At 30.9% G+C, this 72,089-nt stretch overlaps 1 protein-coding gene across 1 annotated transcript; it reads left to right on the top strand.

The window, feature by feature from the left end:
• The first annotated feature begins 12,119 nt into the window (after positions 1-12,119).
• Positions 12,120-69,666, top strand: LOC113395066 (uncharacterized). The gene is made up of 6 exons (XM_026632609.2): positions 12,120-12,489; positions 51,361-51,527; positions 52,536-52,719; positions 58,059-58,198; positions 65,593-65,812; positions 68,836-69,666. The coding sequence occupies exons 1-6, from the start codon at positions 12,459-12,461 to the stop codon at positions 68,910-68,912; spliced, it is 819 nt and encodes a 272-aa protein (XP_026488394.1). The 5' UTR covers positions 12,120-12,458; the 3' UTR covers positions 68,913-69,666.
• The last annotated feature ends 2,423 nt before the right edge of the window (positions 69,667-72,089 follow it).

Here is a 72,089-nt window from a genome sequence, read left to right as displayed (position 1 = left end):
TACGCTTATCATTTGTTTAATATATTTTATTTTGACAGTTAGGCTTAGTGTGGGTTACGTCTAATGATTCTTATTAATAGGGGTTCGGATTAAAGGTACATTTTTGCGGCATTTCATTAATTTAACATTAAATTATATATTTTGTATTATTATTTATTTATTCATTTATGAGGAACTATTTTTTATGTTATAATAACTGTCGATGGCCCAATGATTAGAACGCGTGCATCTTAACCGATGATTTCGGGTTCAAACCCAGGCAGGCATCACTGAATTTTCACGTGCTTAATTTGTATTTATAATTCATCTCGTGCTCGGCGGTGAAGGAAAACACTGTGAGGAAACCTGCATGTGTCTAATTTCAACGTAATTCTGCCACATGTGTATTCCACTAACCCGCATTGGAGCAGCGTGGTGGAATATGCTCCGAACCTTCTCCTCAAGCGAGAGGAGGCCTTAGCCCAGCAGTGGGAAATTTACAGGTTAATATAATGTATGTAATGTAACAAGTGTAGTCTAGTTGTATAAATTGAAATTATATTGCTCTTGAGCTCGCTGTGTTTATCAATGAAAGTTGTGCAAAAATATCCAGATTTTCATATTTATCGACATACTTATAATATTATTTAAGATTAATAAAACTTGACCAGATAGTTTAATGTGTATTTCAAATATTGCACCTGAATTTTATTTAATAATATTGTGCTGAAGTTTTGAACACGATGTTGATTTTAGTTGCCCATATTTAATTTGACTTTTTCCTGCGGGTAAATTCTTGTTCGTGCATAAAAACGTTATCTTTTTAATATTTTAGCGAATCCAAACATAAACTTTAGTAAACTCAAGGTATCGAGAGTTAACGGTGAATAAAAAATCTCAGGTTAATATTTTAGTGAGATGCGCTTATACAGCTGGAAAATTTATAATATTATGTCTCGAAAATCAATTTTCTCCGAAAGTACTGAAGCGAAGTTCGTGTCAACGAAAAGTCACGTATTATGGAGGAAACACACGTTGTAAAATAATAATATGTTTATAGCTTCAGTTATTACGATAGAGCAGACACGGGTCGTACGATACAGAATGTAAAAAATGCTAAATTATATTATGGAATTCGGAATAACATATTTTTAACAGATAGTTACTGTTTTAAAGACATTTTATTGTATGCAAAAGCAAAATGATCCTACTCTACTCTGCGGCACTACTGCGGGTTATTTATACACTAGCTGTTACCCGCGGCTTTGCCCGCGTAGAATATGAATATATTTACAAATTAACTTAAAATATTATATAACAATATATAATATATAATGTAATACCTCTTTGTATGGGTCGACGCCCTCACCGCTGACAATCGGGCCCTGCTGCGGAAGCCGCAGAGGGTCATAGCGGTGAGAGGCATCAGAGGGTATCGTACGGTGACGTGGACTGCGGCGACACTTCTCGCGGGCATCCGCCCTGGGAGCTCCAGGCGGAGGTGCTCGCGGAGGTGTACCGGTTCCGGGTCGAGGCGAGGAACCGCGGCGACCATCCAGGGTCGGCGGAGGTCGGGCGGATCAGGGCTCTAGTCTAGCAAGCCCTGATCGCCTGATGGCAGGAGGATCTGGGGTCACCCACGGCGGGCCTGGCGACAATGGAGGCGATCCGTCCCCACTTGAGTCGCTGGGTCGAGAGGAAGAAGGGCACACTCACCTTCAGGATGACACAGGTACTTACCGGTCACGGATGCTTCGGTAAGTACCTGCACGGAATAGCGCGGCGGGAGGTGTCACCCTCCTGCCACGAGTGTGATGCGCCAGTCGACACGGCCCCCCACACCCTGAGTGAGTGTGCTGCGTGGGGGCCCCAGAGGCACACCCTGGCGGCGACTATGGGCGGTGACCTGACGCTGCCGAGCATCGTCAACGAAATGCTCGGTAGCGAGACGTGCTCGTCGGAGATGCGCTCCTTCTGCGAAAACGTGATGTCGCAGAAGGAAGCCGTGAGGATGCCGCTGCAGACCCGCTCCGTCGAAGACGACCGGGGAGGAGGAAGAAGCGCTACGCGCACCTTCTCCCCCCGCCTCAATAGGCGTCGCAGTGACTAGGGGGGGTCTCAGTACCCCGAGAACCCCCTCTAGGTGTTGGAGGCCCGCATAGGCGGGCCGACCGTCAGGGCGTCACGGTAGCATGCGCAAACGAGCCCGTGGTGCCCGCCGAAAGACGGAGAGGGTACCGCTGGTTTTTTAGTGGGTAAACCCGGCGTACCTGGGCGCACTCGGTGTCCAGGGCTCCGGGGAGACCCACACCCCTCCCACTTTCCATCACGTGGGGGAAGCGCGTAACGCGTTTTTCCAGCGAGAAAAAAAAAAACAATACGTCTTTGTATACCACATTGGTGTGTATTTCAGCCCTTATGGTAGAATATCCAGAAACACTTAAATGCAAATAAACTCATTTTTAATCGGTAGCCTAAAAATAAAATTTCTAGCTTCTAACTTAAGAAATGACAGACTTCCAGACTAACCTCTATACGGAATGTTAACCCAATTTCCCTCCTTAGGCGTAAATTATCCAAAAACGCTTAAATGCGAATCAACTCATTTTTAATCGGTAGCCAAAAAATAAAGTTTCATGCTTCTAACTTTAAAATTGACGGACTTCCAGATTAAACTATATACGAAATATCATTCCCTATTTCTCACCTTAGGCGTAAAATATCCAGAAACGCTTAAATACGTATCTACTCATTTTTAATCAGTATCCCAAAAAAAAGTTCCATGATTCTATTTTAAAAATGATGGACTTCTATACAAATTTTTACCCTAATCTCACCCCTGTAGGGATAGAAAATGCAGAAACACTTAAATAAGTGTCTACTCCTTTTTAATCAGTATCCCAAAAATAAAGTTTCATATTTCTAACATAAAAAATTACGGACTTTCATACAAACGTTCAACCCCTATTTCTCCCCTTTAGGGGTAGAATTTCCAAAATTCGGGTGTCATGATATGTTAGTTTATAAGTATACAGACTAAAATATAAGTTTTATGCTTCTAATCCTAAAAATGACAATACTTTCAACAACATACAACTTTTCATCTCCCTTTTCAACCCCTTACAGCACTTTTTCCAAATAAAAAGCAGCCTATGTCCTTTCTCAGGCTCTAGACTATTTGTGTGCCAAATTTCATTCAAATCGATCCAGTAGTTTTGACGTGAAAGCGAGACAGACAGACAGAGTTACTTTCGCATTTATAATATTAAGTATAGTTTAGTATAGATGGTATGGATAGTATGGATTTATAAAGATATTACAAATTGAAAAAAAATCTTCACGATTGACCAAAATGGCCACCGTGTATTTCTAACTATACTGAGAAATGTTTGCAGTAAATTGTAATATACAAGGTTATTGGTAATTCGACGTATTCCTGTTAGGATGTGATATGGGTGACTATTTGCGATAATTTTAACCCCCATATGCATAATGCAAAACTGAACCATTTTTGAGTTATCACGTCTTTTAGATTTTTTCAAAATAAGTTAAAATTGCATCTTCAAAAATTTATTAAAAAAGAAGTTTACCACCAACCTTTTTTTTTTTTGTTATAGGTGGCAAACGTGCAGGAGGCTCATCTGATGGAAAGTGACTACCACCGCCCATGGACATCTGCAACACCGGGGGGCTTGCAGATGCGTTGCCGCCCTTTAAGGAAGGAGTACGCTCTTTTCTTGAAGGTTCCCAAGTTGTATCGGTTCAGAAAATCCGCCGGCGAAAGCTGATTCCACAGAGTGGTTTTGTGAGGCAGAAAATGTCTTAAAAATCGCGCTGTTGTGGATTTTCGGACATCCAGGTAGTGCGGGTAACCGTTAACCATTATAACCATTATCATAACCATTATTAATATATTGTAATATTATTATTACAATCTATTAATAATGTTTATTATATAGCCCATTTATTAATCTGAAGAAAAATATGAATTAAAAAAAGTAAGTTTATAATAAGATCAAATTCAATTTCGAATTTCTCAAATGTGCAATATTTGTTGTAAACTTTATATTAAGATGTAAAACAGTTGTGAAAATATTTACAGTTTCTTGATAAATATATTTAGATTAAGAACATTCATAAATAAGCACACAGTCCCAAATGTTGTAATTTCATGTCTGACAAGATCCTTTTCTTATTTTGTAATGTAAATTTTCCTTGTTCGTCGCGAAGTTGTCGAAATCTCCCTTTGTCCGGGTTGAATGTTGGTTACGAAGAAATTTTATACGCAGTGTGCCTGTACTTCCATTTTCAACGGTTCTAATAAACTATAAAATATTTAATATGAAATAGTCATTTAAAAATAAATCCAAATTAGAATCAATGATAAATAAACGTAGTATGAAAAGATTCAATAAAAGAATGGCGTTTGTAGTATAAAATACGTATTCTATTTTACCAAAAAAAAAAACACTATGAATAGTTTTTAGTTCGAAATATAAATAATTAATTCCTTAATCGGATAAATAAGGTATCATAAATGGAAGGTCTGGAAATATTTATTGAATCGTAATAGAAAATCGAGATGAAAGGATGAATTTTCATTTATTTTATTCCATTCGAATGCTTGACCGAGTACGAATGGTGTGTCTGAACCAAATAGCTTGTCATCGATTTGGTTAATTGATTGTATACTAAGAACCATTTGATTGGGATAATACGATTACATAATATATATAAATATATTTATGTTGCTTTGTATTTATGATTGATTGAGTTTCTGAGACTGTTCGCGTGTATCGTTTTTATTCATCTTATTTTTTATAACAAATAATATTATAGGTTAAGTAAAATTGTGGAGACGTGCTATTCTGTGAGAACTCGCTTCGTATCTCACTCGTAAAATATTGAAAACTCACTTACGATATTTCGATGTTACAATCGATACAAACAGTATCGCTTAACACTTCCTGATATTCCTGATATGGTGTTTTCCGGAAGGTTTCAGTTCGTTCTTAAAGAATTGTCAGTATAGTGTTATCACATACTAAAGCAGAAAACTTTACAAATAGAACATTGTATTTCGATTTTATTCCTTGTTTCCCCTAAAATAGCTAAAAACATATACGAATTTGTTCTTTATATAAGGATAGAATAATTAGTATGGTATAGACCCAATGTTTTTCATTTTTACATTAACAGCCTGTAAATTTCCCACTGCTGGGCTAAGGCCTCCTCTCCCTTTGAGGAGAAGGTTTTTGGAACATATTCCACTACTCTGAATACACATGTAGAATTTCGTTGAAATTATACACATGCAGGTTTACTTACGGTGTTTTCCTTCATCGCCGAACTGCTATTATTTTGGAAGATATACGCTCACGGCGCAATGAAACGAATAATTATTCACCTTCAGATGATTTTTTGAGAAAACTAGAGATCATAAAAGGAAGGTAAACATGATGTTTTGGCTAAGTTATCATGAGCATTGATGAACCTGGTCAACTTTGGAGCGCTGTAACAGCGTTTTAAATTGACCAAAATGAAAAATTTATAGAGCAACATTTTTAGAAAAACATGCTCTATAATTTTGTTCTGATCTCATTTTGTGCTAAAATGAACAGAAAAAGTCATTAAGCAAAAAAGGAAATTTTTGAGAAAAATATTTCACTTTTTTGCTTATAACTTTTTAGATTTTAAGTTTATGACTAAAAGTCACATAAACATAATTTTAGCCACAACGATTTTCTACAAATTATGTTTTCACAAATTTCCCGTACAATTAATAGTTTCGGAGATATAGTTAAAAATATGTTTCCACCACTTTATTTAAGATGGCGGGCGGGGGACAAGACGGCAACCCCACAAACTTGGGGTTAAGGTTGTATTGACACCCCCTACATGTCCCACAAATAAAATTGCGTCCTCTAGAAAATGTTCAGTTTGACTCGTAACATTTCAATGGACTACTACTCAAAGGAATGATTTACGTATAACGTAAGCTTATGTTGTCAGAATTAACTTTAAACTATGATAACTGGCCAGTAATAGACGAGGAATCTTAAGTGCTTTGACAAATATTAATAAGCGTTTTCGTTCTGGTGAGAATACATTACAATGACCACTTATAATCAGATGACCCACTTGCCAGTCAGCCTACTTATTATAAATTAATTAAAGTAGTAAGAAAATATGAAAATTTACATTTAAGTTGATATCCAATTATTCATCCGATGTACGGCAAATGTGCTGTAAATAAAATGTATTCCTTTAAAAGAAGAATATGGTAATATCCTAAAAACTCTCCATAATAACCATAATACAAAGTTATATGATACACCCTCAAGTATAATTACATTTTTAAAAGTAATGGAATAACTGCTTACATCTTGGCACATGACCAAATTATCTTGCAGGGGCACTTGTTCGCGTGTAACTTTGAAATTCTTATCTATGCACTAATTTCCCTTAGTTCAACTTTTTCATTTACCATTAATGAATATTATAAAGTCGTTATACTTTATTAATATCATTCGAAGAGCTTTTCATATAAGAATATACTTATGTATGATGTTAACTGTATTATAGATCAGTACAATTTATTTTAACTTTTAATAGTTTGATTGAATTGAATGGCTTAGTAATCCTATTAGCGTCCGTTCACGTTTTGATACATGGTTACCACAGCCTACTGATATGGACATATTTAGTAATATTTATATAATTATTCTATAGACAGAGATAGAACACAAATCTATATCGACGATCACGGCCTTAGTCCTGACTTAGCACCATCAATTATTGTTACTTTCACGTAGATAAAAAATTGTGTTTAAAATTCATCGAATGCTCGGTGTCATTTTTTTATGCGTATAGTAAGTAATTAACTTATCAAATTTAGGAAATTAAAAATATATATTTAAAACCCGACTGTATAACCATATTTTAAAATTGTATTTTTTGTAATCAGCCTGTGAAAAGTTGGAGCTAAATGTTCTATTTACTCGTTGTATAGAAAGACAGCCGCGCTGTCGAAAAGCTATAATTTACCCGTTCAGAACACGGCAAGCCACTGACAAATCTGCGCTTGTGTGTAGTGTACAAGACAGCCGCGCTTCGCGTTCAAAATACAACATAAATAACCCCTTTTAATACAAAAAAAAATCATATCCAATATTATATTAGTTTATACAATTGTATTCCATTATATTGTGACAAAATGCGAAATAATTTTACTCGGCTATTTTCCTTCTACGAGTGACAAATACATCATTCGCAATAAATAAGATTTTATCACATAATAACTATCAAAATTATAGTATCAGAATGCGGCGGCGTCAACGACTTTCCGTCCGGTCGAAGAGTGTCGTATAATTGGATTGTGTCTGTAGGAAGATTTGATAGCCGATAAAATGTCACTGTGGGAGAAAGATAGCTTTCTTGACGCTTCGCGATAAGTAATTCATATTATATATCGTTGTAAATTATTATTTATTGATAAATAATTAATATCGGGTATTTTAATTAAATACATTTTATAAATTAAACTTAACATATAATAATTCATAATCAAACATAGCTACTGTATAAATCATGACTCCGTGGAATTGCAATTCTGTTTCTTTGGGCGTAAAATGAACCAGCTCTCTTATCTCCAGAGGGAATACGACAAGGTGTTATTTTATTTGGTAATATTAAGAAAATAATGATTATCTTAATATTCTCTCTCAGTCAAGATCTATGCTATTTATTTTCCTGGAAGTCTTTATATTATTTCATTTGGTGAAAGTCCTAAACGTTATCTGGTAATGGTTCTACGAAATTGTACTCATGGGTCGTTCTTGGATGACGCTAATTTAATCGTTGTGTTTAAAAAAACAGATTCAAATTATGATAACCTTCAAAAATAATAATTGTAATTCTAGGTTCTTTACTTTTTAAGCAGTTTTACGACCATTACCGCATCAGCGCCCATCCCATCATCAGGGTTTGAAGGGATATAACTTAATTCCCAAGGTTGGCCGCACATTGGTAACGTAAGGAATGTTTAATATCGATGGGTTCTTCGTACAGAGAAGAAAGTGAAAAAAGTACATTTTGCAGGAGAGTCGTTTAAAGTTTGTATAACATATCTCAAAATATTATTATATGATTAATATCATAAATCATATCATAAATAATAAATCACTTCACCTCTTAGAAGAAATTAAGGAAAATATGCATAATAAAATTAATAAAAACGCGGATTTTTCGTTACTACCTTTAACTACTGTACTAAAATATATAAAATAACGATATTTGCTGTTTTTATTGAAATATTTTGATCAATGTCACCAATGTTAATCTGGTTATTTTTATATGGTTCGAACTTACAGCTAATTTTAATTTATGTATTTAAAAAAAAGATTTATCAAAAGTTAATTCGCGTGAAAGATCGTATGTGTATATTCAAATTTTGATGATTTATGCAATTGTTGAACATATTAAATAATATCGAAATTCAATACATGTATTTTGTCAATATATATAGATCCTTTGTTTTTCAATCGATTTTCTTCCATATGTTCGAATGAAAAATAATAAAAAATGGAAATAGATAAACTAAGTTAATATTTAAAGTTAACTAATGTTAGTTCATTGTAATGTTAATACATTAAAATTCGAACATTGTGATCACTATTTGAAATGTGGCTATATTTTTATGTTTATTATTGTAAATAATAAATACTATTGTGATAGTTTTGATTGTAAGTTAAAAATACATGATAATATAGCAGCAACGACTAGTACTTTCATCACGTAAATAATCGGGCAGAGCACATGCATCCGTGTTTCAAACAGTGCCTCAGCGACACGTGTAAAGAGGACGAATGCTGAAGTACGTCATTTACGTGTCTTTGATTATCAGATAAACCATTTGGCCAGTTCTTGAAATTGGATCTATAATCACGAAATATTTTTTGATTGAATTAATATATATGTACATTAAGCCTTAACCATTAAATACGTATGTGCTACATCCAAACTTTTACGAAGAACCTATCCATATCTCTTCCAACGCCAATTACGATGATCAATTGTGTGACCTCTTACCATAACATGGCTTATTTGCCCGTCCGCCTATTATTGTATAAAAAAAACATTAAAAAAGGTTTCAAGAATACGGAGGTAATAATTAAATTAGTAGAATAAACGTCCATCTATTGGATAGCTAAAGCAGCCGCGATCTTTGGTTAAAATAGTTCGATCCACTGGGCCATCTCTGGTGGCAATCGACCATTGCCTTGTCGATTCACGTTCTACGTTAACAATAAAACTATAGCAGAATAACTGAGAAAAATAATCAATTGAAATTTTATAAGACAGCACACTAAAAACTTTCAACACAAAATAACACATTAAATAATATTATAAATATTTTATTATTCAATTTATTACTTTGTACGTCCTTGAGGAGAAGTTTTAAAAATGTCATTGAATTAAGTAATCACTGAAGCCTCTGTTCTTCTTTCAAAAAGTAATTTAACCTATACAAATGGTAATGTTGATGGTAAACTTAAGATGTTTTTTAAACATGCTAGATGTATGCGTTTCGAAACATTAATTAAACTTAAGAGGAATCCGTTTTGTTGACAGCAACTGTCTGTCAACATGTTAGACGCTTGTTAAGTTTTCGACATTGATAATTATCTGATTCTGTTAAAACTTATTTCTATTAATTAATTTTGCTTTATGTATAGAACATTATTCTCCTCAGTTCCTTTCATCGTTTCGACTCAGATCTGAGGTATTTGTTTTAAAAGTATTGTTAAGAAATTATAAGATTCAATAGGAATCAATTTGTCTTCACGACGTGTTATTTATCAAAACATTTATTATAAATATAAATGGTTCAAAAATCAGCCGGAACATTGTAACCCAACAAAAGAGAAAGAATAAAAATAAATCTTTTAAAATTTCATACAAAATTTAATAATTAATGAAATATTTTCATTCTTCTGGAAGCGCTTGACTGTGAATCGAATAATTTCACTGTTGTATATTTAATTAATGCAAACGATTATGGGCTTGTTTTATCCAAAAATAAACTCGACCAAAGGCTTTCATAATAAAAAAACCTTTAAAAGGTTATGAGCAATATCCAAGTATAAGTTTGTTTTCTGAGAATAAGTTTGTTTACACTTCTTGTTTTCATTACTCTGTAAACTTATTAACACTATCGTAACTATCCCTACTAATAAAATAATAAAATAAAAAATAATTGATATGTTATTCAAATGACATAAGATCCACAATTTTCGATATTTAACAAAATACTGTATCCGATTTATTTTGTCTGTTTTCATCCGCGCGGGAGGGACGGGGCCAACTTGTATGCAAAATTATCATAATGATCAGTTGAGTATTTGAGACGTTTCACGTCTATACATAAACACATAAAGTCAGTTTTATATTTATATCTCCAAATACAGCTTCCTTTCTCCTTTCACATATCGAGCGTCAGTACAAAAATAACTAAACTTCTGCTCAGTTATATCGCACGTTTGGCTTTTTGGTAATACATGCGTGAGTATAGACAAAGTTTGCTAGGGGTTGAAAGTATGACGCATGAGGAATAAATTACTTTTACCCGTTTGTCGGTGTTTGTTGCCCTGTCAAAGTTCAACACCCTCAATCGTGGGACCGTTGTATCGTTCGGGGTGAGTAATAATATCACTACGAACAGTTTATCTTTGTTTTGCATACAGTTTTGTAGACTGTTGTTCGAGATTATTTTGTATGATGTTTATTTTACTTAATGATTTATTTACCTTGTCGGTTGTTATTAACCGTATTATGTAATTATATTAATTAAATGAGATAACCAAGTATAAACTGTAAGAGTCTGTAAATACACACCGCTGGGCCATGGCCTCCTATCCTTTTGAGGATGAGGATTGAAGCCTACACACCATGTATCGTCAATCTCCAATATCTGTTGTTGTGGTACACATGTGGTAGATATGTAGCAGATTTAAATCCGACATATTATACAGATTTCCTCACAATTGTTTTTCTTTGCCGTATGAGATGAATTTTAGACAGAAAATAGGCACAGTTGTGTTTGCCCTAGGTTGAACCAATGAAATTCTGTTAAAACTCACGTGTTCCTACTACTGGACCAATTGAAGGCATTCTTATTCAATTTCATATTTAAACATTAATTGAATTATGAAAAATATAATGATATTGTCATCACTACCAAAAGTGTGGGCAAAATTAGCTCAATCGAATGGGCGGATGTTGTATTTTGGCGGCGTTTGGTCCGCAAACAAAAACAAGTGAGGATGAACACCCATACTTAAAAGTTATTATGTACTTTAAAAATAAATCTTATGATCTATGCTATTTATATATCTATACATATATAACGTAATATTATATATTGTTAGATGTTCTTTGAAATTTTGAACAAGAAATTTATAAAATTAAAGAACTTTTCATCTTATTTTAATTTGTACAAAGTTATATAATATACATACGTATTATTGGCAGAGAATTTTAAAATAATATTTATACGTTAAATAAAGTTATATATACGGGGATGTTATGATATATTAAATTATTACAAAAATATATTGAAATTAATTTCGATTGTTATTAATTATAAAGTTTTGTTTGATGTCAAAGTTTCTGTTATTCGACCGAGTTTACATATTGTTCAAATGTCGTAAGGTTATAACATAAAAGCAAGCATGGAGTTTGCAAATTGGCTTTCAGTGGCTTAACTTTATCACTAGTTTATAATGTATTTACTGAACGCGTCACAACCACCCTTCCGACATGATGCCTATTTGTTGGGTAGCTTTATCAGCCACCGGATGCAGCCGCTACTCCGCAAACTAATTAATGTTCTCAATTCACACTACGTAGAAACATGTATTGTAATATCTATAACTAGAAAGACGGACGAGAGGAATCGCCGTTTTGATATTTTTTTATCAAAGAAAAATGGCTTATTTGAAACTTTTCACTTAACGATTCAACCTCTTTGCAAACTCGATCTCATTTTATCAATTGTCAAAGTTTAAAAACTTAATCCACTTAAGGACCCTTTCGGAGAGTTCGTACTGCGCATGACGTTAACCTAGCGGGAAAACCAAGGACATTCGGCGAACGGACCCACTGTGGGTAGAACGCCTCGCTCCATGCCATTCAATAATGGAATACGGACGCGTCCGGTGACTTGTAAACAACGCGTGAATGTCAACAGGATTTATTTATTCCAATATTAAACTATCGAGCGCGTTCTATCTGTGTTTAAATGGTTCAGACTTTTTATTTTTTTATGCTGTGTGCCAGTAATTATAAAAATGAAAATAAGAAAAAGACTTTATTGTGAGTTTTTTTTGTATCTGCTAAGTTTTTAACTTTGACAGAAGTGCTGGTGAAGTTTGAACGATATATATTATGTAAAGCGATCAGTGCACAAAAACAAGACAATGAAGTTTTTAACGCTCATAGCGTTATGCGGTAAGTGCCTTTACCTGTGAAATAGGAGGATAAAAAAAAGTAAAAACCTTTAGAAATATAATTTTTTACGTTCTACTTTAGCCGTGTTTTAAGAGAATTCGTAAGAACTGGCGTGTGAATTATTAATTAGCAAATTTTCTTCAAAGTGGTCCCTGTCTGGTAAAAATTTAAGTACTTTAATAAAACCGTTTTAAGTTATTAAGAATTGTTTTTACGTCTACTTGAATAAAAACTACAGAAACTAGTCATGATTGAAAAAAATATATAAATATATCTTTACAAGTATAAGTACGGTTATAAAATAAAAATGTTCATAAGCAATTATTTAAGTAGCATTTTTTAACTGTAGTTATAATCTTTTTTCTTTTTTTATTAAATGCATTATGCGGGCACTACAAAAATGGCAGACATTAAATAAATCTTCACTCTGTACCACTACGTAATATTAGTTCAGCACAAAGAATCTTATCTCGCGGCAAAAAGGGGTTTCCAAGCTATCATCAAAACACCGAAACGAAATGTCTATTCGAAGGAAATCTTTATTAATCACCAGGAAAAATATTATTAATGATTTGATATTTCTAAAGATATTAATACAAAATAACTGTTGTTATTACCTAAACCATTTGACGCGGTTGTGTGTATAAATATTAAAGTTATTTACGATGGACTTTGAGGAAGGGTGAGATATATTTCAATTATCTAATGGATAATAGTAATGGCGAGAAAAAGCCCCCGTAAGTCACCATTGCATACAAATCACTTAGATCACAGTTAGTGTCATGCCCTTATTTAAATATACAACAATGTTTATATAAATTTATTTTGTATATACAAAGGGATCCAAAAAGGTTTATTTATAATACAAAAAGGAAACTCAAAAAAAACAAAGGGCGTCGGAGTCTGTAGAGAAAGAGTAATTTATTATATGTATTGGTTATATTTTACTATTTAGTTTTAATTTAATGATATCAAATGACAAAGGCTATTTGTGTGAACCGTGTTCGTTATCTATATATAAAAATATTTATATTTATCTATGCGGAAATCACAAAGTTACGCGTATTTGAAATTATATCAGGAAAAATATTTGTAATGTATATTTTGAGATATACCTATCGTTCTATTAACACAATAGTTTCTAAATCGCTAATTTTGCTTTAGCGTGTTTGTTCGTCTTGGCTACAGTAATCTAAATCATTATTTCGGAGATATATACATTATCAAACAATATCCTTTAAATGATAATTTAATTGGGAATTGAAAGAAAGTAAAGCTATGCCTTGACCTGCGAGTTATATAATTGGTATTATATATTGGATAATACAGACGATAAAAAAGCGTGGATAATACTTGTTGACTTCCAGGTAGGATATATTACATACATATATAATTGTATTTAACTAACATGACTGTATTATTAAATGTTCAAAAAGAGTACTGCGTTTCTTGCCGGTTCTTCTCGGTAGAATCTACATTACGAACCGGTGGTAGCTTCACTTAATATAGTTTGTTAAATGACGATTCAAAAATGCTTGTAAAAGCCTACTTGAATAAAGTTGGTGTATTTTGATTTTGGAAATATTTAATAACTTTGATCTGTATTGTAATACTATTTAAATTACATGAATACTAATAAATATTTTAATATTGTGCTTTTGGCACTGCTTACCTATTAAAAACGATTTGATACCTATCAATTATGTTTGAAACAAATGTACTTGGTACTAGGGCTGCCCGATCTGGATAGGTACCAGTCATTTATTAAAAAAATCTACCGTCAAACATTAATACTTAGTATTGTCTATAGTTTGAAGGGTGAGTGAGCTAGTGTGACTAAGCGCACAATTATTATAAAATCTTAGCTCTCAAGGTTGGGTGCGCGTTGGCAATGAACGAAATGTTTGTTATTTAATACAACGCTAATGTCTATGATACTTTCTGCTCTTCTGTCTACTGATACTTTTTAAACTAATCCTTTTTAAAATACATGCAGTCACTGTATTTTAAGACTATGAAATGTATACATGATATGTTAGTGAAATTTATAAGACCGTCTATAAATAGAGACGGTAATAATTGATTAGGGTCGAATGGAACGAGAAAATCCCTTCCTCATAGTAAGCTATAATTTGTAATTCTGTACCCCGATCCAATAAGGTTGTCTAATTTAGTACACGCATAACACATGTGACCAATATTAACCTAACAAACCAACTATTGTTCATGAATCAGCTCGAATTTATCGATTAAGTGGGGTTTTTTAACAGAATTAATAATTTTGTTCCTCATAGTATTTTTTTTTTGTGTTTAATTTAATCGCAAGTTTTAATATAGACGTAAACTGTAACGTTAATTTCACAGGTGACTTTTGCTTTTGCTCTCATAATCACTTTTTAATTATAATTTTAATAGAATGTATTGATAAAATGTTTAATTGTAGATATTATGGATTTCAGATTCTACTGAGAAGAACGAGCTAAAATCTTAAGAGCTGGATATATGTCGATGTTATTACGATATATATAAGCCGAATGTACATTGATGTAGTATTTTTCAATGTACCGATGTCAATGAAAAAAACTCGTGATAGACGTAGGAGCAAAAAGCATACCTGTAATTACGTAATGTACTTTGTTTATTTATTTCCAATACATTTATAAATTTACATATGTATTAGAAATAAATAGACATAACAATACACACTTGCTATAAATTTGTAAATATACACTTAATTTTTAGAAAATATTTTCGATAACGATTGCCTGGAAAATTCATTCAAATTTTTTTTTCATTCAAATTCAGTTTCATGTAAATACATGAAACGGTTATTATTTATATCCATGTTAACTACTCGTTTCCACCAATTAGATTCAGTGTCTACATAACAAATTTCTTATTATTCTTGCACTCTCCTATAATATGTATTAAAAAAAAAAACGAAAGGAAAAACTATGTCGAATTAAAAGTTAATTTGTGATAAAAAACAACCTTACTGTACCGCCAAATAGCAATAATTAGTATCGCTGTTTCCCGGTTTGAAGGGTGGGTGTGTGTTACACACGTAATGTTTGTGTGTACAAATCACCATGCGCTCATCATGGTTTACCTTTAACGTGCAATCCATTAACATATGAATAATTTCTTGATACTATATAGAAATATAACAGTATTTGAGTAACTTTATTTAATCAATCTTCATCCTTATAACAGCAAGATTTTACTAGCAGTTGATGACATTGGATAAATTTAAAATAGAGAATAACCAATTAAAGTCCAAAAATAACTTTTGAATTAAAATGACATGACATGAGATATGTTCTTAATGCAACCAAAGGCATTACATATATAGTTGCTTTTTATCAAATGTCATGTATTTATGAATTGTGACATTTTTAATTAAAACGAAAGTGTTTGTCCACTGCACTCGCTAATGTGAGTCAGAGGAAAAACAAAGCTGCAATATTTTTCTAAAAATAGAAGCACATTTCTAAGATTAAAAACCGTCGTCGCTGAAACTGAATGCTTTATTTGTCTATGAATTTTGTCAAGAGTAGTACTATGTTATTCGAGCCAAAACAGATGTAAGTTTTAATAGACTCGTTCATAAAATAAGATTCACGGTACCGCGTCCTCGTGCCAGGATTCTGAAAAATAGAACGCATTCGTTTAAAAACTTCCAATGTGCCCCTTAATAAATCAGATGGGGATTTATTTTAAATTTTATCGCGAGGTGTATCCGTGTGTTATGTAACATTCAATATTTATTATTTTCTACCATAAAGCTTTTGGCTTTTCGATATTTTAATTTAAAAATAGAATATTATGTTAATACAAATTATAAATGCAAATACAAAAAACAATACGATTATAAATGCAAATACCTATTCGATTTTGATTTCAAATATGAAACACTCTTATATACATAATAATAATAATATACATATATAAACACACCTAACTGTAATGTACTATAGTCTTACCTTTTATTTTAGATGTAGTGACCACTATTTAAATTATGATAAGTACCTAGGTATTATTTGTAAACATTTTGATATTAAACTTGTCTAGGCGTGATATGAGTAGAATTTTATTTTAAAGTGATACCTGAGAGCAGTGTTCCCAAATGTAATGGTAATATATTAACGTTGCAAAAATGAACTTCAGCATAGCCAAGTATACTAATTTATAAGCGCTATTTTTTATTAATTTCTGTCTTTACTCTACCAAAACCTTGTACTAAGGCAATAGCATGAAATCTTTCGAAGAAAAAGGTTTTTACCGAGCAGTAATAAGGGTAACAACCTCGTACAAAAGTACTCTACTATTATAAAGATAAACTAAATATTGTATAAATATTGATTTTGTAATGAAAATATGTAATTCTAAAACATTAGTAAATTTTCATTTCTATTTATTGATGATCATATGACAGTATGTTATTTTAAATAAGTACATATAATAAAATGAATAAATAGGTTTGTAGAATGTGTCTTTTTAATTAAATATAAAACACAAGCCGCGCTACAAAACTATTACTATTCAGACGCTTAAGAAGTTTTGGTGTTATCCATTCGCATTACTAAATTGTTAGGTATAGTTAGGCAGCTTGATCTGCATATAGATTAGACTGAATTTGTGGAATTTAAATGATAAGACATTAAAATCTATAACATTCGGTAGTACAGTTTCAATCATTAAAGCAAAATTTTTATTAATTTTAAATCGTTCGCATTATTTAATATTTTTGTTAAAACATAAATAAAAAAACAGCTTTGAATAGTTTCATTTCAATTTATATAATTAGTAATATAATATTACATACCAAAATAACGTTAATATTATTTGTGATAGTGTTATATCCCTTAGGTATTGTACCTACGTTGCCAATCTCCCAATTAATCAACTCGCACATTTTGATTTCCAAATAAATGTATATACTCCCCAAGCGATACCACTAAAATGATAAATATAAACATAAAGATAAAATAAAATTGAAGTTATTTAATGAAGAAATTATTTTAGGGATTTATTTATTTTTAATTAAAAATTATCTAGATAGTCGTTTTATATCGTTATATGTTAAAAACCTCCTCCTCCTCAAAAAATTTATACATATTATAAATTTAAAAATACTGTCTGTAGTTTGTTGAATTATAGAAACAGTTAATATCCCACGATTGAAGAAGGTTTGAAGCTTTTTCCACAACGCTGCTCCAATGGGGGTTGGTGGATACACGTGTGACAGATTCCCTCCTGATATTTGTGGTTTATGAAGTATCATAAACGCAATATAACTTTGACGAGACGACATAGAAAAAATACGATACAAAACATTTCTTAGTCATACTGAAATTAGTTTAGCACTAGTGAACTGTGCCTTAATAATACTAAAAGGCTTATTTAACTAATTCAAGAAAGATATAATTCTGTTAGCTTCAACATAATGCGGCTTAATGATTCGTAGCAGTAGGCTACGGGTCAGTGACCTCGCAAACAGGAAAGATTAGATTGAATACGCTGTTATGTCGAATGTTGCGTAAATATATTCCTTTTTTATGAAATCTATACAAATCCGAAAAAATCTCTATCAATCACGATTAACCGATAAAACAATATGCGAAACTTGAATTTTGAGAAATTTTAACAAATAAACAATAGAAACGATTTCAAAGCTTTGATTGCAAATAAAGTTACGCGTACGTATTTTTTTATTTAGGAAAAAATATTTATTATTTAATAATTTATTTATATGTTAAATATAGATTATATATTACAAAGTAGAGAAGGCTTTACGCATATTTTAAAGCACTGCTCAAACAAAGCAGCGCCGTTTAAATGATATAAGTACCGAACTCGCAGCCTTTCATCCATATTCTAGCTTAGGGGTGGAATTGTTCAACAGATTTCATGTTATTAATGGCACCACCTTTTATGTATCGTAAAATCTGTTCACGATAATTGAAGGAGATATCACGTAACATACAAACAATATAATCTCAGAATTCATAACCTCCTTCAAATTTATATAATAATACGTCCTTATAAAAATATTCATAAATATTTGTTTTGTAATGAGCAGCCATCGTGATTTTATTTGTGTGGATTTTACATTGTAATACGATTTTACAACATCTACACGATTCTTGTATCTGTCACATCTACCAATAAAGAACAATGTTAAAATAATGTCTTCTTTTTTTTTTAATCTGCTTAAAGCAATACAAGAAAATGCATGTCACGCTTGTCACGTCAACAGTCTAAATTTAAAGCTGGTGAAACTACGAAGCACAGATGGTTATAATATTGTATACTAAAATCTTTTAATATTATTTTTATGTAGGTATATGGTTTTTGTAGTTTTTTTTTTTTTCATTTTGGCATTACATTAAATACGTCTCTGTAATTGTTAGTATAGATATTATTTTATTAAAAATTAAAAATGGCAGTTAACGTGAAACTATTGGCGTACATTTGACATGAAAAAGCTATTTTATTGTCGTCGGTAGTATTCTCTCTGAAAGTGAAGATTCTTGTGATGTGATTCGATTCATAAATTATAATAATAATAAAATAAATCATTCAATAACTATAACGACATATTAATATTTCAAGATTGAAGAGTTTGTTTGTATTCGCTAAATAAGAGAGCGTGCGATTTGATTTAAAAAAAAATCGATTTGCGTTAGATACCTCTTTTACTTATCAAGATTATAGATCGTACAAAATCACGCTACGTCTTACGAAGGTTAAAACCACGCGGGGCATCTAGTAGTAACATAGTTTTTTTATGATTTTTTTTATTATGACAATTGGCTGCCTAAATGTTGTTAACACCAGTGCACAAAAATGCAAGACATTGTTTGGTATAATATCGTGTGTATTTAAAATAATGGAATTTTAATTTGGATTTAAAATAATGAATTTGGAATTATTATTACAATTTATGTTTCGTGGTTATAAATGATTATCAATATTTTTACACTGTATTAAGTACTTCTACGTACTACTTAATTCTACTAATAATACAAGAAATAGTAATTATGTTATTAAGTGCTTGCTTTTTCATTCATTTTATGTATTCTGTTTTTACTCGAATACATTTCTAGAAAAAATACATTAAAAGTTCCATTGAATCATTTCCGCGTTTAAAATATTTGTTGGTTAGTTAATTCTTGTCGATACGTCGAAAAATTGTTAAAGTAATAAAAATAATCAAATTATTAAAGCTTTTTACTGCATATCAGAATATTCAGCGGGTCAGTTATATGAATGAATGAATGAATAATTGGATCTCGCGTAGATATTAACTCGTTGCGTGTAATTTATACAAAATCATTTTTCATACTTTTTGAAAATAGTATAATTTTTGTCATTACTTTTTGGTAGAATTAATATTCCAAAATATCCGATAACGCTTGAACAGTACTTATATTAGTATTGTAAATAAAATCTATTCTAAATTTGATTTATTACTTTCTCCTATATTTCGTTCACATGCTGCGATGGAATGAAACGAGAAGGAAAACGTATTCGATTTCCTAAAGCGATAAGATAGACTCATAACATGAAGTCTGATGACTCAGTCACCTTTCAAACTGAAACAATAATACGAAGAATTGCCTTTGATGGTACAACTTAGTATAATACAATGCTAGCTTCCCAGACGGGCGTGCACAAAGCCAATTTACCAAGTAATGTTTTACTTAGGCTTATAAATCCTCGAATGCAATACTTCATATATTACGTGTGAATATAATTTATTAGTAAAAAATTTTAAGTATTTCGTTTTGGGTAAGAATGAGACGTAGAAAAGACTAACTTGCATTTCGATTACCAAACGGGCGGAGAACTAATTGCGCAACTGTTCGCTAGAAACTTCCTTGTTGATTTTATTAAATGAGTTGAATTCATTTCGCTTTACTCGGGGAAATTCCAATTTTATTTGCGATAGATTTGTATAAAGCGTTTGGTAGTATAAGAATAGTTACATTGTTATATAGAATAATCCTTACATATTTTGAAGATCGAGATAAAGAACGTGAGTTAAATCATCAGTTTCGAGTCAAGACCTTTTGATGTCTCATTTGCTTGTCACCTCGTACGTGTAGAGTTTAAGTCAGAGAAAAATCAATTCATTTAAATCCTTCTTTATAATGTTTTTTAATAATTAAATTTTGATATATTTTGTATATACTACTAGATAAGGCTAGAACAAGTTTTCTTGTCTGTTGATTTATTTATTTCGTATATTATGAATCTGTGTAAAGTGACAGATAAGGAATGCAATGAGGCGTCCAATTTAGTCGTGTGTTAAGAAAATAAGCCGTATGTAAACTGACTAGTTGTTACCCGCGAATTTATTTGCGTTTTGGGAGCCGGACGTCAGGTGTTTTTTAAAACCACAACGAAATTTCATCAAATTTAGTTCAATAGTTTGATCTTGAAAGAGTAACAGACTATATAGAGCTACTTTCGCTTTTATAATAGTATTAATTTGTGTAGATATAGAATAGAAAATAGTCTCTGCGCTCAAACCTATGTATATAATTTTTCATGGCAATGGTTTAAACGGTATATGTATTGCAGCAGCAGTGGTGAGTTACTGCAGAGTAAAAATTATAAAAAGAGTCACCATTAAAAAAGCCATACACGAGCCAACTTCATGGCGATCGCTCAAACGATGTCAAGTTCTAGTCAAACATCCATTTTTACATGGATAAATCTCAATTTATACCGATCGACTAGTTCGAAAGAATTGATTGATTAAATAAAACCGTTACTCAAGTTTAAAGTATAAGTTGAACTGAGAAAAGTCATACAATAATTCACTAACTATAAGAAAGTTTGAGAATTTTATTGCGAAATAGAATCAAGAATTCACATGAATATTCAGAAAATGTATACGCTTCTTTACAGTTGTAATAAAAATGCTAATCACACTGCCTTTGCTCAACTGGTCTTATATGCTCCCGTCTGTAATAGTCACTGGATTTTAAGTTGTACGACTTTTACATAAGTTTTAGTCGCTCGTTCGTATTCTTTTATACAAAAGGCTTAATCCGATTTCGTTGTGACCTTTTTTCAAATATATACATCGTCTTAATGTTTATTTTATGTTTTGAGAATACAAGGCCTTTTTTGGCATTGTTATTGTTAATGTGGATTTTGTGCATGATACCTACTTTATATTAGGTGTTCAATGTACTATTAAATATTCTTTAAATAGCCTGAACTGGTTCGGAATGTAGATTTCTCCGGAGAAGAACCGTCAGCAGTACTTTTTATTTTCCATGATCCAGTATTATTTGTGACAATATTTTTTATCTGTAAAACCTAGATTAAGTAAAACCTTTTTTTTTCTTGAATTTCTCAATAAAATCTCTCATTAAGGTGATGATGGCGAAAAGTTTAGTTTTTATCAATATTTGCAACGAAACGAATCGCTTCTTGAATATAGTAACAAGATCAATAAGGAATTCTACTATTTTAACATTAAGAAATACCTTTAAATTTTACTTTGCTTAGTCGAATGCTTACTCTAGTTTCATATTATTAAGGTTAAGCCAACGTTGATGTATAAGAATGTAATGAGAACATACAACTAATTTCACGGCTTATATTTAAAATTCACTTTTAATACAAACTGTAAACATCCGAGTGACATTAAATATTTATGTAAGAGGGTTACAGTAAATGTAATTACAGAGGCGGGCCGTTTTAATCCCGTCAAAGCCCGGAACTCGGAACAACATCCAGTGAGTTCGTTAACATCTTTAAATTAATTTTCATGGAAATACGTCAATTGGTCGAATTGAATGAATTTCGCTGTCTTCGCTATGGCTGGCAGTGGGCCAAACGTGTTTTCATTTATTCTTTTCGTAGGCAACGTATTTTCAAACAATGCTAGCGGAAAAAAGGGTCAAGAGTGAATCGAGCGTACCTCAAAGGAAAGTTACCTATTATTATGAAACCACTATATTTTTTCTATATCTTTGGGATTATCTGTGTAAATAAATAAGTATAATACATTTATAATATGTGCCAGTATTTATTCTTATAAAAATATTAATCAAGCGATAAATTACAATATCATTTGTAGCACGAAATGGCCCAGTGGTTAAAGCACGTGAAAGATAAGCTGTGAGTTTAATCTGGGCAAGCATGGTGAATTTTTATGTGTTCAATTAGTCGTCAAAGGAGTATATTGTGAGGATCCGGCACAAAATTTGAATGAAATTCCATCACATATAATAATATCTATGTAATACCCATTGCAGCAATGTTGGAATAAACTCTAAATTATTACAAGTCTCAAAAGCAAAGAAGGCCTCGGCCCAGAAGAGACGGTATATATACAAGGTGTTACTTTTATATTTCCAAAAATTCTCCTTTTAACGTAAATTCTGAACTAAGGTTATATTAACATCGTTTATCAGTTTAATATGACTCTGAGTGCGCAGGAACAAACTTAGAAACGTATGGTAAGCACTTTCAAGCTTGTTGCAAATGCAGTTTCGACAACATATTTCATATTACACTGTCAACAACAAACTAAGAATGGAATTTCTCTTAAGAGCGGTCGGAGAGTGTATCATAGGATTGAGGCCATTTGAATGATGCCGGTATTCGTTCAGTATTCTATTATTATTGTTTATATTTGTTATATATATTGAAAATATTATGTTTCTAATTCAAAAACCTTCTAGGAAATTCTATTAGAAACTGTAGTTTCCATGCAAGAGAAAGTTCCTATTTATTTCTATATAAAATTTTTGTATTTCCCGCTGACTTTCTTTCGCCGGTTTTCTTCAGGTCCGAGGTGTTTATTTCCGAACCGGTGGTATCTTTTAACAATCAATAAGTTAGTGTAACGCTTCTTTATTAAGTGAAGATTTTGACTTAGACTTTGTATTTTATAAGGAATGAAAAAAAAAACGCTATCAAAACTTGAAGAATTTAATTATGTTTGATGTTTATTTGTTCCGAATAATTGACTACCACTACATAGCTTAAACTAAAAAACAGATAAAACAAGAGAGATTTTGGTTTCGCATTTAAAAATGTACTAAGAATGATCATGTGAAATATTTTATCTTTAGGTTCCCTTTCTAAATACAAATTCATTCCAGCAGTATTTTTGGTTAAACCAAGATACGAAATATAGTCATACTCATTTTTTTTATTAAAAAAAAAGCCTAGGTTTTGAATGGGCACAAAACCTCTGCTGTTAATTCTAGATAATATAATGTATATAACCTTTTTCATTATTCGTAATATTTAATATAAAAAAAAAAATGTGTATACAACTAATAACGTTTAAATTTCGATCACCTTTCACAATTGCTTCACTCGACCATTCACAAAGAGATTGTAACATTTGAAAAAAAAGTTATATAAACGGAAAACGTTGAAAAACAAACAATACCTGTCGATATAATATTTTATTTGTTTAGCCTAGCTGTCTATGACATGAGAACCGTCGATGAAAAGCTAAATTGTTAATTCTATCGCGCCGTAACATACGGAACCATGTTTGAGCTGCGACGGCTTGGCAACCGGCCAGTCGACAATTGTACTTTACTACAGCGATTATTTTCACTGCACAGTTCAAACTGCTCTAGAATCCAGCGTCTGAATAGACATGAAAGAATTTTCGTGTGCACCGACCGACTGTAACGACGGCCGTTTATTTCTAAGGCGGACCATATACGCGATACTTAGTGAAAGAATCTGAAAAATAATACGAAATTAGTTTAGTTTATATATTTCGTAGTCTCTTATATTAGTCGTATACATAATTACGAAGTATTTGTTACAACGTGCTATTCACCAATCGTTTGCCAAAATGCCACTTTTGTACCAAATGTTGGGGTTTTATTATGGTATAGGTTGGCGGACGAGCAAATGGGCGACCTGATGGTAAGTGGTCACCACCGCCCATAGAAAATGACGCTATAAGAAATATTAACCATTCCTTACATCGCCAATGCGCCACCGCGTGGGAACTAAGATGTTACGTCCCTTATGCCTGTAGTTACACTTGCTTACTCAAACCGGAACACAAAAATACTGAGTACAGCTGTTTCGAGGTAGAATGAGTGGGTGGTACCTACCCAGACGGACTTGCACAAATCCCTCCCACCAAGGATTCATATTTAGTATCACGGAATACCATAGCCCTAAATATCAACACTTATATAAATGTATGTAGTATTAAAATAATGTTTGGAAATAAACTAAGTCTTGAAATAGTGTCAACTCAAATGAAGGCCTTTAAGGTTAAGTTTCTTTAAGGTTTCATTAACAAAAGCATATGTTAGAGAGATTTAGAAGACTTTCTTTAGAAATCTAGAATTTTATACAGAAAAATACACATCAATAAATATATATTTTTTCATTTAAGACTTTTGCGCTATTAATTTTGACCCAAAAATATCAATATTTAACATTGGAAAAGAATATGAATAAAAGTTATTGAAGTAAATATTAAAATATGTCGACAACCCACTTGGCATATTTTTCTTTCAAATATATATTCAATCAATTCAATCATTCTTAAATTCATCTCGGTCGGATTTTATTTTTCTTTCTCTAAATGATTCATATTGATCCGTACAATAGTTAACTTGATTAATTATTTTTTTTGGGTCGCTTTATATACGATCGCAGATCCGACGTACTAGGTTTAAGTCCGATAAGAAATTATGGGATTTGTCCGTTAAAAAAAACTCATTAACAGCTGGAAGGCTGGAATTTAGAAGAATTTATACTGCCGAGCTTTGGAAAGCACGTAAAAGCTTTGGTCTTGCGCTTTGAGACTCTTCCCAGTTGTATCGGATTTGCCGTCCCATCGCTTTATAAGAAAGAGGGAATAAAGAGAGCGACTATGTATGTCAGGACGACAACATCGCCACAATAGTTGATTTATAATATTAAAGTTTGTGTTAGGCTGGCTTGTAAGGCTGATTCCGCTCTATGTTAAAACCCGAGTTGGAACTAAATAAAATTATTAAGATTTTCCGCCCAGAAAATCTCAGTAGCAGAGCGAAGTATGGAAGATAACAGTGTTAGTTCTGTGTCCAAATTCTAACCAATCTGATAACCAGATCGGGTTATGAGAAAGAGGGAATAGTGAGTGTCCTTTGAAAACGTACTAGAGTACTGTTGTATACATATAAACTGTATGTGCAGAATATACCTTAGTTCTTTTTTATTCTAGGCTATTTTCTGTTGAGAAAAAGGCGTAACAGAAGGAGGATACCTTCTGCTACGGCCGCTTCACTACATAATATTATATCGTAAATATAAATATACGAAATAAAAAAAAAACATAAAATAATTGTAATATTTAAAATTGCAACTGAAACAAAAATAAATCTCAACTTTCATATAAATTTTAACAAAATTACGTTCCTCCGAGAAATAATTTATTACCTAAAATCTCTCTGTAAATTATATACTACACAATGAGGCGCGACTTACAAGGAAGCCAATATTGAGCGTCATAATTTATAACTCAAACATTGAACTAAAATATTAATTTCATTACTCTCACTATTTATCTTATAAAACAAGTTAGATTACATTTGTTATTAGTTTCTTAGCTTTTAATACTTAACTAAGTTACATAACTCGTAAAGTTAAAATGACATTCACTCATATAACTTCCAACAAACATGACACCTACATAACATTAATTTCTGAGTTTCACAGTACCAATTAACCCGTTCCACGTCGTAATGGGCCATAATAACCATAGCTAGGTTCTATGTATATGTTAATACAGTACCTAGGATGTCTATACGTCTATTGTAATACGTTTTCGCACAATATTTAAGTCCTATAAATTGTATAGTTCAGATTCTAAAAAAGTCAAAAAGAAAAAATATGTATTACGCAATTCTTTTACATCACACATGGTGATCTACCGTCAAACAGCAATATTTAGTATTTTTGTGTTCCGATTTGAAAGGTGAGTGAGCCAGTGTAACTAATGACACAAGGACATAAAATCCCAGTTCATAAGATTGGTGGCGTATTGGTTATGTAAGTCATTGTTAAAATGTCATAACGTGCCAATGGATATGGGCAGTGGACACTTACCGGTCCGGTGTTGCATTTGCCCTTCCGCCTACCTTAGCTATAAAATTATAATTCTGTTATATAGATCGATAGTACTACTAATACAATGTTAATATTTGAATTAAACTAAGTCGTTGACTGCCATTAAATCTCATATTGTCGGAAGGAGTTTAAGAATAAGTCAACGTTGAATACATTAGTGTCACCGGCACACATTAGCTTCTCGTCGCTAGACTTACTACTTACTTTAATTGCTGTCTTCTAATATAATAATTATTTAGACTAATAGTGTCATTTATTTGTTTCAGTTACGAGTAATATAACACTTAATGTAACAAAGAATATTTATTTCTGATTAAGCGTTTGTGTGGAACTGGCCTAAAATAAATTAATACATTTGACACACTACCGGGCGAAGTTAGGAGCTTGTAAAGTGTATACAATCGAAGGTTCATCAGGCTTATGACCTTTGTTAAAATAGGTTTGATGTCGAGGGACCTTATTTTGTAACTTATGACGACACGCCGTGTAATTATAATTAATATACCATTTATTACGCGACGGTTGATATCCTTATATAACGCGAACCATATCGACTTGTTGTACAACAAAGTTATTACAAAAATATATCGTTTGAATTATAAAAGTAATGTTAGCTTTAAGTTTTTTTGTACTAAATAAGATGTCTACTTAAATAAATCAAAAGATAATGCCCAGCTTGCGTTACTAAGTATATGGGTCTTTGAAGAGTGACGATTGCATTGACTCTACGATTAACACTTAAATATTCTCCATACTCAGTTGCCATGGCGATCGTTTGAACGGAATTTAATATAAGTATATATAGTGCAGCACAATTAACGTTCTCAATTTTTTTTTTTTTATGAGGTCGGTTGGCGGACGAGCAAATAAGCCACCTGATGGTAAGTAGTCACTACCGCCCATGGACAATGGCGCTGTAAGAAACATTAACTATTCCTTACATCACTAATGCGCCATCAACCTTGGGAACTAAGATGTCATGTCCCTTGTGCCTGTAGTTACATTGGCTCACTCACCCTTCAAACCGGAACACAACAATACCGAGTACTGCTGTTCGGCGGTAGAATATATGATGAGTGGGTGGTATCTACCCAGACGGGCTCGCACAAAGCCCTACCACCAAGTAATAAAAGAATAAATTAAATTAAAACATCAAACGGTCCCAATGTCTATTAATACATAACATATTAATAGGAAAATACGAAACCTTTCCATTTGCTGTATTTTAACAAATATGTTTTATCTGGCCTATCGAATTATATGAGTATTTATTAAAGTCGGTCACGAGGAAATTAATTCTTTTCTTATTCGAATTTAATTAAACAACACTCTATAAAAGTCCCTCAATGAAACACTAAGTGCTCGGCAAATAAAAATAACAGTTGGAAATATTTGATTCGGTTCGTTTATTTTGTTTCAATATTGAATAAAATTAATATTTATTTATATATAAATATATCGAACAGAAAACGATTAATTATAAATATTATTAAAATATTGTAATATTAAAACTATCATGATAAGTGATATTGGCGAGATCGTGAAAATTAATAATATACATACTCGTATAAAATTAAATTAACTTTAATTTTAAAAATAATGTTTGCTATTTTAAGCAACCGTTCAATCAATTTTAATTTATTCCAATTAAAATGATAATATTATACCCTTTTTGTAAAATAATTTGAGTACAAGTAAAGTTAAGTATTAAAATAAAAACTTTATAACGAAAGGCTATATTAGTTATGGTACGAGAACGTCCTTCAGAGAATTTTGTATTGTTATTTATTAATCTTAAAATTCATTTTTTATTTTTATCACAATAAAACTCCTTTGAATTGCTCATAAAATGAACGCCGTCGAGAAATGACAGGTAAAATAACGAAAGATAAAATAATAAAAGTGCATACCTGTGTAATAACCAAGAATTAATCTCACAGTTGGCAACACAGGGGTAACTTTAGCTATATAGGGCAGTTTCATATGCATCCCACAGAGAAGTAGAACGATGGATGAGTGCATATTGTTCATACGCGTTAGCGCGTGTTACATTCCCCGAGTCGAGGCTTACCTTGTATTAAAAAACGTACGTGAAAAATCATCTGCGATACTGTTGCGGCGGTAAAAACTGCAAAAGTCATAATATATACTTACTAGGTGTTTCCCGCGGCTTTGCTCTCGTGGAAATTGATTATATTACAGAATAATTTAAACGTTAATGTAAGACCTCATTTGTGGTTCAACTTTCGTGGACTAGATACACCAGAGTGCTTACAGAGCTCACTCTCGAACTGGCTATTTAGAACTGTTTATGCGAAAACAGTCTTCTCTTATATCTACTTTATTAATTGTCATGGTGCAGCATACTTTAAGCGTGAACTGTACTCTCTTGAAATTAAAGGGTATTCTGATGGTATCAAACAAATTCGTGTAATATACACTATTTCTCTTTTAGTATATCCAGTGATAACTGTAACCTATGACATTACGATAGAGAACATTAAATATTATTCTGGTATCATTGCATAATTTTTGAGCTCTTAAATTCCTCAGTAACATTGGTGCGCCCATCTCCTAACATAAAAAATGACGGGCTTCAAGACTAACCTATATACGAAATTTCAACCACTATTTCAACCCTTTAGGGCTAGAATATCCAGAACCGCTTAAATACGTATCTACTCATTTTTAATCAGTATCTCAAAAATTGAAGTTTCATGTTTCTAAGTTAAAAAATGACGGACTTCCATACAAACATTCAACCCCCATTTCACTCCCTTAGGGTTTGAATTTCCAAAATTCCTTTCTTAGTGGGTGTCTACTCAATAAAACGATCCTATTCACCAAATTTCAAGGCCCTAACTTTAATAGTTTACGCTCGGCGATGATGAATCAGTCAGTCAGGAGTTGTTATTTTATATATAATTTTTCAAATTTATCGCGTGATAATTAAAATAGATTATCTATATCATCATTACAAGCATACGCTGCATATTTTGTGCATTTTTAATGTAAACATATTTTTATATTCTTTTATCATTGCAATCCAAATATATTATTATGAAAATATAATAAAAAATATTCGATTAATATAATAAAAAAATAGTGCAACAGAAACATACCATCAACATATATCTGTGGTATATCTAGGTAATCCATGTTAAATCTGCAACTTAAAATTAATTATTATTTGTTTAAATACAATTACATACCCGCATTGAATTTAAACATATGTAACTTATGCAACAAAACAAAATTAAAAATATATTTCAATTAAACATAAAACATTATACGAAACTCTATTACATTTTGTTCTGAAACATAATTAGCAACAAAAAGCAATTAAAACGAAATTATAATTAGTCATGGCAAATCTATTTTTCATGTAATCTTGAAACTTGCTTAAGCAATTCGAAGTGAAAAATACGACGAAAGCTCACAATTGTAAGAAGCGATGTTGGCTACCAGCCAGCGTTGGTGACAATCCCACCTTTTTGCTGCTGATAACATTCCCCCGCGCAAAATATTTTATACTACAACTACTATTACGTATAACATTTTAGCATTTTCAATTACGTAAAGAGCATCAGTTTTTTTTGTTTGACTTAACACCGTTAATCTCGGGACTATATAGGATTGTTCTCCTGGGGTATGTCCCTCTCAGTATCTTAATAGCTCCTAGTTTCCGTCTTTAGTAACCAAAATTAATAGGTAACAGGATTTTACTTTTAACTTTAGCTGCATTTGTTAACTAACGTCGAACGTTTAAATTCAGATTAATGATCTCGGATAGTAAATTGCAACAATTTGTGTAGCTTTTGTTGGGGTTAATGTCTGCGTGTACTGGCTTTTGTCCGTTTCAGGCTAATTATCAAACGTCGATTGATAACTATTACAATATTATTATCGGCATATCGACGGAAAAAATATATGATTCACAATTATATTCGAATTATTAAATATTATATTAAATCATAAATAAAATACTATGTTTTGTTTTTGTAATAATTAGCATTTTATGGAAACTATTTTTATGAATACTCGCGCTAAAAATCGATTTTGAATAAACGACTACGCAGAAGGATGTCCTATGAAATGTATATATAGCAACAAACGTAAAAAAATATATATGTCGGCGGAAAATCACGTATTTAAGAAAAACACGTGCCCTGAAATTATTGTTTTAATTATTTTTAATAATTGAAAACCGTTTGATTGTTAAATTAATAATATTTAGTGAATTTTGAGATGTTAAATTAGTTTGAAACATTTCAACATATATATAACGACATATATATAAAATTTAGTGTTGGAATAAAAAACAATAGAAATGTAGTATTTGCTTGATTCTTCCATCTTTTTGATTATAGTAAGAATGACAAATTATAGGCTCACCACCGAGTTCACACTCGAATCTTAATTACAGATTTCGGGTTCAAATCCGACCAAGCAATCCGGTGTTTTCTTATTATGCTTAATCTGTAAAATTCATCTCATCATCGGCAGTGAAATAATCGTCGAAAAGCTAATATGAGATTAAATCCGCATTGAAGCACCAAAGTCAAATAAGCAATTAACTTTTTCTATACGAGGAGAAGAGCCCTTAGACCAGTACTATGATTATAATGGGCCGTTTTACTTGAATTTATTTTACTAGAATAATTATTATATACGATAAAACAAAATACCTCAAAAAATAAATACGAGTTAAAATCCATAACACTTTTTAAACTTTGATAACATTATTTTATGAAAATACAAAATAATGTAAACGTAAATACTTTTTAATTCTGTTTTATTTAATTAATCTTTGTTATTTTAAAGTAAATTTCAAGAACACTTTACGATATAGTAAATAAAATAAAATACACTTTAAATATAAGAGACGCTTATAAAATGTTTCTTTAATAAGAACTATTTTTGATGAAGTATATTTAATACACGAACATGAAATTTGATAATTATGAAGCAAGTAGCTTATATAATACAACCTTCTTCACAATGCGTTTTTTTCTGGTGGTTGTGATGAACCAGTATCGGCCACGGTGGTTATTCTTTAGGGATATCAGCCAACTATGCTTTACCGGCCCGATCTGGGGCTTGAACCCAGAACCTCGGAATCTAAGGCCTTATTAGCCACTAGACCAATGAGGCAATCAAGTTATTTTAGTATAAGTATAAATTTTATCTTATCTGTAAAAAAGATATACTATTCTTTGTGAAGGGGAGAGAACAAATGACGACCTTCGTCCGCAGACAATCGAATTAGGCACAAGGAGCGTAATATCTTAGTCCTCAGTTCTATGGCGGCGCATTGACCGTATAAGCAGTTATAGATGGGTATTATTATGTTTTTGTTTTGTATTATATACACATATATAACTTCTTATACTATTGGCTAATTACTTTGTACAAGCCCGTCTGGGTAGGTACCACTCACTAATCAGATATTCTACCGCCAAACAACAGTGCTCAGTATCGTTGTGTTCTGTTTTGAAGGTTGAGTAAACCAGTGTAACTACAGGCACAAAGTACATAACATCTTAGTTCCCAAGGTTGGTGGCGCATTGGCGATGTAAGGAATGGTTAATATTTCCTATAGCGCCATGGTCTATGGATGGTGATGAACACTTACCATCAGGTGGTCCATATGCACGTCCGCCAAACTATGCCATAAAAAAAATTTAGCTCAGATACCACTCAAAACAAAATATAGCAATACAATGCTCTCTGGTCATAGTATAACTGGTGGGTAAATGGTACCCAGAGAGGCCTGCAATGAGTCCTATCTTAAGTACTATTAACAAAGGGTTCATATGTAATTACATCGCAAGTCTATGTATGTACATGTAAAAACAAATAATAAAAAATTAATAGTACAAATTGTATAGACACACTGTATAGAAAGCCTATTAAAACCAGCACTTTCACACATCGTTTTTAACATAATAATCGATTTATGCAATGAATAGACGAATTTATTTGGTGATACCTCATTCAAGTCCACCTGGGTAGGTACCACCTACTCAGAATAATATGTAATTCAACCGGTAAAGGACAGTACTCGGCATACTTCATCGAGTTTAATTTGTTTTGACAAGGTATATTTTCTTCTATCTTCCATTATTTACGTTTATTTATATATAAATAACTATACTGGATGACGATATCGAGCAACTTAATATGATTATTTCCCATAAATAACCACATTAAGTTGCTGAATATACATCATAAAACAATTAATAAATATTATTCAACACTACATTACAAGTCTAAAACACGTAAAAATTGCTTAATTTCGTTTGATAATGAAATTAAATATAAATAATACATAATCATCAATAGAAACACTTTATATATTTAGATATATGTACGTAACATATTAATAATAACGCTATAATTTTACGTTTTACGTACGACCGAATTTAACAAAGTTTTTTAATAATTGAAAAACTTACATCAGCGGTAATAAATTGTAATCGATAAAAAGGTAAGCCCACTGGGAGATTAGACACACCCTTGTACGAGTATTTGCAGGGTTGGATATATGAATTAAGCTAATGTGTTAGACACTTACTTAATATATTTTAGGTGTAATCGGTTTATTATATATTTAACGTAACTATGATTCAGCATTCTATGTTAGCTACATTTTATGTTACTTATTTTTCACGCAATGATTACATTGAAAAAATATAGTGATATATTTAATTTTAATAGCCGATATGTTTTTGCCTGGACATATACAGATCGTTTTTTATAATTATATTGTTTATTAAATTGCTCATATGTCAAACTACCAACCTTATAAAAAAAATATATCTTGAAAAAAATTGTCATTTAGGCTTGCGATCTATGAGATTCCTCACTTATGTTCTCATTAAGTAATTAATGTTCAAACATTACATTTTTAATATAAAATAATTAATAATAAATGAAAACGTTAGCGAAGTCGCGTTTTCTGAAATATTTATAATTAACATCAAATTATATATTCATTTTCTCTCCTAAGGAACTCTGTTATCTTTTTTTTCGTTTACAATCGCCGGTAATGAACCTTAAATGTAATCAACATTTTAATTTAAATAAAGTACGTATTTCTCTTTTTTTTTCCGGAAAATAAATTAATTATAGCTTGATTGAAATGCAGATATATATATTTTCTTTCTAATACGAATAATATTTGTATTATTAAATACAATTGGTACTGTTGTTTATCGTCGTCGTCTTTGTGTAATTATAAATACAAGTGGTCGCCCATTGATCGAAATTCGGCCGTAATTCATTGCTAATAAAATATTAGATGTGTTGATTCGAAAGATACGTAGGAAAAATGAGGCGTTACTTTGTCACTACTATAATAAAAAAAAAAACAAATTAAAAAAGTATCATTGATTTTCTTCTTCGATATGACGTGTTGTCATTGGTAGTATGAACGTAAACTATGAATGTTTCATATTAAATATTATGTAGATAAGCGTGTATGTGTTAATCGTAGTAGTGTGTGTGATGTTCTTCTTATTATTTTGATGTATTTTAATGCATATTTTATAAAATTTTTAGCTTTTTGCACTCTATCTCAACATAAACTTTAATAGTGTCAAATTTCATATACCTTTATCCTCGTCTTTTTGGTATAAAAGAGTACAAAATTATTGTTTCACGTATCAATATATAGATAACAACTAGCTGTTACCTGCGGCTTTGCCCGCGTAAAATATGAATATATTTACAAATTAACTTAAAATATTACGTTAATGAAATACCTCTTTGTATACCACATTGGTGTGTATTTCAGCCCTTAGGGTAGAATATCCAGAAACGCTTAAATGCGAATCAACTCATATTTAATCGGTAGCCCAAAAATAAAATTTCATTCTTCTAACATAAAAATGACGGACTTCCAGACTAACCTGTATACGAAATGTCAACTGAATTTCTCTTCTTAGGCGTAAAATATCCAAACACGCTTAAATGCGAAACAAATATTTTTTAATCGGTAGCCCAAAAATTAAATTTCATTTTTCTAACTTAAAAATGACGGACTTCCATACAAACGTTCAACCCCTATTTCACCCCTTTAGGGGTAGAATTTCCAAAATTCCCTTCTTAGTGGGTGTCATGTGTTAGTTTATACGTACAGTACAGTACAGTACAGCCTAAAATATAAGTTTTATGTTTCTAGTTCTAAAAATTCTAAACATGACAATACTTTCAACAACTTACAACCTTTCATCTCCCTTTTCAAACCTTTACCGCACTTTTTTCCAAATAAAAAGTAGCCTATGTCCTTTCTCAGGCTCTAGACTGTTTGTGTACCAAATTTTATTTAAATCGGTCCAGTAGTTTTGGCGTGAAAGCGAGACAGACAGACAGAGTTACTTTCGCATTTATAATATTAGTATGGAAGTATAGATTACGTTACAATAATTCTGATAGATAATATTCTAATTATGATAATGATTAGTGGTAGGAATTAATCCCGTTGCTGAAATTATTTTTTTATGTTTTGACCTTCAACGAATTTGTCATTTTTTGTGTATATCCTGGCTGTTTGTAAGTTCGAAATTTAAATCTTGTTTTAAAAATATATTTTATTAAAAAACACTATCAAACGACGGTATATATATAAATATATTTAAACGTACTGTTGCATTCTTTGATTTTCATGCATTCTAAATAAATTTAATTGTGATTATTTGGTTTTATCATTTTATTTGAGGAAAAGTGTTTCTTATCGGTTTTTCTCGTTCAAATTTATTTTCCCAATGGTGGTAGCTTTACATTCAATTTAATCCTACCTATAAGAGCCTACTTGAATAAAGTAAACTTTGTTTTTATTATATTATTGAGTAATTTTCGATCTCATTTTATTAAAAAAAAAATACAATAAATTACCACAATTTTCGACGTTCATAAATTGAGGTAAATTTCTAGAGTAAATAATTGACTTTATAAGGAAATCATAATGCTCTTAAGCTTCATAAATATTTCTTGTTTTGATAATAAAAGCGTTTTTAACAAATATATCTATGAATTCTCAAGTAGATTGTACAGTACTGATGTTGTTGTTTCGCAAACCTGCAAGAAATTATCAATAAATGAATAAATTATAATATAATAATCTTACATCTGTATTGCATGTATTATACACATAATTGTCACGCGCAAACTAATCCTATTTGCTAAAATTTAGCGTGTGTTTCGTTTTCTATTTTTGATATTCTTAATTTTTTTTTATTTCACAGGCTGGAAACTATTATAATAAAACTTAATATTCACTATTATGACTAACAGTAAGAAGAAACATCTATGCGACGGATATATTTGTGACTATCCATACTTACATATCTAATTGTATTTAACTAACACGACTGTATTTTTAGATGTTGAAAAAGAGTAACTACTGGTTTTCTTGCCGGTTCTTCTCGGTAGAATCTACATTCCGAGCCGGTGATAGCTTTACTTAAAATAGTTTGTTAAATGACGATTCAAAAGTGTTTTTGTAAAAGCCTACTTGAATAAAGTATAATTTGATTTGATTTGATAGCTTTGATATGTGTTATTGATTTTGGATTTTTCAAATACGCTAAAACTTTAGATTAACTAAGCAAAAATATACCCAAACTATGAGTGTTATAAACATACTCATAGCTGGTACTTAACTACTGTTTAGTTGGTATTTAAGCGAGAACACTTTCTATCCCCCTTGAGGCGAGCTTCGCACAACCACAGGCGGATCACGGCACGGGAGGTGATGCAGACGCGTGATGTACAAATAATACCACAGCTTTACCGACTCCGACATGTCTAGAATGGGCATTACAAAGGTTTCAGTGAGAAAAAAAGGCTTATATACCTTAATTACATCTTCAACGATTCGATGTCGTACAATACTCTGAGCCAAAAAATACATAACCAAGATCTTCTACCGTGACTGAAATCAGGCCAGGAAAATGTGATTAATATCAGGCTATATAGCTTTTACATATTTAAATGTCAACAGTGTACGTAATTTATGCGTGAATCTGATAAATAAACGAATTTCAAAGCCATAGTAACAACACGATTACTGTATATAATTTCGTAATTAATTTTCTTCCCAAAATATTTCGTACACAAAGTAAGAATTTTATTTAAAGATAAACACTTTATATTTTGAATAACAACGTTGTATGCGTCGTTTATCTCCAGCAACTAAACAAATTACACTGGAAACTCCCAACGATAATTATTATTCAACCTTTTATCTTGGGCAAATCGAGTAAATTCGTTCCAAAATTACTTTTATTGAAAGCATTTCTTTCCCTCCGACGAACCAAAGTGCTAAAGTAGAGTAAATGGACTGGAATTTCCGTTTGAGGAATAAATTATCTAGGCGCATTGCTGTAAATAAGTTCATAAAAATATGAAGACAATTTGTTACAATATATTGTGGATTATTATGATACGCTCGATTTTTCATTCTTATAATGTCACTTCTATTAACACAAAGAACAAAAGAATATATAACAAAAATTTGAAAAATTTAGCATTGCTATTTGTCGACCGATATAAAAACTCGTTAACTGTAAATAATATATATTTTGTGTCATAGTTGGTCGGGCGGTTGAATGGGCTAACTCTTGTGTCACCACCCAATAGAATGGCGTTGTAATAAATATAAACATGGCCAATGCGTCACCGATCTTGGGAACAAAGATGTTATATCCCTTGAGTCACCCTTTACTCCGGAACATAATTATATTGAATATTGCTGTTTGACTGCAGAATACCTTATGAGTGGGTGGTACCAACCTAGACGGGCTTACACAAAGAACAACCACCAAGTAAATAATACATTACACGAGTTCGTATAGGACTATAGTATAGCTAGTCATATTTTTCACTATTAAAATCCTGCAGATTTTTCCAAACGCTATATTAAAGTATGCATAATATTTTTATTTTTTAAATAATATTCTGTATGGAATTTTGTCAAGTTATTCGTTGAATTCATTATTTTTGTCGCTTATTTCATTATTTGTTGACGTAGGAATTTAATTAGCCGAACTGAAATTGCTATAATAATACGAATAAACAAAATAATAAAGTATCTTATTTATAATTGTATCCGTGTGATGTACGATTCAATATTGTATATGAAAAAACACACAATTATATTTCGTTAGTATCAGTTTTACCACAAGTTCATTCACCCTTTACCTGAATATAAGCTGACAATACTATTTAGGATTCATAGAATATAAATACAATTAAATTTATTCTACATACGACGGTGAACTATCAAGTAAAACTTAGACAGTAAAATGACAGAAATTTGTCTAAGTTTTATCAGATTGTTAATAAATTATGATAATGTGCTTTTACGTTAGGTCTATAAAAATGTTTAAGTTTGATGCAACAGGTTTATTAATGAATTTATCATTCGTTTTCTTACTTAAGTATATTTTTTTAATTAAATTTTAAATTATCAATATGAATGAGCTTTGTATTAATCTGCCTCGTTAGGATATTGGTCAGCGTATAAGGCTACAGATCCCGAGGTCCTGGATAATCCTGGGTCAGATCGATATAGAGTTATCATGTTTATTATGTCAAAGTATTTTTGATGGCAATACAAAGTTCAAAAATTGTTGTGTTTACTTACGTGCCCTAATAAGCAAGTAAAGCTTCCTGCACCTGAATTCGTGAATTGAACATATCCTTTGTTGTGTGCGTAAACATTATATGAATTGATAACGTATACTATTACATAATTACAACGCAGCTGGACGAGTAATAAGACATGTCTCATTTGATATAAAACATCCCCAAAATTATTATCCAACAAAATGTAATACACCCTTCTTTATTAAGGGATATCAATCAAGATATACAATTAATGTAACAAGCAATTGTGATATACTCATATTATTATGATTCATTAATATGACAGTCTACATCGTGATAACTTATTTACAAGTTGTATAAAGCTGTTATATTTTGACTTTTATTAGTAAATAAGGTGCAATAAATATTCAGACTTTAGATATATGTATAAAACGAGTGAAATTGATGGCATTATTTCTTTTTTGTAATTTTGGCAAATAGTTTTGGGCCGTAAACGTATTTTAAGAAGAACATTTACGCGTAGAATAAAATACGGAGCAACGCGTTTATGATCTATAAGCACTTTGTTTAATGCGTGATCATTGAACTTTCACATTTAATTTTAATATTACCCGTCTATCAATAAATATATCACGATGATAATGATCATGAGTATCCGCATTGGAAGAGCTTGGTGGAATAACCTCCAATACTTTCCCTTAAATGTGGAGGAAGCCAGACCAGAAGAAAGACATATAAATTAAGGGCTCATATAAAGAGTACTGCAACTGCACCGCCATCGCGCCTCTAAGCTGTGTATGTGCGACGGTGCCAGCCAGGCAACGCACCACCACCGTGCTCGTACAAAATTACCTGCATCTGTTTAGTACTTGTTTTGTTATTCATTGTCAGCTACCTGTGCACTGCATCAATGTTTAAGCGCGGCTTAAAAGAGGTGAGAGAGGATAAACAGAGCTTAGTGAGGAAAAGGCTTGGAGCTAATTCCATCACATTGCTCCTATGTGGGTTTGTGAAGGGCATATATGGGCTGATATTTAATTCCTTATTTTATATCGGTATGTATATAATGTACCTTTTTCTTCGATCCACACGAAAAATAAACACAAGTCGTAACTAATCATAATAAACTCTCTTCCAAACTTCGCTATTATGCAGAGAGCTTGCTGAATATTATTAATACTAGTATATTGTCAACGAAATTGTTGAGAAGTTACGACAATGTCAACAGTTATTAGCTCGGAGTTAGACTAAATATGTTTTCTCTTACGTATAGAATTTTGTACTTACTTGAAATAAAAATAGAAAAATATGTCTACTCCTAGTTTAATAGATTCAACAATATAATAAATATAATTGCAGTATAGCTTAAAAAATTACTCTTACAACTAATTAAAATCTCACATCGAGAAGGCTCATACGTTTAGAAATAAAGTATTTATATTATTTTCTTACACCCATACTAATATTATAAATGCTAAAGTAACTCTGTCTGTCTCGCTTTCACGCCAAAACTACTGGACCGATTTAAACGAAATTTGATACACAAATAGTCTAGAGCCTGAGAAAGGACATAGGCTACTTTTTATTTGCAAAAAAGTGCTGTAAAGGGTTGAAAAGGGGGATGAAAGGTTGTAAGTTGTTGAAAGTATTGTCATGTTTAGAATTTTTAGAACTAGAAGCATTAAACTTATATTTTAGGCTGTACACTTATAAACTAACAGATCATGACACCCATTAAGGAGGAAATTTTGTAAATTCTACCCCTAAAGGGGTGAAATAGGGGTTGAACGTTCGTATGGAAGTCCGTAATTTTTTAAGTTAGAAACATGAAACTTTATTTTTAGGATACTGATTAAAAATGATTAAATACGTAATTAAGTGTTTCTAGATATTCTACCTCTAAGGGGTTTAATAGGGGTAGGACATTTTTATATAGGTTAGTCTGGAAGTCCGTCATTTTTAAGTTAGAAGCATGAAATTTTATTTTTGGGATACCGATTAAAAATGGGTAGATACGTATATAAGCGTTTCTTGATATTGTACGCCTAAAGGGAAAAAGTAGGGGTTGACATTTCGTATACAGGTTAGTCTGGAAGTCCGTCATTTTTGAAGTTAGAAGCAGGAAACTTTATTTTTGGGCTACTGATTAAAAATGAGTAGATACGTATTTAAGCGTTTCTTGATATTTTACGCTTAAAGGGAAAAAATAGGGGTTGACATTTTGTTTACAGGTTAGTATGGAAGACCGTCGTTTTTGAAGTTAGAAGCATGAAACTTTATTTTTGGGCTACCGATTAAAAATGAGTTGATTCGCATTTAAGCGTTTCTGGATATTCTACCCTAAGGGCTGAAATACACACCAATGTATACAAAGAGGTATTATATTAACGCAATATTTTAAATTAATTTGTAAATATTTTCTTATTCAACGCGGGCAAAGCCGCGGGTAACAGCTAGTATTTGTATATATTATAATCATATGCACAGTTAAATTTATACATTTTGTAGGAACGAATACTAAAACCAAGCTAGAAAAGCGTTGCTTGAAATATATTCTTTGGTAATTTTAAAATTATATTCGAGATAGCATATAGAATCAAATATCCTGTCTCAGGATGCAGGATGCATCCTGTATTGTATTTTCAAAGACGAAAATTCAGTCTCACTGACTGATTTTTACTTATTCTGTTTATACAATGTTTGTCACTGTTTCGATCAAAATAATTGATGTCGTGATTGATATAGACGATGTTCTTGTAAATGTATTGTGACGATATTTTAAATATTCGTGCTTCGATGAAAACATCCCCAACGGGTTCTTAGTTTGGTTGGTTAAATAAATATTATATATCTAAAGTGTTACTACAAAGTAATATATTAGAAGGGATGATATTATGAAAACAATCAGTATATTCAAATCGAGCGACATTGACAGTAACTTGTCTAACTATTCCAATCATGTGTGCTACTGAGCAGTCTATATATATGGAATGACAAATGAAAATTCCAGTGGGACTTTGAATCTAAATTAATTTCTAAAAATATCGAATTATATGCATCAATGAAATTATACTGAGATATATTATTTATCATGAGCAATTTACGTTATGTAGATTTACATTTAGTTATAACACAACTTATTTATCTTTTTCCTAAAAAAATTTAATTAAAATAGATAGTGATATCTTTTACGTAAACCAAAAATAGGAAACGACCAAAAATTTTTATAAAGATCTATTTTAGTTTAATTCTAGAAAAGTTTATCTCGTTTATAGAAACTTGTTAAGTTCTTCACACCTAATATGAAGCAATGAGATCAAATGCTTTTTCTTGAACATTTAATGTTTAAACTTCTATATAAGCATTTCTTCTGCCACCCAATTTAATGCTTTAGATATTTCAGAATATACTTATATAAATTTCTGATTACTCCCGTGTAAATTACCTGGTAGTAGGTTTTGTGCAAAACCGTCTGGGTAGGTACCACCCACTCATCAGATATTCTGTCGCCAAACAGCAATACTTGGTATTGTTGTTTAGTTCCTAAGGTTAGTGTCACATTGGCGATGTTATGGTTAATATTTCTCTCAGCGCGAATGTGTTGGCGGTAGGAACCACTTAAAAAAAATGCTTCAGTCAATCAGGATCGATCACTCAAGAAACAGAATTGCTAAATATAAAAAAAAACCTTTTATAGGTACCGAGATAAAAATATCGTTAAATCCAATTTATATGTTTTACATATTAACTAGGATCTAGTATCCGCTATGGTTTTAATGATAATTTTGACTGAATTAGTCATACGTATAAGGATTTATAATTGATATATCGTTGAATTTTACTGAGAAAAACCATATTATAATGTACCTACGTAAGGTATTAAATTAAACAATTTAGAGGAGGTAATTAAACTGACGCTTAACGCCGTTTATCAAGCCTAGGTTGTAATCGTCACACATAATTATATATTATGTATTTATTAGTATAAACATATGTTTAAAAGTCATCTTAAGCAAGAATTTCTCCTATAGGATAGCAGTGAATACATATCTATTCCACACAGCACACTTTATCAATATAGTCGATCGAATGAGCCTTTACGACGTTTATGAACTATAATATCTTTTCCTAATAATATCAATGATAATTCACTCTTACGTAACTACTTCACAGAGCTTTGCCTTAAATTATTTTACATATTCAATATGTAAAATAATTTAAGGCAATTTCATGAAATTACTAATGCTTTGGGAATACCTGAAAAATTACGACTACAAGTATAATCAACTCTATATCGCTCGACACTAGCTTTTAGTAAATTTATATGTCGTTTCAATATAAATTAAAATACAACCTTTTACTTCTTTAGATCTGACCCTTTCGTTTGTACAATGACCGCTAAAGTTTTTGACACGATCCCCAACTTCGCACCTTAATTTAGTCTGTCAGTTTGGGACTGCACAAACTTTAAATTAAAAAATTTAAATTCAGCTAGCGAAAAACGAGTTTCAAACTTTTTAGTTTTAAGCGCTACAATAATCTTAAAGTTGCGCTGTAGTTAAAATTTGCTGGTTTATTTGTTATGCGATAAAAGCATGACATAAGATTTTAAATTAACATGGTTATTTTTATTACGATAAGTATTTGAAACGGGATATTTACCGTTTGGTAGTCCGATATGGACACTTCTAATGCCTTCAACATCTACCCGCAAACTTCAGTCTCGTGAACAAGACATTCGTAGGTGTGTTTTATAAAGCACTTGTCGAGTTTAACGCTTGAAATGTTGGATAAGGTGATTTACTGGTGAAATAAGGTTGGTAAACTAGACTCTCGTCATTTGTTGAGCAACGCAAATAGATGGACAACTTAGCCGAATTAAATTTCTCTCCATCCTTTCAAATCAAATCAAAATATAATTTATTCAAAGAAGCTTTTACAAGCATTTTGGAATTGTCATTTTTCAAATTAAATTATTTGTAAAGTAACTCCCAACTCAGAATATAAGTTCTACCTAGAAGAGTAAAAGTAAAGAATCTAATTCCGAATTCTGGCCTAGGATATCCATTATTTCAGATAAGCTTTAAATGATGATTAAAAAATTTATTTGAAATTGGAGTTGAAAATATCCTGTACCAGATTAAATGACATGGTCGACCTTAACTATAATATTTGATCAACTTTATATAAATAGTAACAATAAATTGTCATGAGCAAATAATACGTAGGTAATTTAAAAAATGTTTTATCTCATATATTTACATCAAGAAAATAAGGGGACGATTTTTGCGCAAATACAAAAGACTATCTCATTAGAGAATACTTGTTTAGTTTTAACTTATGTATGAAGCTTTAGATCAAGAGATTTCTCTTCAAAACCTTTTATATATAGTACTCAATATAATTGGCAATATTTTTTTGATTATATTTTTTTTGTCTTTGAGTTTCTTTTTATATATTTTTTTCCAATGCTTTCTTAGTGGCTTACATTATAAATATTACTGTATATATAGGTTTTTTAAGATATCGTTTGCCGGACAAGCGAATGGGCCACCTGATGGTAAGTGGTAACCATCGCCCTCAGACAATAGCGCTGTGAGAGATATTAACCATTTCTTACATCGCCAATGCGCCACCAACCTAGGGAACTAAGATGTTTGTCCCTTGTGCCTGTAGTTACACCGGCTCACTCACCTTTCAAACCGGAACGCAACAATACTGAGTACTGCTGTTTGGAGGTAGAATGTCTGATGAGTGGGTGGTGCCTACCCAGACGGGCTTGCACAAAGCCCTAACACCAAGTAAACTTATAATTAATTAACTTATTAATGTTTTGTTTTGTTGGTGGTAGGGCTTAGTGCAAGCCTTGGTATGGTACCACTCATCTCTTATTCTAGAGATATTTAAAATTTCTTACGGTCTCTATGATTTTAGGTGACAGCTTACCATCTTAGCTTAGCTTAGCTTAGCTTAGGATACTCATTTGCCGACCAATCAAAACAAAAAAAATATATATATGTCTTCTGTCTTATAAAATAAACGTACATAATAAAAATTATAATATAATGTTATTTTTTTATTACTCACAATGGAATTGTAATACAACGTACAGTAAAATTAATGTACCAAAGAACATAAAAAATATATAAAGGCAATAGTGTGTATGGTACATTACCGTATGAATTACGATCGAGAATAATGACATAATGTTGCATTAGGAGATGAGCGAAATGAGGAAGCCAAGACGAATTATTTAGATTGATAATACTCTGAGTCACTTTCCTACTTTATGGCCCACCATTTCTCGTGCCGTTATTATTACGTCACAGATCCGTTACTATATTGCCACCTACATTTTAAATTAGAACTCAAGCACATTCCTACATGGTGACATGCGTTTAGTGTTCGTGACATCATTATGAAAACATTTCATTGAATTTGGGTTCGAAAATTGAATTGATGAACTAAAGTTATTAGTGGTATTTATATCACTGACTGAGAGCCGAGATGAACACGTGCATCTTAACTGATGATTGCGGGTTCAAATCCAGTCAAGTACCACTGAATTTTCATGTACTTAATTTGTGTTTATAATTCATTTAATGCTCGGCGGTGAAGGAAAACATCGTGGGGAAACCTGCATGTCTAATTTCAACAAAATTCTGCCACATGTCTATTCACCAACCCGCATTGGAGCAGCTTGGTAGAATATGCTCCAAACCTTCTCCTCAAAGGGAGAGGAAGCCTTAGCTCAGCAGTGTGAAATTTACAGGTTGTTAATGTTACGTTAATGTTGTATCACTAACTACGCTGTCAGAATACATGCATATAAAAATAACAATACTCGAATTGTAAAAGAGAAGGGAATCGATATTAATCTTAACTAATGTGCACGCTCAACAGAACACGCCAAATTACATACTATAGTACAAAATCCTTGACCGTACATCAAATGCCTCCAATAAAGCGAACAGTCAATTTGCCGTGACTACTGGGCGTAGATTGATTTATATCAATGGTCTAATCTCGGGACATTTGACAGCTTCTTTCGTTATCGTAATGACTTCTTTTAGGGGACGGAAACTTAGTATCCGTTGTCGCTAAGTCATTTTATTCTATCGAGAAACTTTTTATTTTGTTATTATATGTAAGATTACATTCAGTTCTTGAACATTTCATTTCTTAAATAATATTGAAATTAGATTTTTTCTTTTCCATTTTCCTTAACATTTTATGGATTATGTTACTATTTGAATTACATTACAGCTTCTTAAAATAACAGAATTATTCTAATTTAAAATTTAAGACATCGGATAATTAAATATGTTATTTATAAAGGCTACAATAAAATAAGCCTCATAACAAACGATATATAAATTTATATTTAATCTGATATATAAAAATGATGTTATAAATTTCAGTAAAATGAACAAAATTGTATTAAAAAGGCAGATAAAATAAAAAACTACGTTAATAAAATACAAAAAAAAAATAATTAAAAAAGTAGCCTAGACTAAAAAATAAAAAGCCATTATTTTTGTCGTCCAATGTATTAAAACGTTAAGTTTGTATTCAAATTTATACATTTTATTATTTATTACTTTATTATGCCCATTCATAACAGTAGCAATAAATATATGCGTCAGAGCTGGCGGGATTGCCACTTCAGTGAAGATTTTCAATTTAGATAAAGCTCAGTGTAAAATGGGCACTGTTTTATAGCTCTCCAATTATTATTGTTTCAAACAAATATCGTTGTTTATTTAAGTCGTTTCAGAGTAGTTATACCTGTTATGCTTTTAATAGTGGAAAATAACTCTTTTCATTTTAAATAAATTGAAATAAATTGCTTTATGGTAAGTATTTAAATGTATTATATTAATTATTGCAATTTTAAAGGATATTTCAAGTAAGAATAATTTGTGTATCATCTATTCCTTTTAAATTGAATTAGAATTCATCTGTAATATAATACGAAAGAAACTCTGTGTGTGTGTGTTGTTCTTTTACGGCCAAACCACTGAAGCGAATTTGATATAGTTCGGTATGAAGCAAGCTTGAACTCCAAGGATGGAAATAAATTACTTTTTATGCCTTATACTCGACGACCAACCCGCGAAGCGAAGTCGCGAGCGATAACTATTTAGTGTATAAAAGATTAAACGATTATAACATAATGTCATTGTTATTACTAATTTTTTTAAAGATTTAAATAAAAAAAAAAAAAACTTTTTTACTAAATGAAGACTACAAATGATTAATTTGTATTTTTATGTATATCTACGAATTATGGTTATGTCAAGAATGTATCCAAAATTTTATGTTAAAATGTGTTTAAAGTTAATTTGCAAGTTTAGATCTCAAATGCCGATAGTTAAAAAACTTAAAACCTTCTAATAATAAAAAAAGTGTAAACGACTGGTTTTATTATATGATGAGGAATTAGTGAGAAGTTCAGCTTCAGTCAAATTAGTTGCATGTTTGTGTAGACTGAGCCCGTACGACCTCTGTAAACATTTGTTTCCTTTCCTTATTATGTTTGCAATGTACATATTTTGTCTAATTCCAGAGCACAGGCAATATGACTTTGCGTTTTGTTTCAGCATTAGGATACATTAAGATTGACCGTTGTGGTCGTTGTTAATTCGTAATTAGATACAAACACTCATTAGATGTATGATTGTTCAGTTGTGTGTCAACATTGGTTTGCTCTATTATATTTGCAGATTATGTTATTTTGCCTAGACCTTCTATATATGTACGTAGTTATGGGATGCGTTTTGTTTCAGCTGCATTATTATTTTAGTCATTAATTTCAAGAGCCTTACTGTATGTGAAATGATTCAAGCACGCTATCAACAGCTAATCAAAAATTTGAAAGCAAATATTTTGACATGATAAATCTGTGAATAAAAATGTTTATATATAATATAATGAAAAAACGCAATGCCATTGAATAAAATAAGTTTTCAATGAAACCAGACACTCATCACAAATATTTATTAATTTAAAATTTAATTCAAAACGCGTTTACACTATTTGCGTTATTCGAACAATTTGAGAAACTATAATCAAATCAATATTCTACTAACGTATATTGTGTTCGGACAATTTACGTACTTGTACTCCCCATACCAAGTCAAGTGTTGCTGTAACATGTGACGAAAACTTATTAGCTACGAGTATATGTTTCGTGTTTTTCATTTTTTTTAAATACTAGCTGTTACCCGCGTCTTTGCCCGTGTAGAATATGAATGTATTTACAAATTAACTTAAAATATTACGTTAATGTACACATTGGTGTGTATTTCAGCCCTTAGGGTAGAATATCCAGAAACGCTTAAATGCGAATCAACTCATTTTAAATCGGTAGACCAAAAATAAAATTTCGAGCTTCTAACTTCAAAATGACGGAGTTCCAGACTAACCTGTATACGAAATGTCAATACCTATTTTTCCCTTTAGGCCTAAAATATCAAGAAACGCTTAACGTACTCATTTTCAATCAGTAGCCTAAAAATAAAATTTCCTGCTTCTCACTTAAAAAATGACGGTCTTCCAGACTATCCTATATACGAAATTTCAACCCCATTTCCCTCCTTAGGCTTACGCCTTTTTTCGATATAAAAAGTACCCTATGTCCTTTCTCAGGTTCTAGACTATTTGTGTACCAAATTTCATTTAAATCGGTTTAGTAGTTTTGGCGTGAAAGCGAGACAGACAGACATAGTTACTTTCGCATTTATAATATTAGTATGGATTTACAGTGTTTTTTCTGTGGTCGGTTTTATTAGTAGGTAAGGCTTAGTGTGTGATGATTAGCGAAGGAGGTGTTATATCCATGTTGTATTGTGAGTCCTACTATAATAGCGCGTCAGCAGAGTAATAAATGGTCAATTCCCAATGATAATAATGTATTGCCACAAGTAAAGTGAGCTAAATATGGGAATTTACGTCAATCGTTTACCTGAATGTAACCTTTTCAAGTATCAAAAATTAAAATTTAAAATATAACAAACGTACATAACTAATATTTACATTTAAGCAAATTGATGTTTGTTCGCTCAAAAACTTCGTGCACATATTTAATTAAAAACATCGTTTGTATAAATTATATCTAAACTCCGAGACTCTTTTAATAAGATTAATTAATTAACGTTTTCGTCTTTTAAGTACATTTAATTATTTTAAGTACATAATTTATTGAATAAAATTATCAATACAGATCCGCCAAGCACCTCTGATATTTCATGTACTTGATTTCGGTTTATAATTTATTAAATTCATCGGTGAAAATTATTTTTCTCCGATGAATTTAATGAGTCATTTACTAACTCACATTCAGTGTAGTGGAATAAACTCTCTCCTCTTTTGTTTTGAATATAAAGTCAGCAGTGGTATATGTACAAGTTCTTACTTTCGCCTTGCTCATAAAGAAATTAGATACCACATGCGGCTTCCTGTGCGTGAGGGCGAACAAGTGGTTCAGGTGATAAAAGTACCCCAATGTGCTATACCAGACTATTACCTATTTCTATGTCAAATTTCATTCACATCTGTTCAGCTATTCTAGCGCGATTGAGCAACAAACATCCATTCAAACTTTCAAATTTATATATATTAATATTTTTACGATATAAATAAAAAAATGTTAATCTTATTTTATTTTATCATTCGAAATACCGAAATCTTAAATCGCAAATTGTTACAAAACGAATAGAACTTAAGTGTGCCCTCACAAAACTATTAGGCTTAAGTTTCTGAAATATATTCCGACTGTGTTTATGTTAATGTACGAAGCCACTTCAACATACGTGATATTTCTGTAAAAACAGTGCAGCTTGTCGTCGCATTGAAATACCAGTTCGAAAGTGTTTACCACTTAATATGGTAATATTAAATTTACATGAAATAATAATGTTTTGATAGCGCAGGATATTGTACTAGCTCTATGTTAAGTAAAGTAATTACATTTGTTCGTTTGGATTCAATAATATATTCAAGGTTTGTTGTATACATAAATATTAACTTAAAGTACATTGTTATATTTAATAATATGGTTAAGCAAACTGTCTAAACACAATATGTTAACGAAAAGTGTGCTAGGCCTGTGGTTTTATTCGCGCGAAAAAAAAAACAAACTTCTAACCCCCGTTTTACTCCCTTAGGGGTGGAGTTTCGTAAAATTCGTTCTCAGCGGATGTCTAAACCCTATAATGAACCTACCTGCCAAATTTCAAGTTTGTTGATGTTATTGTTTTTGAAATTTCGTGATTAAACAGTTTAATATAACTTTTTTTTTGTAATGTCTAACTGAAAGATGTACTATAGCAATATAAATAAAACTTCGGTTCAATCCTTTTCTATCCGGTTAGAAGAGTTGAAATTCTCAGCTTTTTATACATATAAACCTTCCTCTTGAATCACTCTGTTTATTGATGAAAACCGCATTAAAATACGTTGCGTATTTTAAAAGATCTAAACGTACACACGGCGGGAAGCCACTTTGTTTTATACTATGTAGAGGCCTCACCTGCTTTAAATTTATATTGTTATTGTTGTATTTTTTACAAACGGGAATTTGATTTTCTTATAAAAATATAAACCCCTTATTAATAAGATTATGAAAATAGAAATGTATCACTCACTTACTTAAATTAAGAATTGAATTTATAAATATTAATAATATCATTATTTACATAAAACACATATACAAATTTTAATTAAAAATAGTTACTACATAAATCTTGCCGCGTGGAATGGTGGCAAGAATGCTAGCAGCATTTCCCCGTTGAATTGCAATTCCGATCCTCTGGGCAAAAATCAAACCAACTCTCTTTTGGCCTCAAGTCGAGGCAATAAAGTGAGGTGTTATAATTTGCAATACTGCTCCAATGCTCGACTGTTTCAACAGCAACATTTTGGAATAAGACACGAATATTTGGATCAGAATTAATAATATTTATTAATATTAATTGAAATATTCAATGTTCCTACAAATATTATAATATATCACTTCGAAGTTATTAAGAGAGCTTTAATAATACATTAAAGTAATTAATTAATATCTATTTTAATGTCGTACTAATTAGCTAAGTTGGTTTTAGGAAAAGTGGAACAAGATAAATTGTCAAAATTAATTTAATTAAAATTTTAAAAACCCCCACGGAAAACGTTGTGACACTCTGAATTAATATTTCTTTGTCCTATTAATAAACTAACGGAAAACGGCGAGTAAAACATAAAATTCATTCTTTTAAATTAGAAATATATAAAATAACAGTGCCACGGAGTAATTAAAAGATATGACATCTTTTTGCTCATAAAACGATATTAATGTAAACAGTCTGTTGTCTATCACAAAAGTAATGTTTGAAAACAAATGGTTTTTATTTTTTATTCCAAAGGGTTGCATTAATACAACACGAAACGTATTTACAGACTTTAATTAAATATGATAAAATGTTGCCATGAGCATTAAATTGCGTTTAATTTTTTTTATTGTAGAATACGTTTTATATCTAAGTTAGGTTAGGTTAGTCTTATTTTAAAGCTAGAGGAGTATCGATATTTCATATTGATACGCAGTTTTAATATATCTTACCATACCCGTAAGTTCTTGCAAACATCTGGTCTAAGTCGGACAGTATTAACTTCTAAGTTTTTATTTATGGAATATGATTAAATATATGTAATGATAAGTTATTTTGTAAGAATTTCAATGTGTTATCGATAATGATCAATATGGTATATAGTTTTTTTTTTTACTTGATAATCATTTATATAACATTTTAGAAATATTTCGTAATGTTTTTTTATTACGGACTGATGATTTTTTTATAACATAATGAAGAATATATAAAAAAACTATATTTATTTATTTGTGTCCTAAATTACAGTATTATATAATTTTTGCGTAAATCTGTCACGATCAAACGGAACTTGCTACTGATTAACATATATATATACCAAACTATAATTATAGCATTACTAGTGTTTCTACAATTTGATGTGAAATTCGAAGTTATTTTGTAAGGAATTAAATACCATTAGTAATAGTGAAAATCTTATATTAAATGCTTAGAATTTCAAAATTAAAAACATGCCTTAAAATTCTTAATTTTGTTCCAGCTATAACATCGGCGCACAAAATCACTCAGCTTAAGGTCCCGCTGTACGCTGACCCTCGGCGAGCGGCGGAGCTGAGCTGTCACTTTGAAATGGACGATCAGAAGCTGCACTCTGTCAAGTGGTACAGAGACATACACGAAATATTCAGATACAATCCCTCACAGAAGGTAACATTGATTTATACTCTGTGGTGTATTTAATTTAAGTTTGTAACTCACGAATAAAATATTTAATCGCTTTGCGTGATTTGAAAAACATGTTTCTGTTCTGATATTTTTTGGTTTAATTTTATTAAAGTAAAATATAATTATTTAATGTTCATTGGTAATTATATTAAACGTGTAGGTAAACTTTTAATTAAACCTTTGAAGACTTCAAATTAGGTCGAACAATGGTTATTATTTAAAAAAAATATTAACGGTTATGTAAATAACATATACCTACCGTATGTTATTATGGGATAGACAGAATAATAATAATAAGAGTCAGTAATGGCACGCGTTTTCTTCTATCGAGTATTCAGAACTATTTCCAAATGTAACCTAAATTGTGATAAAAAATATGTTCTTTTTGACTTGATAAAATGAAGTCTCGTGTTCACGTGGAGTATGCTCACTGGACATTTTAATGAGACACAGTTGCTCAAAATCCTTTTTTCTAGTGCTGACTATGTATTAAAATGATATAAAAGTCATTAACGGCATTAATGAGTACTTTAATGTATATCAATGAAAATTATTGAGGTACAATATGACTTTAAATTTTGATACAAATTAATTACGTCAGGACATGAAAAAATACTTTTACGTAATTGACGAATCAAAAAAAAAATTGCCGAGTTACTTATTTATTCCTCTTGGTTAAATTTACATTCGGAAACGGTGGTAGCTTTGCATTAAATTTATCCCTGTTAAATGACGATTCAAATGCTCGTAGGAGTGTACTTGAATAAAAACATTTTTATTATGTCAGTGAATTTGTGTAATTGCTTTCGTTTGTGCACTACAAAAAAAATCTGAATAGTGCGACATGGGTACTAAATTTTGCATAATGAGTCAGCCATTCTGAATGGAAAATAAGTTTTAAACGTAAAATAACATAATTAAAGCTCACTATTCAATAACAAAATACATTTATATATTGTATAAAATATTAATAATATTTAATATTTCCAGCCACCTATCCGTCTGTTCAATATAACGGGCATCATGGTGCAAGGTGGTGATTGTCAAAAAGACTCATGTATGGTACGCGTAATGCCACCCCCCATCGCAACACGCGCAGCATACAGCTGTGAAGTATCTACAGAAGGGCCTAAGTTTCAAATAGCGAGGCAAACGAAACATATGACTGTTGTTGGTGAGTTTCATTTGTTTTTATTATCTATAAGTAATTGAATAGTTTTTAAGCAAGTCTTCTTTTGTTACTGTCTGTACCTCCATTTTCTTCTTTTAAAATAAATATAGTCTTATAAAGACTTGCAGATAAGTCTTTAATAGCATATTGTATCCATTTTGGTTAAGGTACATTAATAACTTTTATCTATTATAAATTAATAAATAAATATTTTATGGAAAGCCATTTTTCACCTAAATATGTTAGTTAACTTGGACTCGTATTAAAATTATCTTTTACATTATTTAATTCGAATGTCTACTTTCATCAAAAAAATATTTGCAGCGAATCGGTTGGTTGGATGGTTGTAACAATGAAAATTTTAAACTTGGCGCATAAAAACACCCAAATCCTATAAGCCGTGGACAAATTGTGATCAATGTTTTAGAATAAGATTACGACTCAAACTTTTGACTTCGTCCTTCCTTGGTATGCAAGCTTGCTTCATACTAAATTTTATCAAATTCGGTTCTATGTTTTGTTCATGACAGAGAAACAGACAGACATACAGACTTCCGCATTTATAATATTAGTACAGATAAATAAATATTGTAAAAAAAGTAAAGTAATATACCAATTTAATAGTTTTCTAGCGTTTTCGTTTTCTTTATTGATAAACTGCATCCAGCCGAAGCCGAAGCTGAAATTGGAGTGATTACTTATCTCACGCAAAATGCATGACACCAAAATGTCACTTCATATCTATCTATCCGTATCTATACGTAACTAACAATAACACATTTTTTTATAAGGTGACACGATAACACATTTGCCTCTTAATCTATCAAATAAAATCTATATATTAATAGCCTAAGCCGATTTTTGTCCCAGTGATTATGGGACGATAGTTGCACATAAAATATCGGTTATGGTCTCATTTAGAAGATCTCCAGCCGTAGATGTGCAGAAAATTAAAGGGATTCCTTGATTGCATTTTAGTTAATTGTTACAATTTAACAAACTTATTTTTTTTAAGTTAATTAATTTTAGGGAGACGAAAAAAGGTACAAAATCCTAAAAAATATTTCAAGTTTTGCGGGAGACCCACTCGTATTTATTTTATTTCGTGTTATGAAATTTTTATTATTATTTCGATTCCATAATAATTGTTTGTTTTAATTAAACCGATCTAAATTCAAGTTTTGTTATTTTCTAATCACTATGTATGTATATGTAAATTATAGAATATTCGGGCAAATTTATTCAGTAAGTATAATTTGACGGGCGATTTGGTCCTAAAGTTCGGAATAATAAACATGTTTGTCTAAGCACATGAGCTCAAACTCTACGTTCGTATTGTATAATTAATAGTTTCCGTCCACGTCTTGCAACATTTATTTACTATATAAATATCACCTTTTTTAAGTAATATTAGTAATGCCCTATTATAAGTTATTGACCCCTCCAATTAAGCTTACAGCTTGTGCTAGAAATGGGAACGACAATAGCCCAAGGGTTCAGGATCAAACTTGCGACTTTTTAAATCCCCTATTGACTTAAATATAAAAACACTATTATAAATTAATTAATGCTTAGAAAACATGCAATAAGTATAAAAATGAAAGGTATTACAATATTATACAATAGACCATGTTAAACATTTGCAAATAAATAATTGTTATATGAAGAAATTGCAATTAGCTAATGGTAAAGTAATTTTAAGAAAACTCTATTTCCACGGCTTTGCATTATTTAGTCATCATTTGTAAGCGCTAAGGGTGCATTTCCACTACGTTCGTTTCGCTGGTCCATCTATTTAGCGGCCCAGATTACGAAGTTCGGCCTCATAAAAATTGGTCCAAATTGGTCACAAAATTGTCATAAATAGTCAGTAGTTTTTAGTAATTGCTCAATACTTTGTTACCCTAACTATAGCGAATTTAAAATCCAAGGTCATTGGAAAAAATAGCGGCTCAAATGAATCCTAGGAATTGAATCTAAAATTATTTGAATTGGTCACGATTGGTTAGTTATTTTTTATAATTGGTCAATGTTATTCACAAATCAATTTAGAAAACCAATTTTTTTGTGGTTTTATTTTTCCCCTGTAGTTATTTTTGAACTGCTGCGGTAGTGAATAAATTTACGCTTTTGTAGCGTGCAATGTTGCGTGCTGTACGGTAAGCACTCCAGCTGACGGCGGCTTTTGTACGAAAACAAAGCAGAGTACTATGTGTTCGTGGCCACTGGAGCAGTTACTGATGCACGTTTAGTCCACCAACGTAGTGGATACGCACCTTAAAAAGCTGCTCGTATTTTTCGTATTAGAGATACCTCGTTGGATCTCACTCTGTTAAGCGCACCCGAAATGTGACATGTAATGGGACTAGCTCATTCTACAGAGCCAGCGAACTCATTTTTCACTTGTGAAGATGCTAAAAATATGCTAATGTAGCTTAATGTTTTTAATATCTTATTGGGACTATATTCAGTTATGTATTTAATTTACATACATGTATTCTGTGAATTTATTATTTTTAGACAGCGCATTTTAGAATAGGGTAATTTGCTATGAACGGAAGATGTATTGACTCTAAGGATCGCCTATGCGGTTTAAGCGGCTTAGAAAAAGGGTAGGCTGCTAATTGAATGGATAAATAACCTAATTGTCTGCAACAAGTATGTTATAGATAAAGACTCGTTGTACGCGCGAGAGAAAAGTGGACTGTAGTTAAGGAAAAAGGGGAGTTGTTACCTCAAAACTGGGCTCTGACTTATGAAGACACGTTTTTCTTGGGAGCGCTCCCTTGGTCTTCATACACTCGAAGAACACAGCCAAAGGGATGGGTGATATTACAGGAGAAGGATAAGTCCGTTACACAAGCTAATTTCAAAAGCGCGGAGCACTCACACAACACGCGTTACCGCGGCTCACACGAGAAGGGAAGAGAAAAAAAGAAGTACGTCATACGTCAAATCATTCCATAGACAAATATTGCCGTTTCAATGTACGCATAAACCTAAATACGCTACACTCGTTAATGTAGTTGCTATTGTATAAGGCTGAAATGTCCGATGCTATGGGTTAAAATCTTTAGCCTGCCCAACAGAAATCTATTGACTTTTTCCAAGAAGACATTTTGAGTAACAGCCCAAAGTTTGAAAGTTACCAGTATTTACATCCCGTGCCTCGAAAAGTATGTAAAGCCGTTGATGCGTGGATCATGGATTGCGAGCCATCGGATTATAAGTGCTATGGAATAGAGAGAACACCTGTAATTTTAGTAAACTTGGGTCCGATGATATCTTCTGGACATTTGACTATCAATATTATCATGTTGAGAAAAGTTGCCGTGACCATATTTTTGTCCAGAAGGACATCATCATAATCCGACCAAAATCAATGCTCATATCTGACATAGTCTTTTTCAAAATCCAAATTAATTTTCGACCGATAACAATAATTTGTCTTTTCTAGGACAATCAAATCCCGAAACTGAAATTAATGATATCAAGGGGAGAGTCAGGTAAATTAGGTACCTACTCGTGTAATCATATAATATGATTTTTTTATATCTATGATATAACTCCTTTTAATATAAATGTGTTAAATATAAATGGGATTGAATAAAAACATATATTATTTTTTAATATCAAACAAGTAAGTAAAATAAGTTTTCATTTATTAAACTTCTATAACACCAATAAAGTTATGACACTAAATAAACTAATGAACAGTCAAAACTTGTACAATGCAAGTCACACATAAAAACCGGTCGTTATTTATTTTTCTAGTACACAGAAGAAGAATGACGCAGAGTTACATTGTATTTACATGAAAAAAAAAATCATACAAAATATATTAATTTTGTACAAAATTTGTGTAATCTACTCGTAGACGAAACTCGTTTGAATAAATATTTGTATTTTGTTCGGAGAAAATGACACTGTTTGATTCTACTAAATTTAATTTGTAACTTTTGTGTGTCAAGCAATAAGTGCGAATTTTGCAGAAGTCAAAAGTCTGTATGTCTCACAGAGCTGAAGCCTGCTATGTACAAAAATCATATAAGAACTTGGCTCATCGATAAATATACGAGTATATTATTTACAAACATGAAGAAGTAGCTTGTAAATGATAAACTAAGTACGTACGTAAGTTTATCTCGTTTTGAGAAGGTTCGAAGCCATTTCAATACATGTTAGTAGAAACACATACATAACTGTTTTATTCATCGACAAGCACGCGATGAATTTCATACTCAAATTAGGCAATTACAATTTCACTGGTGCTTATATTTGATTACAATTTCAGTGTATATCTTTGTCAACTCTTTTTCTTTCAATTGTCATTTAAAAATTACTTATTTAAACATTCTTGCAAGTATTGAACATTATTTTAGTCGCTATGAAGATAGAATATAGGAGTAGATGCTTCTAGAATTTCTCTTGTACATATAAATACAGAGTCAAAAACCGAGGATTTTATTCTATCTATTAACATTTTCACGCTACTAGTTGAAACAGCATTTAAACAGACACAAGACATCATCTGTCGGGTTTTGGTTGCATAATATTATTACTAGACTTAAGTATATTTTATCTACATGGGGCTTTGATATATCGTCTTAAACAATTAACTAATTAGCACAATTTGCAGTTAAAATCCGTAAATATATTGTTAGTTGGTATTGAATAGGGATTACATTCAAATTCGAACTAGAAATTCGAAGCTACACTCTAACAAGACCAAGTTGTACCGAAAACTTTAATTACGCACACATTTCTACTATTCCACACCAAAGCGCTTTATGTTACTGGAGTTCCTTTATAGGATTATCTTAATCGCCAAGTTCTCTGCTATTTAGCTAACGTCCCTCTCACTTCCTAATTCAGACAACGTAACTTTATCCGACCTTATAGATCTTTTATGACTAAACGACGTTGATGTACGAAATTGGAAATCTGTCAACTGTCGACATGTTCTTTTATGTTAAAATATTCGATTTAGTGTTCATGTTATTTTTTTTAGTTAGATGTTTTTTTTTAAGCCAGAATTTTCAGAGTATTATATCAATTTACTATTTTTTCTTCTAATTAAACTCAAAAACTGTTTTATACTTGTGGATGAAAATAACTCATTAAAATCAAACTCGCCACTTTGTCATAAAAAAGAGATCCATAAATAGTTAAGCTATTGAGACCAAGTATTTACTTATTATATCAAATACAAGAAATAAAAAGATACATATTTATATTTTGCTTCAGAAATAAACAATATAGAGTACGATTTACGTACAATTTATGTGACCAAATAAGAATCATTATTTGTATGCGATTTACTTAAATCAATTTCTTTACAGCGATGCCGGACAAGGACCCCATAATAATTGGAGCTCCCAAATTAGTGAAGCCTGGGGAGCAAATACTACTCAACTGCACGTCCGACTACTCGCTTCCGCCGTCTGACATTAATTGGTATATAGACAATGAACTCGCAAAGGTTCGTATGTAATCACACTTTTAATGCCAAAGAAAAGTTTATTCGTAATAAATGTCTTAAAATTCTAAGAAACCTTTTGCATGTTAATAAAATAACACTGAAATGTTAATTGAAACCATTATTAATTAAACGATATCGTACTAAATAATAAATACTAAGGAACATTTATTACTCTTAGACGTTGTCTACATTTAATCCAGTTGCTAAGTAGAGTGTTTAAATAGCTGTCAAATTAAAAACACTATTAATCTCTTATTTAGATACGCTAAATAACTAAATGATGTTTATGGTTAGGCTGGCGATACTGGTTATGCTAACGAACTATCAAAGAATAAACCACTTTCGTGGAATATTTATACGATCACCAAATAAATTACTGCTACAGTACTAGTGAAGTCCAAGGAACGAAGCGAGTGGTACACTTAAATAGCGAGCAAGCCAAAAACTTAGGGATTAAGGTCTGCAACCTCTCGCGGAGAGTCTAGTTCTATGAAGTTAGCACTTTATTGTCACTTTGTTTCTTAAAACGGTTGCGGGATTTTTCTTCATCTTAAAACAAAAGTATTATTTGTTCAGACCCTTCTTCCTTCCGCTATCTTGACGTTTACTTTCATGCGAATGTGGAGCTCTGGGAAAAATTAGAACGACTTAAAATTGTTGTATACGTTTTATTTACAGTTTGTGTTTTAAAAATGATGCAGTTTTTCGAGGTCAATAAAAGAATACTTTTAAACTTTTGCGATTTATGTAAACTATACTTAACTGTATTTGTTATATTCGAGTTTTAAAAGTGATCATATATTTCTTTTTCGTATATTTGTCTGACGCGATATATCAGTTCTAAACGACAGGTATGTCGTGGACACGAGCTGACGATTACGCGCTTTCCATCAGCGACATTTAGTACCTTTTTTATCTAGAATGCTCCGAATAAATCCAATTGATTTAATTTTAAGAAAATGAGAATTTAAAATATTAAGTTTCTTAATTTCAATCGCTTCGCGTACTAAACGGCGTTTTGTCATTTTTGTCCTTCAAAAGAAACTTTTGCCTAAATATCTTTACGGCATTTCGCATCACCATATAAGTCGCAACCTTGATATCGTACGTATTTGCTTAACAAATACAGCCTTAGATTTATGAGACCCTAAACAAATTGAACATGAGCTGATATAATATTCAACAGATACTAAAATAATAAAAAAGATATGGTAGCGGTTAATACCGGAATATAAAAAAATATATATATTAAATGATCAAAATTAAAGTTTCTCCATATACGTTTTCATCTTTCATTCTAATTTTAAATATTCTTACCAAGTTTAGAATATCGAACTATCCGAACGAAAATAAAAATGTAAATTTGAATGAGGTATAAAATTCACGATCCAAAAAGAGTATGTATTTATGTACTTGCTGCTGTATCAGTATCGTGTTAAAGGATTTATATACGCCTGTACCGCATACACCTCGCATTTTTGAATTAAAACTTCTTAGAATTCGGTAGGAGTGAATTTTCTAGTGAAATCTAAATACAACGTTTTTGATACAAACTCACTTCTATCATCTATAGGTGGTTGGATTTTAGAACATTTCCGAATTGCAAATTGTAAATCACCATTTAAATTATTTTTAATAATTAATTTTAATGAAATTATTTCATATGGAAAACATTCCATATGAAATAATTAGCAATGAAGCAGCGTGTAGAAGTTGCAAATCATTGAGGCCTTTGGCCAGCAATGGAAAATTTACAAGCGGATTTTTTTAAATAAATTATATCATAAATGTTAGTTATTTTGTAATGCTCTGATAATTATATCATTATTAAAATTACCAACTTAATTAACGCAAAAATAAATAATGAGTATATTATTATATACTACTGCTATATTTCCATTGGAAACTTGAAGCTATGAACTCCAAGAATTTAAAAAAATAACAATTATAACATACATAAGATACCTATTCAATTCAATATATCAACCGTATTATTATTCAAAAACAATTCGTAAAGTCTCTTTGCTGGATAAAAATAATTAATTAAACTATTTACAATATAATGACAGGTTTATTTACTACATTATATAATCATTATTATTAGATGCGCACTTGACAATATTTACATATGGTACACGGTGTTTGAACTACTGCAAGCCTTTAAAAATCTTTATATAAAATTACAAAACGTACACCCGAAAAATTAAACAAACTTTTTACACATAAAACATACCAGTATTATACATTGTCACAAGTTAATAAAGTTAATTTAAGAGTTTTTTCAGTAAATAAATATTAGAATTGCGTTACTTTTATATTTCAAAAGTTACTTAGTGTAGTTGCTCGGACATTTATACATACTATTATCTTTATTCTCTTAACATATATTAGAATAATATATATTGTCAATTAATCCCTATGATATAATTAGGGACAATTAGGTTTAGGTTACGAGGTCATGTCTAATATCGTTTACAGCGTCAATGTGATTAGCATATCATTGGATTACATAGCGTCCGTGACCAACTCACGCTTACAAGATACAATACAGGTAAATATAGTTATATAGAAATATATCAATATTGAATTTTCTATGCATATTTAAGAATACCTTTCATTTAATACGTGTTTCATTAGTTGATGGGCTGGCTTCGTTGGAGTTCTTGTGGTTACGTACCACCCACTCATTATATAACAAAAACCCAAACAGATTTTTTCTAAAGAAATGAAATACTAAAATTACTTTGACTACACCCACGCTAAACCGTCTGTTTGAAAATGAATGATAATCTTTTTTATATGTGACTTAAGTTTCCACAATACGAACAAAACCAACTTACATAGAGAGAAAATTAAAAGAACTTTTTTTTTTTAAACAAATTATTCAAAAATTACAATTCGCAACTGAGAATATTTCAGAATTCCCTTTAAATTAGAGCCAAGGGGTGTGTGCGTGGATGTGTGTATTTGCTACGTTTCAAAACAAGCTATGAATATGCTAATAACAAAATGCGCTCGTTACAAAAACTACGAAGCTAGAATTTTTATTTTTACATAACCTCATATTTGGATTTGAGTTCAAGCTAGGTAACTAACCTTCACATCACCCCTCATTAGAGAATTGTACTGAAGGTGGGTATTCATAAGTATGTCACTAACATTTTATTGAAATGTATGACAAGATGTTTTCTGTTGTATTTTTAACTATTCCATTTTATGGACACGTCTGAAACATGTTTGAGGGTTTAGACGCTAAATAATAAATGAGTCTGTCTGGGATTTTGTATGCTATGACAGTTACATGAACTTTGAATTTAGACTCTTAAAGTCGATAGTCATCTTTTTTTTATGCGAATTTGTTATAATTTTATTTAAAAAATAATCTGCTGAATAAAATATTTATGAAAACCATCTTCATAAATTTATTCATATTTTTAAGAAATATTATTTTAGAGTTAATATCATTCAATCGTTTTTAATATGGGGAGGAAAAATAAATATTGTTTATACGTACTTATTATGTAAATGATTATATATATTATATACACACATTCATACAAAACTACTACCAAAATAATCCTCGGATTCCCTGATTTTTAAAAATTTAAATTGTTATTGAAGTATTAAATTTTGTAAATGAAAATGTTGTTTTAAGCGCGAAAAGAAACAGTTCAACGATTGTTTTTAGGTAAGTTTAAAAAAGAAGGGGTTTCTCAATTTTCCCGTATTTTTCTTTATCTATATAAGCTTAAATTCGTGTGTATGTAATTGAACTCCTAACTGTTAGACCAATTTCGATTTTTTTTATGATTTATATATCTGCCTGCGTTCGAGAAATAAATTAAATTATTATATCGCTCAGACGAAGTCGAGACTTACAGCTCGTTGTGTATATATTTTTTGATATCGGCGCCAATTGTGATCAGATACTTATTTTAAAACAAACTGTTTTATATTCGGGATGAATATTTATAAAATATCGGATATATTTTATTCCGGGATTTGATTAAAGTTTATAATCTTAATAAAATCCATCTCGTGATTTCTTCGAAGACATACATACACATATGTAAACACTATTCATATATAAATACATATACATGTAAACGTTTAAGATATAAGAGTGCTCTATATAATATATATTGTTTGACCTCAATATACACACATTAAAATAGACACAGGTTAATCTAAGATTATTATTTTTTTAAATCTATGTCACAGTCCAACATCTATGGCACAAACCAAACCAAAAAATGGAATCAAAAGCCTTGTGTAAATAAGTTATGTTTCAATACTTAAGTTTTTTACCGAATAAACACATTTTCTTAATGAAATCCACAAGCAAAAGCCGGATAACCCATAGTGCTTTCGACGCAGTAGGCAGTGCACTCAAGAGATAGGCTAACTCGATTTAACTGTTTGCTCTCTTGCTCGCCTAATGGAATCAGGAATCCAATCTGACTGGATTAGGTACTATCAATTATTGTGATTGAGCTTAGTCGGCAATTGAATCGAGAAATTAAAACAATTGCAAATTCAACGATTCCTTGATGTAATTTTTACATTTTCTCTTCCGATTGAAATAGCTTGTTCTTTTGTATAAAAAAAATAATATCCATTTTTATATTGGCTCTGTTCCGATTTTGCAAATTACTTACGTTTTGAACTTTGGCTACTCGCATAGTAAGAATAAAAATAATACTTTTTTTTTAGATTTTTATCTCAATTTAAATTGAAAGTACGTTTTATAAGTAGAAAGTACATCATTGTTAAGTAACACATTAGTCAAGAGATAAAATTTTAATTTTATTACCTTTATTTGCCTAAGCATTTAAAGTTGTGTTTACTTGTTGAAGTATGAAATTTTTACTATAAAAACTTTTATAGGTCTGGTTTACAAAGTAAAAAGATAAAAAGAAGGGAAAAAGAGATATTAAAATGTTATAAAGTTTTCGGTTAGTATTTGAGTTAGATGATGAACGCTTAAACAGTATCTTTCTAACAAGGTATTTTTATAGTATATTTAGATGACGTACTTCTTTTGTTTTTTGGATTTCCCGACCCGAAAAAAATAATTTGTTTTCCTACCAAAATTAAAAGTTAATTTTTGCTATAAGTTTAATTTTAGATTCAGTGATATATGTATGACCTAGTTGCTGGAACACATATTTGATATATGAACCTTAACGTAAGATTGTTGGAGCACAAATGATTTTCATGCGCTTAATTTATGTTCATAATTCATTACGTGGTTGGCGGTGAAGGAAAATTGTATTGTAAGAACTTGGTATAATAAGCTCCTTTTCAAGAGAAGCGGATGTATGGGTCGGTGCGTATAGGCTCTACATTGCATTTAATTACAAAATCAATTTTGATACTTTGATTGATGAAGTAAGAGTCGATATGATATTAAACTTGTTTTCTTCTAACGTCCCATATCTCGCGATTCTCTATTGAAAAAATATATATTTTCAATTTAGGTTATAACAAATTAATACTGCTCGTAAATTGCTCGTCAAGGATTGAATCAAAGCATTCCCTGAGTTATCCTCGACACTGGATATTTTTTATAAAAATGTTCATCCGAAAATAAAAGATTATTGTGTTTTTATATAAATTAATGTATTACTAATTTTTTTAATGCGTTATCGTAGTTTCAGCATTGATCATTGTCTCATTAAAATAAAAAGCACGCTAAAACGTTGCTGCTATAATATTCTATCAGCTATTATATTAGTACTTTTTGTAAAGTATCTTATCATTATAGTAACATAGTATTTATAACCTTTGTTTTATTATAAAGAAGGATATTTCTATGTTTTTGCGCAGCTATTTCAAAATTCCCTTCAAAAATCGATACTATTGAAATATATATTACATATATACCGTAAAATTAAACAAATAAATTTGCATTACAAACAGATAGAATCTATTGAAGTATTAATACAAGAATATAGATTAAATGACAATATGTATGTAGGAAGATGATTGTCGGCCACTGTACTAGGATAAACAGAAGCAGTCACCTGTCACGTGTAGATACGAGTAGTTCCTACAATACGATGAGTCACGAGGTCGATAATACATTATCATATCATGATACCAAATCGTAACTATATTGTAGCTGCACCTAGCATTAGTTATATTCTCAATATAAAAAAAAAAAACATAATTTGTTAATACATTTTGACTTACAATAAGGCAATACGTCCTTCACAAAGCGTTAAAAGTTTGAGCATTGCGTTGTTAAAGCAAGCAATTTGTATTACACTTAAAATATTAATTTTCTTAACCCTTTTTATTGAAATAATTATTACTGAGTTGTATTTAATAATTAAATTAATACTAGATTTGAAACTTACATTAACAGCTAAGGGGCGTATTATTTACGAGTAGGCTACCTTCACCAAGGAACCTTTATAGTAACTTGAAGCGTTTGTTTTGTATGCTATTAACTGAGCTCATTGTTGAGACTTAGCAGTCGAGGCACTTTAAATCTTCACTAACGGCCTTTTAAAATGGTTAATATATTTTGCGAAATACTCCTACACTATGCACTAAATTTCATTTTAAAATATCTACTGTATTTATTGTATGGCTTATTATGCTACTCTGAGAAATGGTTTCAATTTTGTATGAAGATTAAGAAAAGACCCAAAAGAAAGGATATATAAATAACTTTCTTAATAAATACTATAAACCCAGTCCAGTACAGTTCCATTGAATTGCAATATTTTAATATTTATATTTTAAAAAAGCATGATTATTTTTAAAATATTTTTATAATAAGCTAGATTTTCAAAGATACAATAAAACGTAATAAGTCAGCGTTTCGTCTTAATAGTGACATCTTGTTGAAATAAATTGGATGCTATTATGCGATGTCATGCGCTATTATGGACCATAAAGAATGAAAATAATAATAACATTAATATTTAAATAAAAATATGATCAAGAGGTTATTTTTTTTCAATATGTATTAATGGAATGTATGTTTCTAATAATAATAATAATAATTGAGACATAACTCTATTTTAAGTAGTGATTACAATAAAGAACGAATATATTCATTTATACGCTTTAGTTCATTGAATGTGTATTAAAATTTTCATAACCATGCGTGATATGTATTTTAAAATATTTAATTTGAATAAGTATAATATGGTGTGAGTTGAAATAATTATAATTGTAAAACTAGTGTAAAGTATTCTTAAAAGAGTTACTAAAATATATGAACTCTAAAATTGTATTCGTTAAAAGCTTTCAAATAAACAGTTATATAGCAGCGAATATGTAATATTATGGAAATCAACGAATTATTACTCTTTAAATTACCCAATACATTGAATTTATTGCGTTGCATTGTTTTATTCATAATAATATTACTCCAACAGACCGAGCCATGGCAACGTAGAGAGCTAAGCGCTCCCCAGCCGGGTGGTCTACGCGCATCGTGGCGAGTGCTACGTGTCTCCGTACCCACTACAGCGAGCGGCGCTTTACGCGTGCGATGCGAAGCAATGCTCCCCGTAGAACCTCCTGTAGTGCGAGATACAGTCACAACTATAACCATATATTCACGTACACAATTGTCCAAGTATGTTTCTAACAGAGGTACGTATTAATGTTTAATAATTTAATAATGGTTTGCAGGTGTTAGCAAGTTTAGTTCGACGTCTGTTTTTGCCGCATTTAATAATAGGTATATTCTCGTTGTTAAAATGTAACTTTAATAACAATAGTTAGAATATTTCGTTAGTTAAATATTATTTTTACTTGCGTTAGTAGTAAGTTCACTTGAGTATTTCTTTATTTTATTATTTTATGTACTTATATTGTTACTATGATTACTTTAAAATTACTTGACTTCGTCAATGGATCGAAAGCCAATATTCCCAAAATATATATCGAGATGATTCTCTATGAATATATTACGATCTAATATTAAGTCAAAGTAAGGCTGCAGTCGTCCTGTTAATAAAGTTAGTAGACAAAAACCAATATATTTTGAATGCAAAATGTAGTCAAAATTTAATATATTTATTAAGTGTTAAAAAAAAAAAAAAATACCGTTATTTATATCAGTTGCGTCAATGGGTAAATAATTCCATTATTAAGTTTTTCTTATTTACGAGATAGCAGCCTGTTTTACGTTCAAAAAATTTTGTCTCGTTTGATGACGTCATCACATCCACCGTGGGGTATATACCCTAATGTGGCCATGTGATATGAAACAACGCCACGCAACACCTATATGAATAATTGGTTTTATTTTCAATATTTATGATTTTACGATTACGTATAATATGTTCCGTGGTATAATTTTGAACAATATCACTGAAGCAGTCGGGTCATGTACACAAAATACACTTACACGATATACATATATGTAAATTACTATATGTATACATTACCATATCAATTAGAGGGACAGGCGAACAGGCAAATTGTATAAACATATATTAAAGTTTTGAAAGCATATAATGTTATTTGCTTAAGATAGTGGAATTTGAATTACCTAGGTCCGATTAGTTACTGAACTATATAGTTTTCACGAATATTTTTGTAAATATAAATATCTTTATTGATTCGTGGACACGTGTATGTATTTATTAAATGTTGAACTTAACTGCATACACAATGCATAATCATATCATACGATATAAAAAAATTAAAAGTGTGCAGCGGTGGTTAGTAAGAATGAATGTGTAATATCAAATTATTGAGATGAGAATTAAAGTCTCAGAGGTAGATTCAAGTCACACAGCTAAAATATTTGATATTTATTTGTTCAGTTCGAGAAATAATTTTCGCCTTAGGTACCAAATTCTCGAAGATTTCATTAATAATTCATAACGTTTCCCTTCAAGTTTGATAGAAATATAAACGTCTATTGCGATGTTCGTCTAGCGGTTTATGTGATCGCGAAAAAGAGATAGAAGACAAATATTTACTTAGCCTTGAAACATATATCTATAAATATTTGTTTGGATATATTTTATATATGAATATAAATGGTCACAAGTTTGGTATTTAAAATAAAAATATTTTTTCTCTAATGTTGACGAAGAGGATCAGCTTATTCCACCGCGCTGTGTGGTAGATACACAAGTCGTACAATATCACAAGAACATACAGGCTAGAACCGAGAAGGCCTAGTGGTTAGAGCGCGGGCATATTAACCGATTATTGCGGGTTCAAATCCTGGAAAGCACCACTAAAATTTAAGTGTGATTAATTTGTTCTTATAATTCCTTTCCTGGTGGGCGGTGAAAGAAAATATCGGGAGCAAATCTGCATGTGTCTAATTTCAATATGTGTATCCGCCTACCTGAATTGGATCTGCGTGGTGGAAACTCCACCAAGCTTTAGACCTTCTTCTCAAAAGGAGAGGAGGCCTTAGCCCAACAGTCGGACATTAGCCGGCTGCTATTTTATTTTACTTTATGCGCAGGTTAGTTAAGCGTAAGCCTAGTGTTTGATTTCAACCACCTGACACTAAATATATGTCTATTAAAAGCTATAGATATACAGCTAGTTGAGCGTGAATTGTCTAAAAATGATGTGCGACTTTGTATGTAATAATTAAAACATCAATTTTATTACAGGATATACGAATTAAAAGCGTATAGTTTCCAATAATTTACGATTCAGATACGAAGTGAGTGGTTATAGAATGGTCTGTCCTTATACTAAAAACAATGGTTTTAAATTGTAATGTAATCATATGACTACAAATCCAATATAAATGATAGGACGAACAAAACAAGCACTAAGTTTGATGTTATACTTGATTACTCCCTTCTCATACTAACTCAAATCAATAAAAAGCCACTCTGTTTCGTGGGTCTTTAGCCAGGAAATGAAATCTATAACCTATCCAAGATACCTATTCAGAAATAAAAATACATTGCCATAAGAAAAAATTATATTTTATAACAAATATAATAAAAAGTTAAAGTGTTCTACAATAGACTAACGCGGGTTACCGTTTTAAGCTGCCCTGGGGAAATTAGTGGCTAATACTGGCAACACTGAATAAATTTGTTATTTATGCAGTGGGTTCTCTCTAACCACTTATTTGTAGTAGAAAACAAAATACACTTTTAGACTTCACAACGAGCTAATTATAACTTCGCTTTGTCGAATTGGATGATTAATATTTCTAACGTAATCCATGAGAGAAATTATACGGCTGTCGTTTTCTGGGTTTCAAACTCATGCTACAAATTTCCAAGATATAGTACTTAATACTGCCGGTACGTCCACGATACGCGGAGCTAAAAGCATACATATAAATTACTTACTTAGTCAGCTGTGTGATACTTATATTTTGTGGAGATATACTTCACACCAACACAAATCTCTGAAAATATCAAATTCAAAAAAAAAAGAAGCAATTTAATGGTCTGGGTCAGATTAAATCACCGACTACTAAACACAATATCGTCCTACAGAGTGAGCTCTGAATACTATTCCATATAAAAAATTAACGTAGATTCCTCTACTTTGCTGTCGAAGGAATCTCGCCGAATCAATCTAACAATTTATTCGTAATAAATTATCGAAACAAAAACTAAAAATTGAATATATTTCATTTTTAATATAAATTAATTTAATTTAAAATTTTGTTTCAGGTACATGCATTGAATTTAAAGCAATGATCGTTTTGATCTGGACTTTCAAAGAAATATCGAAGTTTATGAGCTTATGAGGCTTGGTTTGAAGTACTTTAACAGTGATACTAGAATAAGTGTAGATAAATGCTCGCATCAACGCATAAATATGTAGTCTAAGAGCTATACAACATTTTCTAACGACCAGTGAACATAATTAAAAGGTATATGAAATTAGTTGATATTCTAAGAGTGGTTAATGATACTGAATTTATCGCGTCAATAAAGTAAATGTTTGATAGCTTTTGGACTATAGACTATAATATTGTGTACGATTATAGATCCTACATACTACAAATAAAATGAATTTAATTCAGTCTATAGATATTAATAGGTCAAAAACACTGTATGAAGTTATTATTTTTTGTACATTCCAAAGTGTTGTTTATTAAAATATCGTCGAAATGTATGTATAATATATAAAATAAACTTATTAGATAAATTAATGAAATCTAAATATATGTAGACTTCAAATTGTTTAACTTATTTTATTGTTTCATTTCTTGTTAATATGAAAACACAACAAATTGTCTTTAAAATAATTATTTAGAAAATATTTTAAAAAAAGAACATATTTGTCATAATGTGATTGGTCCTCAGTAAAAGTTGTAACTACCAAAGTAAGTTCTTGAACTTATCGTCAAGTTAAATTGGTTGCACAAAGCCATAAAAGTATTGTAACATGCAATTGCATAATATAAAATACTTGGCAGAGAAAAATGTCAAGATTAAATATTTATTTATTTTCAATTACCTATTCATATTTTGAAATCAAATTAAAATTACTTACATTTAATCTCTTGTAAAACATTCTTTATATTAAATGTTATTTTTCCATCATTATCATATCTATCTTTGCTGGATTAAATTGACTTCTTACATTATTAAGTTAATTGAAAGATTCATGTTTAATTTTAAGCAGAAAAATAAACAAAAGGAAATTTTATAAACAAATATCGTCTTTGTATAATAATTTAATTTATGTTTTAAGAAAACTTTTAAGTTGAAAGAAGAAAGTTCAAAATATTACCGTCAAATATTATCATAGACATGCTGTTTTTGACAAAAAATATTATAAATACTCCTTACTACGCCTTTTAAAGCTATATTTTATGGACAAAGAATTCGCAGAAGTTATTGAGCGCTTTCACAATTATAAGAGAGTAGACCGCACAGTGCCCCGCTTTTTAAATGGACGACGATGACTATGTACGTACTTTTCATACATTTATTATCAACGTTACGTACCTACTCGTATGTTACGATTTTTAAACGGCCTTAATAACGAACGTCGTAGCGAGAGAAATCTTAACACATTTTTTTTTATATTTAAAGGAAGAAGACAAAATATTGTGTAACTATAGAATCGCTCTACAATGTTTATTAATAAGTAACATATTTAAGACATGTTATGAGCATTGTGGCAAAACATTTCATTATTTTCAACCCTTATTAAAATTTTAATATTGGTATATAGTTTTCCGTTTTTCTGTGCACTTACTTTTTACGTTCTATTAAGAAAAAATAACTTCACCTTAAACTATATCCAAGCTGTCCATCAATCGAAATATCAGTGAAGCGTAAACAATTATATTTACGTATATCAAAAATATTTTCATTTCAATGTTCATTCAAAGTCTATGTAAATAAAGCCGCGGGTACAATAATTCTTGTCCTACCACAGTATAACAACTCAATGACAGCAAACAATTAAAATACAATTCTGGCGTATACCATATATTTCGATATTCAAATCTGTCACCTGCCATAACATTGCACTGAGATATTGTACGGGCCAGTGGAAACAGGTCACAAACTACAATATATTTGGAGAGTTTGAATAACCTTTTATTGTTTCTTTTTCAAGTTACACTAGTAACACTGATTTAATACCTGGACAAGTTTTAATTAGAACGTTTTCTGCTTAGCTTGAAATATTACGAAGTTCATAATTTTATATCGGAATAAAAAAGGATTCCATATTATTTTGTTATCACTCGTGAACTACACAAGTGCATCTTTTTCATGAAGTCGTAATGTTAAAAAAATAAGTTACGATCGCTACTTAAAATGTTTAATGTAACCTCGAAAGCTTAATTTAGATATTTCAAATGTAATTTTACAGTTTTACGATATGTATATTACAACTTAAATTGAATAGAAAATCCTGAATATTTTCGTTAAGTCAATTTATTTAAAAGTATCTATACGTTAGTGTTACATGATTTTCTATTAATTATATTATGTACTATCTTGGTGTCGTATTGAAATAATGCAATGGTAATAAAAATTAAGCTAATTGAGGGAATGATTTATTAAATAAAATCAAAACTGTGTTTGCTAAAATATCGTTTAATTTTAAATGCTCTTGTAAATACTTATGAAAATAAAGTGTAACATAATCTGATTCAATTTTCATATAAATTCCAAGTAATTTATTATTTGGTTGAACTTTATGTTCATTTCAAAAGGAAAATAAAATAGTTCTTTGTATTAGTTAAAATATTTATAAAATATAGGCGTTAATCTATGGCTGTGTTTCACTTAAGATAATGTCAATTCTTTGCACGAAATCATCTTTTATCTTTAATGTACAGTTAAACAGAATATTTGTTTTAATTAATTTGTTGTAAATTAAATGGAATACGTAAATAAATTATGATATGAAAGTATGTTTTTTTATTTTCCTCTATATCCAACGGAATTAATATTATTCTTAATATTACGTAAAACATTTCTATTTACAAGCTTTTATTAAGTGTCATTTGTCTCGGTGTGAGTAATCAAATCTTGCAGGCTGAATTTGCCCGTATCCTACTGCTCTGAAATTTGACATGTAGATTCCGATGGCAATGCATTTTTATGGTAGCAATGACCTGATACTAAATCCAAGATTGGCTCTAGACGAAGGATTTTTTTTTACATACACGACTAAGTGTTAACAGTACAGAGACAAAGTATTGTATAAATGTTTCATAATGATATGACTACCGCACTCAGAGCTGTATTCCGATAAGCAATCTTCTTAACGGATAATAGCACTGCTAGGATTTTTTTTATACACATTCAATTGTAATAGCTCGTCCTCAGTGCCACCACAACATAGCTGCTGCGCTCAAATATTACTCCAGATGAGCGAACTCCTTGACAGAATACAGCACAGATACAACGTCAATTGTGATATGACGTTTTAAGTACCACCTTAATATAACAAC

The sequence above is a fragment of the Vanessa tameamea genome, chromosome 9 (genome assembly GCF_037043105.1).
Source record: "Vanessa tameamea isolate UH-Manoa-2023 chromosome 9, ilVanTame1 primary haplotype, whole genome shotgun sequence".
NCBI classification, from domain to species: domain Eukaryota; kingdom Metazoa; phylum Arthropoda; class Insecta; order Lepidoptera; family Nymphalidae; genus Vanessa; species Vanessa tameamea.
Note: the sequence above shows the minus strand (reverse complement) of the source record. Positions and strands in the feature narration are given on the sequence as shown.

Excerpts from the sequence above, each read along its gene's own strand:
- LOC113395066 (XM_026632609.2), top strand. The coding sequence starts at position 12,459 with ATGAAGTTTTTAACGCTCATAGCGTTATGCG. Across the intron at positions 12,490-51,360 it reads AACGCTCATAGCGTTATGCG|CTATAACATCGGCGCACAAA; the intron begins GTAAGTGCCTTT and ends ATTTTGTTCCAG. Across the intron at positions 51,528-52,535 it reads GATACAATCCCTCACAGAAG|CCACCTATCCGTCTGTTCAA; the intron begins GTAACATTGATT and ends TAATATTTCCAG.